This window comes from Pseudophryne corroboree, chromosome 5 (genome assembly GCF_028390025.1).
Source record: "Pseudophryne corroboree isolate aPseCor3 chromosome 5, aPseCor3.hap2, whole genome shotgun sequence".
NCBI classification, from domain to species: domain Eukaryota; kingdom Metazoa; phylum Chordata; class Amphibia; order Anura; family Myobatrachidae; genus Pseudophryne; species Pseudophryne corroboree.
In genome coordinates, this window is record NC_086448.1 from 677630906 (window position 1) to 677698395 (window position 67490).

Consider the following 67490-nt stretch of genomic DNA (forward strand, 5'->3'; position numbering starts at 1 on the left):
TGGTAAATCCAATTAATTATGAATGACTAGCATTCAAAATATAAGTCACCCCTTCTATGGATATGAGAAGGATCTCAGGACAATAGGGGGCATTAGAGAAAAGAAGGGTTACAGACACTACCTACTAGAGAAAAGAGAGAAAGGAAGGACCGAAGAAAAGTACATGACATGTAAGAGAGATGAGAATAAGGATGAGCACACTAAGGGTAGCATTAGATTACATTGTTTCAAGGGACAAAGATGTGTAATTAATTATACAGGAAGGAAAGCTCCATAGTTGATATTTTCGTTCAAACCTTTGGGTGTCAACGTGTCTAATTTGAATATCCACTTGCTTTCCAGTTTTTGTAGCTCCCTTGAAGAGTCGCCTCCTCTAATGCCCATCCGTAATCTTTCGAGGCAAAAAAACCTAAGTCCATGTGGGGATTTTGCATGTCTGCGATGAAAGTGCCTGGCTACTGATGTAATCTTCCTGAATCTTGCAGAGTCCAATTCTACATTCCTAATGTTGCCCATGTGTTCCATTATGCGAGTCTTGACCATTCTAGTGGTCATTCCCACATATAGCATCTTACACGGGCATTGGATGCAGTAAATGACATTGGTAGTTAAGCAGTTCGAGAACTCTCTCATTCTCAGTTTATTACCATCCCTGTCTTTGATATCAGGTTTAGTCTCGACAAATCCACAGGCTACACATGATCCACATGGATATGTGCCTTTGATCTTATCCTCTCGTTTTGGGAGATGGCGGAAATGGCTTCTAACCAATTTGTCCCCTATATTGGGCGATTTCTTCCAGCTCATCGCTACCGTCGGACCGAGGTTATCTGCCAGATCAGGGTCATTCAATAAGAGAGGCCAGTGTTTATTAATCACCTCTCGAATTTCCTTCCACTCTCGGCAAAAATCACCCACAAACCGTATCTCAGGTTTGGTTGTCTTCTCTCTCAATTGTTTAGATTTTTTACTCTCTTGAAAAATAATTGATTGTCTGTTGGTATGTAGAAGGGCCCTGTTAGCTTTTTTTATACATCTCATACTATATCCCCTCTCTTTCAGTCTTACTGTCAGTTCTTTGCTCTTAATCTTATACGTCTCATCATCTGAACAATTCCGTCTCAGTCTTAAAAATTCACCCCTCGGGATGTTCCGAACAGTGGCGGGTAGATGTGAGCTAGTGCTGAGTAGTAGACTGTTCGTGGCCGTCTTCTTTCTGTAGAGTTCTGTAGCAAGCATATCATTCTTGTTCCTATAAATTCTAAGGTCAAGAAATGGGATAGATTCACGACTGATCTCACATGTGAGTTTGAGGTTAAGATCGTTAGTATTCAATCGTTCAATGAACTCTCTCAGTGGTTCATCATCTCCCTCCCATATGACAAAAATGTCGTCAATGTAACGCATCCAAGTTATTATTCTGTTGGTGAAGGGTTCATTAATCTCACTGAACACCACTTCCTTTTCCCACCAACCTAAATATAGGTTGGCGTACGTGGGTGCGCAAGCTGCGCCCATGGCTGTTCCACGTATCTGGGTGAAGAATGCATCTGCAAATGTAAAGACATTCTTGTGGAGGACAAAGTGTAACAGTCGTAGAAGAAAGGAATTGAATTCACTAGGACCCTCCATCCGAAGGAAGTACTCTGCTGCAGCTAAACCCTTTGAGTGGTTAATGCTGCTGTACAGCGACTCTACATCAAGACCTACCAGGAGGTAATTGTCTTCCAATTTAATGTCATGCAGTTTTGCTATGACATCTCCTGTGTCACGTACATAAGACGGTAAGGCAGTGACATGCTTTCGCAGGTGGGTGTCAATTAAGATGCTAGCCTTTTCTGATACACCTCCTATGCCGGATACTATTGGCCTTCCTGGGGGATTGCTCAAATTCTTATGCACCTTGGGCAAAAGATAGAATGTGGGAGTTCTAGGGTAATCCACCCGCAGGAAATCATATTCCTGTTGCGTGATCACTTTATTTTTGAGTGCTTTCTCAATGATTCGATTAAGGGTTAGTCTGCAATTGTCAGTGGGATTGAACAATGACTTGGTATAACATTCAGGATCACTAAGTTGTCTCTGAGCCTCCTGAACGTACATATCTTTCGGCCATAGGACGATATTGCCCCCTTTGTCAGAGGGCTTTATAATCACATCTTCCCAATCACATCTTCCCATTCACTAATCTCCTTGAGAGCTCTCCTCTCTCCCTTCGTAAGATTGTCCTTATATCTCAATCTTTTATTCTTCTGTATCTTATCCAAGTCCTTACTGATCATATTCATAAAGATCCTAACTTCGGGACATGTCTGGTCTTGGGGAAAGAAAGTAGATCTTTTTTTGCAAATAATTCTGCCCCTTTCTTGTGTCTCCCTTGGGGTGTTTTCCAAGGACAACTCTTCTAAAATTGTGATCATTTCCTGATCTTGTTCAGTAAACTCCCCAAATGTTTCGTTCCCCTCATAATCCTGGATATTATGAGCACCATGTTCTGGTGAGGAAGGAGTAACATACATTCTATCTGTTAGTTGGTTAGCCTTTTGTGCATAAAATTTTGTCAATAATAGTTTACGGCAGAATAACTTTGTATCTTTTTCCCACTGAAAGCGATTAAAGCACTTTTGGGGAGCGAAAGAAAGGCCTTTCCTTAGAACCGTATCCTGGTCTTTAGTTAAGGTGCGCCCTGAGAGGTTAATGATTTTGAGAGAGAGTCCTTCAGTCAGTATTTCCTGCTGTCTGTTGCTTCTACAGGGGCACAGGAGCTGGGTTAATGCACGTAATGTTACAGTGCAGCACCCGGCTCCTGTCACTGAGCAGGAGCCGGCACTTTGGTGTCACTCCTCAGTGGCTGACAACCAGGTGCGGGCCGCACCTCCCGCACTCCCCTTGTGACGCCACTGGAATGACTAGATGGGTCAAGTGGTTCATATCTTCTGTCAAATTCTGTGTAATAAGGGCCTAATTCAGCATGGATCGTAAATGTGTGGCAGCAATGCTTTTGCATGTTTAGGGTAGCCCTCTGCCTACCCAGCCTAGCTGCAAAGGCAGACAGCTACCTGCCATGTTTCAGGTCACAGTGGCTGCATGTGACGTCATGTAGACGCCACGGCCCGCCCCACAAATGGTATGGACATGCCTGCATTGTCCAGACCATGCCCTCCCAACGCCGCAGTGATGCCCCTTAAATTCTGAGTTGCCGCTCCCTACTGCCCTGCGAACGCTTTTGCCCGTCAATCAGGCAGAGTCGTTCGCAGGGCAGCTGCTTTGTGTGCACGCACTTCACAGGGCTTCAGAAGGCAAATGCAATCGTACCTGCGTTCCTTGCTGAATTACGCCCAAAGTGCGACTATATGCGAGACCCCTATATGTACAAAGGGGCTAATGCTGTGGTAGGCCTATGCCGGCTTATTTATTATAAAATACATTTTTCCATACAGTGCAGTTGTTTTATTCCCACAGTACTTTTGTGCTTTGGCAAAAAAAAAAAAAAAAGTCAGGATTCCTACAAGTATATCATTGAACACCGTTCAATCTGATTACTGTAGATTTGACATTCAAGTATGGGATTCAGTATGATATGCCGGCTGTCGGGATCCCAGTGTTCAGGAGACTGACACCGGGATCCCAACAGCCGGAATACTGGCAGCGAGCGCAGCATGTCCCCCAGCAGGCTCGACACGCTCGCCACGCTACAGGATTAGATTCGCCCTCGGATGGTGCCAAATAATTCTGCCATATTTATAGCAACAGCAAAGGCACAGGAAGGTAAAGGCCAAGTGTTAGACTTTCTGGGATACCTGACACAGAGGTGATACGTCAGTTCAGGCTCCCACCTCATGTCATCCTACAAATTCTAAAGATTGTGTATAGTGGCCTGGAGCCTATGTTTGGTATACGCAGAGCAACACCACCACTGACAATACCACAACACCACTACAGACAATACCACAACACCACCACTAGACTACTCCACAACACCACCATTAGACTACTCCACAACACTACCACTGACAATATCACAACACCACCACTGGACTACTCCACAACACCACCACTGACAATACCCCAACACCACCACTTGACTACTCTACAACACCACCACCACTGCCAATACCACAACACCACCACTGATAATACCGCAACATCACCACTGGACTACTCTACAACACCACCACTGACAATAAAACACCACCACTAGATTACTCTACAACACCACTACTGACAATACCACACCACTACTAGACTACTCTACAACACCACTACTGACAATACCACAACACCACAACTGACAATACCACAACACCACCACTAGACTACTCCACAACACCACCACTGACAATACTACAATGCCACCACTGACAACACCACAACACCACCACTAGACTACTCCACAACAGTACCACTGACAAGACCACAACACCACCACAACTGACAATACCACAACACCACCACTGGACTACTCTACATCACCACCACCACCACCACCACCACCACCACCACCACCGACAATACCACAACACCACCACTGGACTACACCCCAGTACCACCAAATTGGCAGCTGTGTTACATTTCCTTTCCAAAGACGACACCAACATAATTTACATATCTTCTCAGATCCACTGCTACCAAAGCCATAGCACCGATCACTCCTGTATCCTCCTATCCTTCTAAATCAGGCCCAGCAATGAAAATATATGAAAATTTTATATCTGAAGTAAATGCAGTAATAATATTTTGGGGTATATTTAAGCAGTAGCATTAAGAGTGCAATAAGTTTTTGGATGTGCAGCACATAAGTAGAGTGGACACAATCTGTCTAGTGGTGAACTGTAATCTCTGACTAAAGTTCTTGTGAAATGTCAAGGCACAGAACCATATATAAGCAGCACTGCACACTCAGCATGTTCACTTCCTTCACAAACTCGTTATGGAGCTCAACAGAGGCCACTGGAGAGCCATGACCTTCCTTGAATATAAGAGTGGTCTGCAACAGCAGAAGAGTTATGACTGACTGCAAGCTGCTTTTGGGGAGGAAACACCATCCCAAACCAATGTGTTTGAGTGGTTTGCTAAATTTCAGCGAAGGAGACAGGCATCTCATTTGGATTTATCTGCTTGATACTCCATGAAAAGCTTGGTCTGAGCAAGGTTTCTGCATGCTGGGTGCTCCATCAGCTGACTCAAGAGCATAACGAGGCTCGGGTGACTTGTTGCTGCAATGCGCTGACCCGGTCAACAAACTCTGTCTGCGAGATCATCAGTGGTGATGAATCAGCGCTGGACTCTGCAGCATCTTTATGCTCCCCGGCATTCTCCTCCCCATAGGCTGCATGACAGGCACACACACCTCCACTCCCACTGGTTGACAGCAGAGGGTGGAGCTGGCGGCTGTGTCCTTCCTCCCCCCAGGATCATGGCGCGACGGAGCAAGCTCCCTCCTCCTGCAGCAGCAGCTCATAGATGACTGACTTCTTGCTTATGCCAGCATCGCAAAGGGCAGCTCTTATCGAGGAGAGCTGTCCTTTGCGATACTAATCTCATATGTAAGTACATATCGATTAGTATCAATGGGGTAAGTGGCGGGATATAACGCCAGTCTGTGGTACATCCCGCCCATTGTATGATGGTCATAAAAAGGTTAAATAGAAAGTGAGATGACAAAAGGAGGATTATAGAAAATATCTGGTGCTTTGGACACTGACCAACTGATTTTGGAAGTTTGTTTTTTGACTATCCGTTGTTGCTTCATTTAGGGGCCTACTCATTTTCACCAATGGCCACGTTACACATGCGAAAACGCTAGTGGGTCACCCGGCCTCCGTTGATGAAGGGCCCTTATTAGTTACTTTCTAGTAGTGATGAGCGGGTTCGGTTTCTCGGAAACCGAACCCCCCCGAACTTCACCTTTTTTACACGGGTCCGAGGCAGGTTAGAACCTTCCCGCCTTGCTCGGCTAACCCGAGCGCGCCCGAACGTCATCATCCTGCTGTCGGATTCTCGCGAGATTCGGATTCTATATAAGCAGCCGCGCGTCGCCGCCATTTTCACTCGTGCATTGGAGATGATAGGGAGAGGACGTGGCTGGCGTCCTCTCCGTTTATTGTTGAAGTTATTTGCTTTATTGCTTAATTGTGGGGAGGACTGGGGAGCAGCTGTTAGGAGGAGTACAGTGCAGAGTTTTGCTGATAAGTGACCACCAGTTTTTATCCGTTCTCTGCCTGAAAAAAACGCTCCATACCATATCTGTGCTCAGTGTGCTGCATAATATATCTGTGCTGAGTGCTCACACTGCTTAATTGTGGGGACTGGGGAGCAGCTATAGCAGGAGTACAGTGCAGAGTTTTGCTGACAGTGACCACCAGTATACGTTGTCTGCCTGAAAAACACTCCATATCTGTGCTCAGTGTGCTGCTTTATTGTGGGGATTTGGGACCACCAGTATAATTAATATTATATAGGAGGAGTACAGTGCAGAGTGCACTGCTGTACCTACCTCTGTGTCGTCATCCATTAAGTATACTATCCATCTACATTCTATACCTGTGGTGCATTTTAGTTTTGCAGTTTGCTGACACAGTGTCCACCAGTATACTATATATAGCAGTACGGTAGGCCACTGCTGTACCTACCTCTGTGTCGTCACTCGTCATCCATTAAGTATACTATCCATCTACATTCTATACCTGTGGTGCATTTTAGTTTTGCAGTTTGCTGACAGTGTCCACCAGTATACTATATATAGCAGTACGGTAGGCCACTGCTGTACCTACCTCTGTGTCGTCACTCGTTATCCATTAAGTATACTATCCATCTACATTCTATACCTGTGGTGCATTTTAGTTTTGCAGTTTGCTGACACAGTGTCCACCAGTATACTATATATAGCAGTACGGTAGGCCACTGCTGTACCTACCTCTGTGTCGTCACTCGTCATCCATTAAGTATACTATCCATCTACATTCTATACCTGTGGTGCATTTTAGTTTTGCAGTTTGCTGACACAGTGTCCACCAGTATACTATATATAGCAGTACGGTAGGCCACTGCTGTACCTACCTCTGTGTCGTCACTCGTCATCCATTAAGTATACTATCCATCTACATTCTATACCTGTGGTGCATTTTAGTTTTGCAGTTTGCTGACAGTGTCCACCAGTATACTATATATAGCAGTACGGTAGGCCACTGCTGTACCTACCTCTGTGTCGTCACTCGTCATCAATTAAGTATACTATCCATCTACATTCTATACCTGTGGTGCATTTTAGTTTTGCAGTTTGCTGACACAGTGTCCACCAGTATACTATATATAGCAGTACGGTAGGCCACTGCTGTACCTACCTCTGTGTCGTCACTCGTCATCCATTAAGTATACTATCCATCTACATTCTATACCTGTGGTGCATTTTAGTTTTGCAGTTTGCTGACAGTGTCCACCAGTATACTATATATACTTATAGCAGTACGGTAGGCCACTGCTGTACCTACCTCTGTGTCGTCATCCATTAAGTATACTATCCATCTACATTCTATACCTGTGGTGCATTTTAGTTTTGCAGTTTGCTGACACAGTGTCCACCAGTATACTATATATAGCAGTACGGTAGGTCACTGCTGTACCTACCTTTGTGTCGTCACTCGTCATCCATTAAGTATAATATCCATCTACATTCTATACCTGTGGTGCATTTTAGTTTTGCAGTTTGCTGACACAGTGTCCACCAGTATACTATTTATAGCAGTACGGTAGGCCACTGCTGTACCTACCTCTGTGTCGTCACTCGTCATCCATTAAGTATACTATCCATCTACAGTCTATACCTGTGGTGCATTTTAGTTTTGCAGTTTGCTGACACAGTGTCCACCAGTATACTATATATAGCAGTACGGTAGGCCACTGCTGTACCTACCTCTGTGTCGTCACTCGTCATCCATTAAGTATACTATCCATCTACATTCTATACCTGTGGTGCATTTTAGTTTTGCAGTTTGCTGACACAGTGTCCACCAGTATACTATATATAGCAGTACGGTAGGCCACTGCTGTACCTACCTCTGTGTCGTCACTCGTCATCCATTAAGTATACTATCCATCTACATTCTATACCTGTGGTGCATTTTAGTTTTGCAGTTAGCTGACACAGTGTCCACCAGTATACTATATATAGCAGTACGGTAGGCCATGCTGTACCTACCTCTGTGTCGTCTCTCGTCATCCATTAAGTATACTATCCATCTACATTCTATACCTGTGGTGCATTTTAGTTTTGCGCAGTAAATATAGTAGTAGGCCATTGCTATTGATACTGGCATATAATTCCACACATTAAAAAATGGAGAACAAAAATGTGGAGGTTAAAGGGAAAGATCAAGATCCACTTCCACCTCGTGCTGTAGCTGCTGCCACTAGTCATGGCCGAGACGATGAAATGCCATCAACGTCGTCTGCCAAGGCCGATGCCCAATGTCATAGTAGAGAGCATGTAAAATCCAAAACACAAAAGTGCAGTAAAATGACCCCAAAATCAAAATTAAAAGCGTCTGAGGAGAAGCGTAAACTTGCCAATATGCCATTTACGACACGGAGTGGCAAGGAACGGCTGAGGCCCTGGCCTATGTTCATGGCTAGTGGTTCAGCTTCACATGAGGATGGAAGCACTCATCCTCTCGCTAGAAAAAAGAAAAGACTTAAGCTGGCAAAAGCACAGCAAAGAACTGCGTTCTTCTAAATCACAAATCCCCAAGGAGAGTCCAATTGTGTCGGTTGCGATGCCTGACCTTCCCAACACTGGACGGGAAGAGCTTGCACCTTCCACCATTTGCACGCCCCCTGCAAGTGCTGGAAGGAGCACCTGCAGTCCAGTTCCTGATAGTCAAATTGAAGATGTCACTGTTGAAGTACACCAGGATGAGGATATGGGTATTGCTGGCGCTGGGGAGGAAATTGACAAGGAGGATTCTGATGGTGAGGTGGTTTGTTTAAGTCAGGCACCCGGGGAGACACCTGTTGTCCGTGGGAGGAATATGGCCATTGACATGCCTGGTCAAAATACAAAAAAAATCAGCTCTTCGGTGTGGAATTATTTCAACACAAATGCGGACAACAGGTGTCAAGCCGTGTGTTGCCTTTGTCAAACTGTAATAAGTAGGGGTAAGGACGTTAACCACCTCGGAACATCCTCCCTTATACGTCACCTGCAGCGCATTCATCATAAGTCAGTGACAAGTTCAAAAACTTTGGGTGACAGCGGAAGCAGTCCACTGACCACTAAATCCCTTCCTCTTGTAACCAAGCTCCTGCAAACCACACCACCAACTCCCTCAGTGTCAATTTCCTCCTTACCCAGGAAAGCCAATAGTCCTGCAGGCCATGTCACTGTCAAGTCTGACGAGTCCTCTCCTGCCTGGGATTCCTCCGATGCATCCTTGAGTGTAACGCCTACTGCTGCTGGCGCTGCTGTTGTTGCTACTGGGAGTCGATCGTCACCCAAGAGGGGAAGTCGGAAGACCACTTGTACTACTTCCAGTAAGCAATTGACTGTCCAACAGTCCTTTGCGAGGAAGATGAAATATCACAGCAGTCATCCTGCTGCAAAGCAGATAACTCAGGCCTTGGCAGCCTGGGCGGTGAGAAACGTGGTTCCGGTATCCATCGTTAATTCAGAGGCAACTATAGACTTGATTGAGGTACTGTGTCCCCGGTACCAAATACCATCTAGGTTCCATTTCTCTAGGCAGGCGATACCGAAAATGTACACAGACCTCAGAAAAAGACTCACCAGTGTCCTAAAAAATGCAGTTGTACCCAATGTCCACTTAACCACGGACATGTGGACAAGTGGAGCAGGGCAGACTCAGGACTATATGACTGTGACAGCCCACTGGGTAGATGTATTGCCTCCCGCAGCAAGAACAGCAGCGGCGGCACCAGTAGCAGCATCTCGCAAACGCCAACTCGTTCCTAGGCAGGCTACGCTTTGTATCACCGCTTTCCAGAATAGGCACACAGCTGACAACCTCTTACGGCAACTGAGGAAGATCATCGCAAAATGGCTTACCCCAATTGGACTCTCCTGGGGATTTGTGACATCGGACAACGCCAGCAATATTGTGCGTGCATTACATCTGGGCAAATTCCAGCACGTCCCATGTTTTGCACATACATTGAATTTGGTGGTGCAGAATTATTTAAAAAACGACAGGGGCGTTCAAGAGATGCTGTCGGTGGCCCGAAGAATTACGGGCCACTTTCTGCATTCAGGCACCGCGTACAGAAGACTGGAGCACCACCAAACATTCTTGAACCTGCCCTGCCATCATCTGAAGCAAGAGGTGGTAACAAGGTGGAATTCAACCCTCTATATGCTTCAGAGGATGGAGGAGCAGCAAAAGGCCATTCAAGCCTATACATCTGCCCAGGATATAGGCAAAGGAGGGGGAATGCACCTGACTCAAGCGCAGTGGAGAATGATTTCAACGTTGTGCAAGGTTCTGCAACCCTTTGAACTTGCCACACGTGAAGTCAGTTCAGACACTGCCAGCCTGAGTCAGGTCATTCCCCTCATCAGGCTTTTGCAGAAGAAGCTGGAGACATTGAAGGAGGAGCTAAAACAGAGCGATTCCGCTAGGTATGTGGGACTTGTGGATGGAGCCCTTAATTCGCTTAACCAGGATTCACGGGTGGTCAATCTGTTGAAATCAGAGCACTACATTTTGGCCACCGCGCTCGATCCTAGATTTAAAACCTACGTTGTATCTCTCTTTCCGGCAGACTCAAGTCTGCAGAGGTTCAAAGACCTGCTGGTGAGAAAATGATCAAGTCAAGCGGAACGTGACCCGTCAACATCTCCTCCTTCACATTCTCCCGCAACTGGGGGTGCGAGGAAAAGGCTAAGAATTCCTAGCCCACCCGCTGGCGGTGATGCAGGGCAGTCTGGAGCGAGTGCTGACATCTGGTCCGGACTGAAGGACCTGCCAATGATTACTGACATGTCGTCTACTGTCACTGCATAGGATTCTCTCACCATGGAAAGAATGGTGGAGGATTATATGAGTGACCGCATCCAAGTAGGCACGTCAGACAGTCCGTACGTATACTGGCAGGAAAAAGAGGCAATTTGGAGGCCCTTGCACAAACTGGCTTTATTCTACCTAAGTTGCCCTCCCTCCAGTGTGTACTCCGAAAGAGTGTTTAGTGCAGCCGCTCACCTTGTCAGCAATCGGCGTACGAGGTTACTTCCAGAAAATGTGGAGAAGATGATGTTCATCAAAATGAATTATAAATAATCAATTCCTCCGTGGAGACATTCACCAGCAGCAATTGCCTCCAGAAAGTACACGGGGACCTGAGATGGTGGATTCCAGTGGGGACGAATTAATAATCTGTGAGGAGGGGGATGTACACAGTGAAAGAGGTGAGGAATCGGAGGATGATGATGAGGTGGACATCTTGCCTCTGTAGAGCCAGTTTGTGCAAGGAGAGTTTGATTGCTTCTTTTTTGGTGGGGGCACAAACCAACCAGTCATTTCAGTCACAGTCGTGTGGCAGACCCTGTCGCTGAAATGATGGGTTCGTTAAAGTGTGCATGTCCTGTTTATACAACATAAGGGTGGGTGGGAGGGCCCAAGGACATTCCATCTTGCACCTCTTTTTTCTTTCATTTTTCTTTGCATCATGTGCTGTTTGGGGACTATTTTTTGGAAGTGCCATCCTGTCTTGATTGACACTGCAGTGCCACTCCTAGATGGGCCAGGTGTTTGTGTCGGCCACTTGTGTCGCTTAGCTTAGTCACACAGCCACCTTGGTGCGCCTCTTTTTTTCTTTGCATCATGTGCTGTTTGGGGACAATTTTTTGGAAGTGCCATCCTGTCTTGATTGACACTGCAGTGCCACTCCTAGATGGGCCAGGTGTTTGTGTCGGCCACTTGTGTCGCTTAGCTTAGACACACAGCCACCTTGGTGCGCCTCTTTTTTTCTTTGCATCATGTGCTGTTTGGGGACAATTTTTTGGAAGTGCCATCCTGTCTTGATTGACACTGCAGTGCCACTCCTAGATGGGCCAGGTGTTTGTGTCGGCCACTTGTGTCGCTTAGCTTAGTCACACAGCCACCTTGGTGCGCCTCTTTTTTTCTTTGCATCATGTGCTGTTTGGGGACAATTTTTTGGAAGTGCCATCCTGTCTTGATTGACACTGCAGTGCCACTCCTAGATGGGCCAGGTGTTTGTGTCGGCCACTTGTGTCGCTTAGCTTAGTCACACAGCCACCTTGGTGCGCCTCTTTTTTTCTTTGCATCATGTGCTGTTTGGGGACTATTTTTTAAATCGGCCATCCTGCCTGACACTGCAGTGCCACTCCTAGATGGGCCAGGTGTTTGTGTCGGCCACTTGGGTCGCTTAGCTTAGCCATCCAGCGACCTCGGTGCAAATTGTAGGACTAAAAATAATATTGTGATGTGTGAGGTGTTCAGAATAGACTGGAAATGAGTGGAAATTATGGTAATTGAGGTTAATAATACTATGGGATCAAAATGACCCCCAAATTCTATGATTTAAGCTGTTTTTTAGGGGTTTTTGTAAGAAACACCCGAATCCAAAACACACCCAAATCCGACAAAAAAATTTCGGTGAGGTTTTGCCAAAACGCGTCCGAATCCAAAACACGGCCGCGGAACCGAATCCAAAACCAAAACACAAAACCCGAAAAATGTCCGGTGCACATCACTACTTTCTAGAGGAAATATATTTTCCAATAAACTAGAAACCTTACTCTTCCTTAGTCTTACTAATCATCCTGAAAGCAGCAGAATAACTGATCTTTTACAGTCTGCGTAACTTAAACCTCTTTTGAATTAGATTTCCCCTTCCTTTATTCTGGATTGATGTGCTCTTATTCAGAACGACTTACCTCCTCCCTCTGAGCCTGGGATGTCTTGATAGACTCTAATGAAAACAGAGGCAAGCATGATTAAAGACTCCACACAAACTAAACCGTTTCCATGGCAACAAGTCTGTTTCATCTTTATTTTTGTACTGCGTTTAGAAATAAAAAGCCCTCTATTTCAGTCAGACAGCCAGTGCCGCGAGGCTGGTCACTTTAGCCAAACAAGAAAACATAACCTTTTTGGGATACTGGTGTTTCACTTTTTCGGAAAATCTGAAAACGCTTTGGCACACAAATATTTTGATATACATTTTTTCCTTCGATCTACAATTTGTTTTGATATGTAACTATAACCCATTTTTTGGCTGGAATAAAATTAAATTCACTGTGAAAAAGTGACATCACTGAGCTATAAGGAAATTCAAGATAATTTAGATTTGAATGTTAACTGGCTGCTGTATCTCCTGCATTCTGTGCACAGAACTAAGGTGGAGATTTATCTCAGCTTGGAGAGAATACAGGCTGTGTTTGAAAAATTACAGGTATGTGCTGATTGGTTGGTACTTCATCTCTCACCACTTTATCTCTCTCCTATCTTTGATAAATCTCCCCCTATATGCAGTGGTCGAAGTGGGGCGGTATACGGCGGTATGGTATACCGCCACTTCTTCCACTGACCCGGAAATTAAGTGCAGCAGAAGGCAAGGGAAGTGGCCATCCTGCTGCACATTGTCCTCCCGTCCCTGCTCGGCAGCCGGCGGCTGTGTAGAGCGCTGTACTCGCTCACAGCCGCCCAGCCGTCAACCGCTGCCGCTCACGCCCACTGCTCACCCTGCTTCGCGCTCACCCTGCTTCGCGCTCACCCTGCTCGGTGGCCGGCGCCGTACAGCACAACCGCCCAGCCGCCGCCGCTCATGCCAGCCGCTCACCGCCTGGCTGCTCGGCTCCCGCCCCCCTGACAGCGCTCAGTTTTACGGACCACGGATGGCCGGCTCCCAGAGTGTCAGTGTGGGGACAGTGTGTGTGTGTGTAAATGTGGCTGCGTGTGTGTGACTGAGTATGTAGATATGTGGCTATGTGTGTGTGTATAAGTGGTATAATGTGTGTGTGTGTACTGTATACGGCTGTGTGTAATACCCCTTTTACACCACCTGAAATATCCCGGGATTTTGCACGGGAGCGCGCAAAATCCCTGGACTGCAGGCGGTGTAAAAGGGTCCTTCTCCTAAACCCCGGGTCCATTTTCCCGGGAATCCAGCACGGCACATACGCAAGGTTGGACACGGGTAAGACCCGGGGTAGGAAGCAGTGTAAATGGGTAAGCCGGGTCAGCTGACCCGGCACCCATTTACAGCATAGCAAACCTCCTGTACCGCAGTGTCCGGCGGGCGGTCGGGAGGCTGGGGGTCACGGTGCACCGTACTGGTTACCATGCAGCGGCAAGGGACATGGCACATGCTGTCTATGCAGACAGCAGAGCCATGTCTGGAGCCTGGAAGCGCCGGAGGCTGCGGGCAGCACAGCAGCTTCCAGATTTGCTATGCTTGCCCCCGGTGAGATGCTCTGGAGTCCCGCTCTGCAGTGTTTCCCGGCACTTGGAGATTACATCATCTCTAAGCGCCGGCCCATAAGATACTGCACCCGGGTGTAGTGTAAACGGTGCCGATCCGGGAATATCCCGGATCGGCACTGCAGTGTAAATGGGGGGAGTCCTGGGTCTGACCCGGCTTGGAACCGTGTTCCAAATCCTGGGTCAGACCCGGGTTTTTGGTGTAAAAGGGGTATAAATGTGGCTGGGTGTGTATTTTTATATATGTAAATGTGTGTATGCGTGTATATGTGGCTTTGGGTGTATACCTGAACTGGACCGAGTGGGGGGGCAATATGATCTTTTTCGCCTCCGGGCGTCTGGTATTAACTTGCGCCCCTGGCCATCCGCCCGCTGCTCACCGCCACCAGCCGCTCACGCGCAACAAATGGCGGTCAGAGGGACCTCACCGCACCAAAGGCCTCCTTATCACCGCCGCTGCCCATGGGTGCCTCCGCCGACCACAGTCAGGTAATGTTCCCCTGCTGTCACCCTCTCTCCCTGTCATTACTATCCCTGTCCCTACTGTCACTCTCTCTCCCTGCTGTCCCTGTCGTCACTCTCTCTCTCCCTGCTGTCACTGTCGTCACTCTCTCCCTGTCGTCACTCTCTCTCCGTCGTCACTCTCTCTCTCCCTGTCCTCACTCTCTCTCTCCCTGCTGTCACTGTCTCTCTCCCTGTCGTCACTCTCTCTCCCTGTCGTCACTCTCTCTCCCTGTCGTCACTCTCTCTCCCTGTCCCTGCTGTCACTCTGGCTGTCCTTGATTTCACAATTTCGGCTCATTCAGTGTGCTACAATGTGAATTTCGGATCACTCAGTATGCTACAAAGTGAATTTCGGCTCATTCAATGTGCTACAATGTGAATTTCGGCTCGTACCGTGTGCTGTAATGTGAATTTCTGCTCGTACCGTGTGCTATAATGTGAATTTCGGCTCGTACCGTGTGCTATAAGGTGAAAGGGGCACCAGCACTAGATAGTATAAGGGGTTCTACTATACTGGACACGCCCCCTTTTGGGTGACCACGCACCATTTTCTGGAGCGCGCCAAAGGCGTTCGCATAATTGCATCCTTGACTTTTGCATACCCCCACTTCAAAATTTCCACTTCGACCACTGCCTATATGTGTATATTACCCCATCGATATGCTTGGTCTGATGCTTGTCCTCCTCCTCCTCCTCATCATACTTTTGCACCAACCATATCATCGGTGCGAAACATATGTCTGAATCTAAGTATTTAAGCTTGTGACCACCTCTGTATAGGTCGCATATTCATTAACATGCCCACACTAAACACTGTGCCAGGGGTGTATCTAGGTGTCCGAGCACCCCTGGCAAAGTCAAGGACTGACCCCCCCCCCGCACTCTCCCGCCCGTTTGGGAGCTTTGGTATAATCCCCATGGTCCTTACGGAGTCCCCAGCATCCTCTAGGACGTTAGAGAAAATAAGATTTTACTTACCGGTAAATCTATTTCTCGTAGTCCGTAGAGGATGCTGGGGACTCCGTAAGGACCATGGGGATAGACGGGCTCCGCAGGAGACATGGGCACTTTAAGAAAGAATTTAATTCCTGGTGTGCACTGGCTCCTCCCTCTATGCCCCTCCTCCAGACCTCAGTTAGAGAAACTGTGCCCAGAGGAGATGGACAGTACGAGGAAAGGATTTTGTTAATCCAAGGGCAAGATTCATACCAGCCACACCAATCACACCGTATAACTTGTGATAAGCACCCAGTTAACAGTATGAAAACAACATATCATCAGTTCAAGACCGATGCAACTATAACATAACCCTTATTGAAGCAATAACTATATACAAGTATTGCAGAAGAAGTCCACACTTGGGACGGGCGCCCAGCATCCTCTACGGACTACGAGAAATAGATTTACCGGTAAGTAAAATCTTATTTTCTCTAACGTCCTAGAGGATGCTGGGGACTCCGTAAGGACCATGGGGATTATACCAAAGCTCCCAAACGGGCGGGAGAGTGCGGATGACTCTGCAGCACCGATTGAGCAAACATGAGGTCCTCCTCAGCCAGGGTATCAAACTTGTAGAATTTTGCAAAAGTGTTTGAACCCGACCAAGTAGCAGCTCGACACAGCTGTAGTGCCGAGAACCCCCGGGCAGCCGCCCAAGAAGAGCCCACCTTCCTAGTGGAATGGGCCTTGACCGATTTTGGTAACGGCAAACCAGCCGTGAATGCGCTTGCTGAATCGTGTTACAAATCCAGCGAGCAATAGTTTGCTTTGAAGCAGGGGCACCAATCTTGTTGGATGCATACAGGACAAACAGCGCTTCAGTTTTCCTGACTCTAGCCGTTCTGGCTACGTAAATTTTCAAAGCCCTGACCACATCAAGTAACTCGGAATCCTTCAAGTCACGTGTAGCCACAGGCACCACAATAGGTTGATTCATATGAAAAGATGAAACCACTTTTGGCAGAAATTGCGAACGGGTCCGCAATTCTGCTCTATCCAAATGGAAAACCAAGTAGGGGCTTTTATGTGACAAAGCCGCTAATTCAGACACTCGCCTAGCCGAAGCCAAGGCTAATAACATGACCACCTTCCACGTGAGATATTTCAACTCCACCGTTTTAAGTGGTTCAAACTAGAGATGAGCGGATTCGGTTTTACTCGGTTTTACTCGGTTCTCAAAACCGAATCTTATTGGCTATCCAAAACACGTGACATCCGTGAGCCAATTAGATGCCGTTTTGAGAACCGAGTAAAACCGAGTAAAACCGAACCCGCTCATCTCTAGTTCAAACCAGTGTGACTTTAGGAAACTTAACACCACGTTAAGATCCCAAGGTGCCACCGGAGGCACAAAAGAAGACTGAATATGCAGCACTCCCTTTACAAAAGTCTGAACGTCTGGGAGAGAAGCCAATTCTTTTTGAAAGAAAATGGATAGGGCCGAAATCTGGACCTTAATGGAACCTAATTTAAGGCCCAAATTCACTCCAGTTTGTAGGAAGTGAAGGAAACGGCCCAGATGGAATTCTTCCGTAGGAGCATTCTTGGTCTCACACCAAGAAACATATTTTCGCCATATACGGTGATAATGTTTTGCTGTTACTTCCTTCCTAGCCTTTATCAGCGTAGGGATAACCTCAACCGGAATGCCTTTTTCTGCTAGGATCCGGCGGTCAACCGCCATGCCGTCAAACGCAGCCGCGGTAAGTCTTGGAACAGACAGGGTCCCTGTTGCAACAAATCCTGTCTTAGAGGAAGAGGCCACGGATCTTCTGTGAGCAGTTCCTGCATATCTGGATACCAGGTCCGTCTTGGCCAATCTGGAACAATGAGGATTGTTCTCACTCCTTTTCTTCTTCTTATCCTCAACACCTTTGGTATGAGAGGAAGAGGAGGAAATACATAGACTGACCGGAACACCCACGGTGTCACTAGGGCGTCTACCGCTACTGCCTGAGGGTCTCTTGACCTGGCGCAATACCTCTGTAGCTTTTTGTTGAGGCGGGACTCCATCATGTCTATTTGTGGCAGTTCCCACCGACTCACAATCTGTGCGAAGACTTTTGGATGAAGTCCCCACTCTCCCGGGTGTAGATCGTGTCTGCTGAGATAGTCTGCTTCCCAGTTGTCCACTCCCGGAATGAACACTGCTGACAGTGTGCTTACATGATTCTCCGCCCAGCGAAGAATTCTGGTGGCTTCCGCCATTGCCACTCTGCTCCTTGTGCCGCCTTGGCGGTTTACATGAGCCACTGCGGTGATGTTGTCTGACTGGATCAGAACTGGTCGGTCGCGAAGTAAGGTCTCCGCTTGACGTAGGGCGTTGTATATGGCCCTTAGCTCCAGGATGTTGATGTGAAGACAAGTCTCTTGACTTGACCAAAGACCCTGGAAATTTCTTCCCTGTGTGACTGCTCCCCAACCTCGGAGGCTTGCGTCCGTGGTCACCAGGATCCAGTCCTGAATGCCGAATCTGCGGCCTTCGAGAAGGTGAGCACTCTGCAGCCACCACAGTAGTGACACCCTGGCCCTGGGGGACAGGGTGATCAACCGATGCATCTGAAGATGTGACCCGGACCACTTGTCCAGTAGGTCCCATTGGAAAGTCCTCGCATGGAACCTGCCGAAGGGAATGGCCTCGTATGACACCACCATCTTTCCCAGGACTTGAGTGCAATGATGCACTGACACCTGTTTTGGTTTCAATAGGTTCTTATCCAGAGTCATGAGTTCCTGGGCCTTCTCTATCGGGAGATAAACCCTCTTCTGGTCCGTGTCCAGAATCATGCCCAAGAAGGGTAGACGAGTCGTACAGTAGGAACCAACTGCGACTTTGGAATATTGAGAATCCAGCCGTGTTGCTGTAACACTTTCAGTGAAAGAGATACGCTGTTCAGCAACTGCTCTCTTGATCTCGCTTTTATGAGGAGATCGTCCAAGTACGGGATAATTGTGACACCTTGCTTCTGCAGGAGCACCATCATTTCCGCCATTACCTTGGTGAAAATCCTCGGGGCCATTGAGAGACCAAACGGCAACGTCTGAAATTGGTAATGACAATCCTGTACCGCAAATCTTAGGTACGCCTGATGAGGTGGATAAATGGGGACATGAAGGTACGCATCCTTTATGTCCAGTGACACCATAAAATCCCCCCCTTCCAGGCTTACGATGACCGCTCTTAGCGATTCCATCTTGAACTTGAACCTTTTCAAGTATAGGTTCAGAGATTTTAAATTCAATATGGGTCTGACCGAACCGTCCGGTTTCGGGACTACAAACATGGTCGAATAATAACCCCTTCCCTGTTGAAGGAGGGGAACCTTGACCACCACCTGCTGAAGATACAATTTTTGTATTGCGTTTAACACTATTTCCCTCTCTTGGGGGGAAGATGGTAGGGCCGATTTGAAATACCGGCGAGGAGGCACCTCTTCGAATTCCAGCTTGTAACCCTGAGACACAATTTCTATTGCCCAAGGATCCACCTGGGAGTGAACCCACATGTGGCTGAAATTCCGAAGACGTGCCCCCACCGGGCCCGACTCCGCCAGTGGAGCCCCAGCGTCATGCGGTGGATTTTGCAGAGGCCGGTGAGGACTTCTGTTCCTGGGAACTAGCTGTGTTGTGCAGCTTCTTTCCTCTGCCCCTACCTCTGGCAAGAAAGGACGCACTTCGGACTTTCTTGTTTCTTTGTGAACGAAAGGACTGCATTTGATAATGCGGTGCTCTCTTAGGCTGTGAGGGAACATAAGGCAAAAAATTTGACTTTCCAGCTGTAGCTGTGGAGACCAGGTCCGAGAGACCTTCCCCGAACAATTCCTCACCCCTGTAAGGTAAAACCTCCATATGCCTTTTTGAGTCGGCATCACCTGTCCATTGCCGAGTCCACGGGACCCTTCTGGCAGAAATCGACATAGCGTTTATTCTAGAACCCAGTAGACTAATGTCTCTTTGAGCATCTCTCATATATAGGACAGCGTCTTTTATATGCCCCAGGGTCAATAATACAGTATCCTTATCTAGGGTATCCCATTCCTCAGATAAGATATCCGTCCATGCCGCTACAGCACTACACACCCATGCCGACGCAATTGCCGGTCTTAGTAAGGTACCTGAATGTGTATAAATGGACTTCAGGGTAACCTCCTGTTTGCGGTCAGCAGCATCTTTGAGGGTAGCCGTATCCTGGGACGGCAGGGCTACCATTTTGGATAAGCGTGTTAAAGCTTTGTCCACCCTAGGGGAGGATTCCCATTGTAGCCTATCCGTTGGCGGGAAAGGATACGCCATAAGAATCCGTTTGGAAATCTGCATTTTCTTATCTGGAGATTCCCAAGCTTTTTCACATAACTCATTCAGTTCGTGTGAGGGGGGAAAAGTTACCTCAGGCTTCTTTCCCTTATACATATACACCTTCGTGTCAGGGACAGGGGTTTCCTCTGTGATGTGCAAAACATCCTTTATTGCTATAATCATATATCGAAGGGATTTAGCCAATTTTGGCTGTAACTTTGCATCATCGTAATCGACACTGGAGTCAGAATCCATGTCGGTATCTGTGTCAACAATTTGGGATAGTGGGCGCTTATGAGACCCTGACGGTCCCTGCAACAGAGTGTCAGGCACAGGTTGAGACCCTGACTGTCTCAATGCATCAGCCTTGTCAAATCTTCTATGCAAGGAATTAACATTATCATTTAAAACCTTCCACATATCCATCCAATCAGGTGTCGGCGCCGTCGGCGGAGACACCACATTCATTTGCTCCCGCTCCTCTCCCACATAGCCTTCCTCATCAGACATGTCGACACAAGCGTACCGACACACCACACACACACACAGGGAATGTCCTTTCTGAAGACAGTTCCCCCATAAGGCCCTTTGGAGAGACAGAGAGAGAGAGTATGCCAGCACACACCCCAGCGCTATAATATCCCAGGAATAACACAGTAACTTAATGTTAACCCAGTAGCTGCTATATGTATAGTTTTTGCGCCTAATTATGTGCCCCCCCCTCTCTTTTCAACCCTCTTCTACCGTGTATCAGCAGGGGAGAGTCCGGGGAGCTTCCTCTCAGCGGTGCTGTGGAGAAAAAATGGCGCTGGTGAGTGCTGAGGGAGAAGCCCCGCCCCCTCGACGGCGGGCTTCTGTCCCGCTTATACAGTAATTTTGGTGGGGGCTCATACATATATACAGTGCCCAGCTGTATATATGTGTACTTTTGCCAACATGAGGTCCCAAATGCTGCCCAGGGCGCCCCCCCCCTGCGCCCTGCACCCTTACAGTGACCGGAGTATGTGAGGTGTGTGGAGCAATGGCGCACAGCTGCAGTGCTGTGCGTTACCTCTAGTGAAGATCATGAAGTCTTCTGCCGCCTGTGAAGTCTTCTTTTCTTCTCATACTCACCCGGCTTCTATCTTCCGGCTCTGAGAAGGGGACGGCGGCGCGGCTCTGGGATGGACGGCAAGGGTGAGATCCTTCGTACAAATTCCTCTGGAGCTAATGGTGTCCAGTAGCCTAAGAAGCAGGACCTAGCTTCAGAGAGTAGGGCTGCTTCTCTCCCCTCAGTCCCTCGATGCAGGGAGTCTGTTGCCAGCAGAGCTCCCTGAAAATAAAAAACCTAACAAAATACTTTCTATCAGTAAACTCAGGAGAGCTCACTGAAAAGCACCCAGCTCCTCTGGGCACAGTGTCAAACTGAGGTATGGAGGAGGGGCATAGAGGGAGGAGCCAGTGCACACCAGGAACTAAATTCTTTCTTAAAGTGCCCATGTCTCCTGCGGAGCCCGTCTATCCCCATGGTCCTTACGGAGTCCCCAGCATCCTCTAGGACGTTAGAGAAAAGGGGCATGGTCACACAATAGTACCCCCAATTTAAATTCCACCACACAGTAGTTTCCCTTACTCACATTACACCACACAGTAATGTCCATTATTCACGTTATACTACACAGTAGTACTCCTTATATACATTATGCCACATGCTAGAGCCCCTTATTAACATTATGTTACACAGTAGTAACCCTTATAAACATTATGCCACGTTAGAGCCCATTACATGCGTTACACCACAGTACAGCAGACCCCTTATATACATTGCGCCAGGTAGAGCCCCTTATACACACTGCGCCAGGTAGAGACCCTTATGCACACTGTGCCAGGTAGAGACCCTTATACACATTGCGCCAGGTAGAGACCCTTATACACACTGCGATAGGTAGAGCCCCTTATACACAGTGCGCCAGGTAGCTTCTTATACACATTGTGCCAGGTAGAGCACCTTATACACACTCCGCAAGGTAACCCCTTATACACACTGCGCCAGTAGAGACCCATATGCACATTGTGCCAGGTAGAGCCCCTTACCCATACTGCGCCAGGTAACCCCTTATACACACTGTGCTAGGTAGCCCATTATACACACTGCACCAGGTAGCCCCTTATCCACATAGTGCCAGGTAACCACTTATACACATGGTGCCAGGTAGCCCCTTATACACACTGCGCCATGTACCCCATTATACACACTGCGCCAGGTAGCCCCTTATACACACTGTGCCAGGTAGCCCATTATACACACTGTGCCAGGTAGCCCATTATACACACTGTGCCACGTACCCCCTTATACACATTGTACCAGGTAGCCCCATATACACATTGTGCCAGGTAGCCCCTTATACACACTGCGCCAGGTAGCCCTGTTACATTCCTGATGCTCAGAACTAGAGAGATGTTGCGTAGTGAGTCCAGAGCACCAGGACGTGACGCTGAAATAAGGGGTGGTACGGGAATAGCCCCTAGCACCCTACCTCCATTGTTTTACCCATGTGGTCAGTTCACGCCTGAGTGACTATGGTTTCTTGGGCCCACGGCAGCCGCGTTTGAAGGGCGGATTAGGTCTGCCCAACTCCGATGCCCCCAGGTCTTAGAGTGAGACAAGGCGTGAACCGAGATAGGATAATAACAAGGGGACCTCTAACTAAAGCAAACACAAAGCTAGGGGCTACTAACTACCCTAAAACTAAATATATGTGCGGCACGCCGCCAAAGAAAAAGAACAACAAAAGATACCACTGTCCACTCCCCCACACGGCACCGCCGAGTTCTGGGGAGGACAGTGAAAAGCGGAAACCTCCGCAAAAACCACCAATACAAAATTAACACAAGGACTAAGCGGCCTAGGCCGCAACACGCGGCAGAAGCCACTACTCACGAAACCGGGAGAGAACCCCAACAAGCGAGAACCCCAGATGACTGCAACAGGTTCACTTGGACAGGAAGGATTCCCAGGACCGGCTTCAGAACTCCAGAACTCAGGAGCACAGGGAGCAGGATCGACCAGATACAGCTGACCAGGAACAGACGTTGCAAGGCAGGAACAGCATACAGGAAGCTATCACCGGCGAGGCTGCAGTGTGCTGGCTCCCATAAAAAGACCCTGCTGGCCAATGACAGGAGGGCCAGGAAGACCAGCCCCCAGACCCTAATTACTAGTTGCCGTGCAGCTGCCCTGCTGCACGAGCAACTAATCAATCCTATCTGGCAACGGGGAACGCGGTCCGCCAATGGCGTCCCCGTTGCTATGGACCCAGCGGCTGAGGACGCCCAGCGTCCTAGCGTTGCCAGGGACCCGGCGGCTACAGTACGCACGACGTCCTGGCGTTGCTAGGCGCCGGGCGGATAGGGAGGGAGGTGCGGTGGCCGTGAGCGTCGCTCGGAAGCAGACCGAGCGGCGCCGCGGACCGTGGCACCTAACAGTACCCCCCCATGAGGATGGGTTAAAGAACCCCTAAAGCCGGGTTTCTGTGAAAATTCCTGAAAGAATAATCTCTTAAGTTTAGGGGCATGTAAATTGTTATCCAGGACCCAAGACCTTTCTTCCGGGCCATAGCCTTTCCAGTGAACCAAAAAATAAAGCCGGCCCCGAGAAACTTTGGAATCTAAAACCTTCTCCACCAAGAACTCTTGTTGCCCCTGAACATCCACCGGAGGTCTACCCTGGGAAGTCTTCCAAGGGAATCTCCTGGAAGAAAAATACTGCTTCAGAAGGGAACAGTGAAAAGTATTGCCAATTTTGAGTGATTTAGGCAAGCGTAGCCGAAAAGCAACTGGGTTGACCTTCTTAACGATAAGGAACGGTCCAATAAATTTGGGTCCCAATTTAGCCGAGGGTTGTCGGAGCTTGATGTTGCGGGTTGACAACCACACCTTATCTCCCACCTTAAAAGTGCATGGGCGTCGGAACCTATCAGAAATTTTTTTTTCTCGGAAGGCAGCCTTCTTAAGGGCAAGGTGCACCTTTTTCCAAATCATTCTGAGATGGGAAGTTAAGGTCAACGAGGAGACTGGAAAATGAGGGTAAAAAGAATTGGCTCTAGGATGAAAGCCCAAGACCGAAAAGAATGGGGACTCCTTGGTGGAAGAATGACAAGAGTTATTATAGGCAAACTCGGCCAAAGGAAGAAATTCAGACCAATCATTCTGAAGTTTGGCCGGATATAGCTGTAAATACTGTTTTAACGACTGATTAACACGTTCAGTTTGTCCGTTAGACTGTGGATGGTACCCAGATGTTAAAGAGAGTTTCATATTTAATGAGGCACAAAAACGTTTCCAGAAACGGGCGATGAATTGCGGTCCCCGATCAGAGACAATATCCCTGGGTAAACCATGGAGCCTGAACACATGGCGGAGAAACAAAACTGCCAACCCTTGAGCAGAGGGTAATCGGGGGAGAGCAATGAAGTGGGCCATCTTACTAAAACGGTCTACTACCAACCAAATGACTCGAAATCCAGCTGAAAGAGGAAGGTCCACCACGAAATCCATGGATATATGTGACCATGGCCTGAGAGGAACGGCTAGAGGCATGAGTTGCCCGACCGGCAATGATCGAGATACCTTGTACTGAGCACAAACCTGACAGGAATGGACAAATTCCCTTACATCTTTAGAAAGATTAGGCCACCACACTGAGCGAGAGATTAACTCCAAGGTCTTAGTGATACCCGGATGAGAAACTCAGCTAGAACAGTGCCTCTCAGAAATTCAGGGACGAAGAGACGATCTGCAGGAGTGACTTTGGGAGCCTGCTGCTGAAGCTGGACTAGCTGTGTAAATAAATCCTGTGTGAGGCCAGCCCGGATGACAGACGATGGGACTATGGGGGTAGTAGCCGGGTGGTTATTGTGAACCGGAAGAAAACAGCGTGACAGGGTATCGGCTTTTGTATTCTTGGAACCGGGCCTGAAGGTGATAATAAACCTGAAACGGGTAAAAAAAAAAGCCCAACGTGCCTGTCGAGCATTAAGCCGTTTAGCTGACTCAATATACTGCAGGTTCTTGTGGTCAGTAAACACCGTAATGGTATGCCTTGCTCCTTCCAGCCAGTGCCTCCACTCCTCGAAAGCCCATTTAACTGCCAACAATTCTCGATTACCAACATCATAGTTGGATTCTGCGGAGGAGAATTTTCTGGACATGAAGGCACATGGGTGTAATTCCTGAGACTCCGGGTCTTCCTGAGAAAGGATAGCCCCCACTCCAACCTCTGAGGCATCTACCTCGACAATAAAGGGGAGATCCGGGTTAGGGTGTCTGAGTACTGGAGCTGAGACAAAGCACATATATTTGCACACACTGTGTTCCCTGATTAGCACACAAGGACTCCAGTGTGCACAAAGAATGGGCGCTGGGGTTTACCAATGGAGGAGATTTTTTTCCCAATATACAGTAGTTAGTGGATACTGCTGCTCTTTAGTTAAAGGATAATTGCATTCCTTATAAAAAACAAAGATATATAAAAATACCTCCCGGGATATAATCTCGGAAGTATACCAAGAGCGCTGCTTCCACCCCAATTTCTATACTATTATATAATTTCACAACCGGTTTTATATTCAATCTTTTTTATTTATATAAAAATAGTGCTCTAAATAAGCACAAATAAAAAGAATTTCATCGTGTACAATACATGCTGCAGCATAATAATTAATATTACAACCAAAAAACATAAGAGGCTTATTTGTATCCGGATCTGAGGCTTATATTAAAAACAAATTTAGCTGGGTAATGTCCACATTACATCAATATGTCCCAGTAAGTTGCAAAAAATCCTTTCATTTCATAATCTCTGTGATCCGAAATTGATTCAATTAATAGGTGTATAAATCTTCAGATTGTCCCAATTTTACTTGGATTCTTAATATTGTTTGCACACATATATTTTACCTTCACAGGTGTTTACCATACGGATTCTTATTGATTTCGCCTCCAGTACTGGACTCTTTGCTGTTACGGTTCTCCTTTAGTAATTGAAGACATCATTCGTCAGGTGCTTCTGCTCACAGTGCTCAGGCTCCCTCTGCTGGTATTAGCCCGTATTGCAATTTACACTGTGTGACAGTATTGCTGACCCCGTGCTACAGCGGTCCGGAGGTGAAAATCTGTTACCACGGTCACTCGAATACGCGTTTCTCCGCCTTGATGCTCCCTCAGCGGCTTCCTCAGCTCAAATGGAAGGCAGACTTGGCTTCAGGCGACCAATTGGAAGGGTCCGCTCCTTTTTTAGTCAATGCCACAATAGGAGCAACCAAACCTGAGAAGGTATGAATAAAACGCCTATAGTAATGTGCAAACCCTAAAAAGCGCTGAATTGCTTTTAAGTTCGTGGGTTGTGCCCAATTTAGGATGGCCTGGAGTTTTTTTGGTTCCATGAAAAACCCCTTAGGAGAAATAATATACCCCAGGAAGGACACTTCTGTGATGTGGAAATCACATTTCTCCACTTTGGCGTATAAATGATTTTCCCGTAACTTCTGAAGGACCAGTCGCACATGGGTAATATGTTGTTCAAAAGACTCAGAGTAAATCAAAATGTCGTCTAAATAAACGACTACGAACTTTCCTAGAAAGTCGCGAAGGACGTCGTTAATGAGATCTTGAAATACAGCAGGAGCATTAGACAGCCCAAACGGCATCACCAGGTATTCATAATGTCCCGACTGTGTGCTGAAAGCCGTCTTCCACTCATCCCCAGATTTAATTCGGATGAGATTGTAAGCCCCTCTAAGATCGATCTTGGAAAAGATAACGGCAGTCCGGAGCTGATCAATAGTACTGAAATCAGTGGCAAGGGGTAGGTGTTTTTAACAGAAATTTTATTCAGAGCCCGATAATCAATACATGGTCTGAGCGACCCATCTTTTTTCTCAACAAAAAAGAACCCTGCACTCAATGGAGATTTCGAGGGCCTAATGAAGCCTTTTTTTAGGCTCTCCTGTACATAATCATTCATTGCCGTAGTTTCCGGCCCAGACAGGGCATATAGTCTCCCTTTAGGCAAAGAGGCACCGGGAACTAAGTCAATAGCGCAGTCATAGGACCGATGAGGAGGCAGAATATCCGCATTACCCTTGGAGAAAACATCGGCAAAGTCCTGATATTCCAAAGGAATAAGTTCTGGGGTGACTGCCGCAACCCGGACTGGACGGGAAATACATTCCTTAATACAAAAGTGACCCCATCGGGAAATCTCCCCAGACTGCCAATCTATGGTGGGATTATGAAAGGCAAGCCAGGGGTGACCCAAAACTACGTGGACAGCCGGACAATGGGTAAGGTAAAATTCGATTTTCTCCGAATGTAGGGCCCCCACTGTCAGTTGTACTGGAGGTGTGCGGTGAGTGATTACCCCATTAGAAAGCGGACCACCATCCAAGCCGTGCATGGTGATACGTTTATCCAAAGATATCTGTGGAACGCCCAAAGCCTGAGCCCAACCAAGATCCATAAAATTTCCTGCAGCTCCACTGTCGACGAAGGCCGACACCAACGAACTGAGACTACCAAAGAAAATTTTTACAGGAACTAATAAGGAATCAGTAGAGGAGATCAATTGCAGACCCAAGTGAACCCCCTCACAATTCCCTTGGTCAGAGCGTTTCCCTGCTTATTCGGGCAATTACGTGCGATATGTCCCTTGCTACCACAATACAAGCAAAGACCAGAATTTAGCCTTCTGGTTCTTTCCTCTGGGGACAGCCGGGAGAGACCCATTTGCATGGGCTTCCTCGACGTCCTCAGGGAAAGTATACACACATGGACTAGGCCTGAAACTAGCTCCTCTTTCAGCCCTCTGCTCCCGGAGACGACGATCAATTTTAATAGCAAGCTCCATGAGTTTGTCTAAAGTCTCTGGAGCGGGGTACTGAAGGAGACTGTCTTTAATAACTTCAGACAAACCGAGGCGAAACTGACTGCGCAGGGCCGGGTCATTCCAGCCACAGTCGTTCGACCAACGGCGAAACTCGGTACAATACGCCTCTGCTGGATTTTTCCCTTGCTTAAGTGCACGCAGGTGGCTCTCAGCCGACGCTTCTCTATCAGGGTCATCGTACAGAAGGCCTAGAGACTTAAAAAAGGCATCTACAGAAAGCAAGGCAACATCATCGGCTTTTAGCCCAAAAGCCCAGGTTTGCGGATCGCCTTGTAACAAAGACATCACAATCCCGACCCGTTGAGACTCAGTACCAGAGGATCGGGGCCTTAAACGAAAATAAAGCTTACAAGCTTCCTTGAAATTAAAAAAATCCTTTCGGTTACCTGAAAACTATTCAGGAAGGTGCATCTTTGGTTCTGGAATCATACTCGGGGAGGCTCGCAAAAGATCTTCCTGCGATCTCACCCGAAGAGTAAGATCCTGAACCATCTGAGTTAGTTCCCGAATCTGGTTGGCCAAAAGCTGGCTGGGATTCGGTCCTAATACTGCCGGATTCATGAGGCCGAATTTCAAGGCCCACCAAAAACAAATAACTCTTTATATTATACTTTTTTTGTTGTTTTTGGGCCGGTGATAATGTTACGTTCCTGATGCTCAGAACTAGGGAGATGTTGCGTAGTGAGTCCAGAGCACCAGGACGTGACGCTGAAATAAGGGTGGTACGGGAATAGCCCCTAGCACCCTACCTCCATTGTTTCACCCGTGTGGTCAGTTCACGCCTGAGTGACTATGGTTTCTTGGGCCCACGGCAGCCGCGTTTGAAGGGCGGATTAGGTCTACCCAACTCCGATGCCCCCAGGTCTTAGAGTGAGACAAGGCGTGAACCGAGACAGGATAATAACAAGGGGACCTCTAACTAAAGCAAACACAAAGCTAGGGGCTACTAACTACCCTAAAACTAAATATATGTGCGGCACGCCGCCAAAGAAAAAGAACAACAAAAGATACCACTGTCCACTCCCCCACACGGCACCGCCGAGTTCTGGGGAGGACAGTGAAAAGCGGAAACCTCCGCAAAAACCACCAATACAAAATTAACACAAGGACTAAGCGGCCTAGGCCGCAACACGCGGCAGAAGCCGCTACTCACGAAACCGGGAGAGAACCCCAACAAGCGAGAACCCCCAGATGACTGCAACAGGTTCACTTGGACAGGAAGGATTCCCAGGACCGGCTTCAGAACTCCAGAACTCAGGAGCACAGGGAGCAGGATCGACCAGATACAGCTGACCAGGAACAGACGTTGCAAGGCAGGAACAGCATACAGGAAGCTATCACCGGCGAGGCTGCAGTGTGCTGGCTCCCATAAAAAGACCCTGCTGGCCAATGACAGGAGGGCCAGGAAGACCAGCCTCCAGACCCTAATTACTAGTTGCCGTGCAGCTGCCCTGCTGCACGAGCAACTAATCAATCCTATCTGGCAACGGGGAACGCGGTCCGCCAATGGCGTCCCCGTTGCTATGGACCCAGCGGCTAAGGACGCCCAGCGTCCTAGCGTTGCCAGGGACCCGGCGGCTACAGTACGCATGACGTCCTGGCGTTGCTAGGCACCGGGCGGATAGGGAGGGAGGTGCGGTGGCCGTGAGCGTCGCTCGGAAGCAGACCGAGCGGCGCCGCGGACCGTGGCACCTAACAGTACCCCCCCCCTTGAGGAGGGGTTAAAGAACCCCTAAAGCCGGGTTTCTGTGAAAATTCCTGAAAGAATAATCTCTTAAGTTTAGGGGCATGTAAATTGTTATCCAGGACCCAAGACCTTTCTTCCGGGCCATAGCCTTTCCAGTGAACCAAAAAATAAAGCCGGCCCCGAGAAACTTTGGAATCTAAAACCTTCTCCACCAAGAACTCTTGTTGCCCCTGAACATCCACCGGAGGTCTACCCTGGGAAGTCTTCCAAGGGAATCTCCTGGAAGAAAAATACTGCTTCAGAAGGGAACAGTGAAAAGTATTGCCAATTTTGAGTGATTTAGGCAAGCGTAGCCGAAAAGCAACTGGGTTGACCTTCTTAACGATAAGGAACGGTCCAATAAATTTGGGTCCCAATTTAGCCGAGGGTTGTCGGAGCTTGATGTTGCGGGTTGACAACCACACCTTATCTCCCACCTTAAAAGTGCATGGGCGTCGGAACCTATCAGAAATTTTTTTTTCTCGGAAGGCAGCCTTCTTAAGGGCAAGGTGCACCTTTTTCCAAATCATTCTGAGATGGGAAGTTAAGGTCAACGAGGAGACTGGAAAATGAGGGTAAAAAGAATTGGCTCTAGGATGAAAGCCCAAGACCGAAAAGAATGGGGACTCCTTGGTGGAAGAATGACAAGAGTTATTATAGGCAAACTCGGCCAAAGGAAGAAATTCAGACCAATCATTCTGAAGTTTGGCCGGATATAGCCGTAAATACTATTTTAACGACTGATTAACACGTTCAGTTTGTCCGTTAGACTGTGGATGGTACCCAGATGTTAAAGAGAGTTTCATATTTAATGAGGCACAAAAACGTTTCCAGAAACGGGCGATGAATTGCGGTCCCCGATCAGAGACAATATCCCTGGGTAAACCATGGAGCCTGAACACATGGCGGAGAAACAAAACTGCCAACCCTTGAGCAGAGGGTAATCGGGGGAGAGCAATGAAGTGGGCCATCTTACTAAAACGGTCTACTACCAACCAAATGACTCGAAATCCAGCTGAAAGAGGAAGGTCCACCACGAAATCCATGGATATATGTGACCATGGCCTGAGAGGAACGGCTAGAGGCATGAGTTGCCTGACCGGCAATGATCGAGATACCTTGTACTGAGCACAAACCTGACAGGAACGGACAAATTCCCTTACATCTTTAGAAAGATTAGGCCACCACACTGAGCGAGAGATTAACTCCAAGGTCTTAGTGATACCCGGATGAGAAACTCAGCTAGAACAGTGCCTCTCAGAAATTCAGGGACGAAGAGACGATCTGCAGGAGTGACTTTGGGAGCCTGCTGCTGAAGCTGGACTAGCTGTGTAAATAAATCCTGTGTGAGGCCAGCCCGGATGACAGACGATGGGACTATGGGGGTAGTAGCCGGGTGGTTATTGTGAACCGGAAGAAAACAGCGTGACAGGGTATCGGCTTTTGTATTCTTGGAACCGGGCCTGAAGGTGATAATAAACCTGAAACGGGTAAAAAAAAAAGCCCAACGTGCCTGTCGAGCATTAAGCCGTTTAGCTGACTCAATATACTGCAGGTTCTTGTGGTCAGTAAACACCGTAATGGTATGCCTTGCTCCTTCCAGCCAGTGCCTCCACTCCTCGAAAGCCCATTTAACTGCCAACAATTCTCGATTACCAACATCATAGTTGGATTCTGCGGAGGAGAATTTTCTGGACATGAAGGCACATGGGTGTAATTCCTGAGACTCCGGGTCTTCCTGAGAAAGGATAGCCCCCACTCCAACCTCTGAGGCATCTACCTCGACAATAAAGGGGAGATCCGGGTTAGGGTGTCTGAGTACTGGAGCTGAGACAAAGCACATATATTTGCACACACTGTGTTCCCTGATTAGCACACAAGGACTCCAGTGTGCACAAAGAATGGGCGCTGGGGTTTACCAATGGAGGAGATTTTTTCCCCAATATACAGTAGTTAGTGGATACTGCTGCTCTTTAGTTAAAGGATAATTGCATTCCTTATAAAAAACAAAGATATATAAAAATACCTCCCGGGATATAATCTCGGGAGTATACCAAGAGCGCTGCTTCCACCCCAATTTCTATACTATTATATAATTTCACAACCGGTTTTATATTCAATCTTTTTTATTTATATAAAAATAGTGCTCTAAATAAGCACAAATAAAAAGAATTTCATCGTGTACAATACATGCTGCAGCATAATAATTAATATTACAACCAAAAAACATAAGAGGCTTATTTGTATCCGGATCTGAGGCTTATATTAAAAACAAATTTAGCTGGGTAATGTCCACATTACATCAATATGTCCCAGTAAGGTGCAAAAAAATCCTTTCATTTCATAATCTCTGTGATCCGAAATTGATTCAATTAATAGGTGTATAAATCTTCAGATTGTCCCAATTTTACTTGGATTCTTAATATTGTTTGCACACATATATTTTACCTTCACAGGTGTTTACCATACGGATTCTTATTGATTTCGCCTCCAGTACTGGACTCTTTGCTGTTACGGTTCTCCTTTAGTAATTGAAGACATCATTCGTCAGGTGCTTCTGCTCACAGTGCTCAGGCTCCCTCTGCTGGTATTAGCCCGTATTGCAATTTACACTGTGTGACAGTATTGCTGACCCCGTGCTACAGCGGTCCGGAGGTGAAAATCTGTTACCACGGTCACTCGAATACGCGTTTCTCCGCCTTGATGCTCCCTCAGCGGCTTCCTCAGCTCAAATGGAAGGCAGACTTGGCTTCAGGCGACCAATTGGAAGGGTCCGCTCCTTTTTTAGTCAATGCCACAATAGGAGCAACCAAACCTGAGAAGGTATGAATAAAACGCCTATAGTAATTTGCAAACCCTAAAAAGCGCTGAATTGCTTTTAAGTTCGTGGGTTGTGCCCAATTTAGGATGGCCTGGAGTTTTTTTGGTTCCATGAAAAACCCCTTAGGAGAAATAATATACCCCAGGAAGGACACTTCTGTGATGTGGAAATCACATTTCTCCACTTTGGCGTATAAATGATTTTCCCGTAACTTCTGAAGGACCAGTCGCACATGGGTAATATGTTGTTCAAAAGACTCAGAGTAAATCAAAATGTTGTCTAAATAAACGACTACGAACTTTCCTAGAAAGTCGCGAAGGACGTCGTTAATGAGATCTTGAAATACAGCAGGAGCATTAGACAGCCCAAACGGCATCACCAGGTATTCATAATGTCCCGACTGTGTGCTGAAAGCCGTCTTCCACTCATCCCCAGATTTAATTCGGATGAGATTGTAAGCCCCTCTAAGATCGATCTTGGAAAAGATAACGGCAGTCCGGAGCTGATCAATAGTACTGAAATCAGTGGCAAGGGGTAGGTGTTTTTAACAGAAATTTTATTCAGAGCCCGATAATCAATACATGGTCTGAGCGACCCATCTTTTTTCTCAACAAAAAAGAACCCTGCACTCAATGGAGATTTCGAGGGCCTAATGAAGCCTTTTTTTAGGCTCTCCTGTACATAATCATTCATTGCCGTAGTTTCCGGCCCAGACAGGGCATATAGTCTCCCTTTAGGCAAAGAGGCACCGGGAACTCAGTCAATAGCGCAGTCATAGGACCGATGAGGAGGCAGAATATCCGCATTACCCTTGGAGAAAACATCGGCAACTTCCTGATATTCCAAAGGAATAAGTTCTGGGGTGACTGCCGCAACCCGGACTGGACGGGAAATACATTCCTTAATACAAAAGTGACCCCATCGGGAAATCTCCCCAGACTGCCAATCTATGGTGGGATTATGAAAGGCAAGCCAGGGGTGACCCAAAACTACGTGGACAGCCGGACAATGGGTAAGGTAAAATTCGATTTTCTCCGAATGTAGGGCCCCCACTGTCAGTTGTACTGGAGGTGTGCGGTGAGTGATTACCCCATTAGAAAGCGGACCACCATCCAAGCCGTGCATGGTGATATGTTTATCCAAAGGTATCTGTGGAACGCCCAAAGCCTGAGCCCAACCAAGATCCATGAAATTTCCCGCAGCTCCACTGTCGACGAAGGCCGACACCAACGAACTGAGACTACCAAAGGAAATTTTTACAGGAACTAATAAGGAATCAGTAGAGGAGATCAATTGCAGACCCAAGTGAACCCCCTCACAATTCCCTTGGTCAGAGCGTTTCCCTGCTTATTCGGGCAATTACGTGCGATATGTCCCTTGCTACCACAATACAAGCAAAGACCAGAATTTAGCCTTCTGGTTCTTTCCTCTGGGGACAGCCGGGAGAGACCCATTTGCATGGGCTTCCTCGACGTCCTCAGGGAAAGTATACACACATGGACTAGGCCTGAAACTAGCTCCTCTTTCAGCCCTCTGCTCCCGGAGACGACGATCAATTTTAATAGCAAGCTCCATGAGTTTGTCTAAAGTCTCTGGAGCGGGGTACTGAAGGAGACTGTCTTTAATAACTTCAGACAAACCGAGGCGAAACTGACTGCGCAGGGCCGGGTCATTCCAGCCACAGTCGTTCGACCAACGGCGAAACTCGGTACAATACGCCTCTGCTGGAATTTTCCCTTGCTTAAGTGCACGCAGGTGGCTCTCAGCCGACGCTTCTCTATCAGGGTCATCGTACAGAAGGCCTAGAGACTTAAAAAAGGCATCTACAGAAAGCAAGGCAACATCATCGGCTTTTAGCCCAAAAGCCCAGGTTTGCGGATCGCCTTGTAACAAAGACATCACAATCCCGACCCGTTGAGACTCAGTACCAGAGGATCGGGGCCTTAAACGAAAATAAAGCTTACAAGCTTCCTTGAAATTAAAAAAATCCTTTCGGTTACCTGAAAACCATTCAGGAAGGTGCATCTTTGGTTCTGGAATCATACTCGGGGAGGCTCGCAAAAGATCTTCCTGCGATCTCACCCGAAGAGTAAGATCCTGAACCATCTGAGTTAGTTCCCGAATCTGGTTGGCCAAAAGCTGGCTGGGATTCGGTCCTAATACTGCCGGATTCATGAGGCCGAATTTCAAGGCCCACCAAAAACAAATAACTCTTTATATTATACTTTTTTTGTTGTTTTTGGGCCGGTGATAATGTTACGTTCCTGATGCTCAGAACTAGGGAGATGTTGCGTAGTGAGTCCAGAGCACCAGGACGTGACGCTGAAATAAGGGTGGTACGGGAATAGCCCCTAGCACCCTACCTCCATTGTTTCACCCGTGTGGTCAGTTCACGCCTGAGTGACTATGGTTTCTTGGGCCCACGGCAGCCGCGTTTGAAGGGCGGATTAGGTCTGCCCAACTCCGATACCCCCAGGTCTTAGAGTGAGACAAGGCGTGAACCGAGACAGGATAATAACAAGGGGACCTCTAACTAAAGCAAACACAAAGCTAGGGGCTACTAACTACCCTAAAACTAAATATATGTGCGGCACGCCGCCAAAGGAAAAGAACAACAAAATATACCACTGTCCACTCCCCCACATGGCACCGCCGAGTTCCGGGGAGGACAGTGAAAAGCGGAAACCTCCGCAAAAACCACCAACACAAAATTAACACAAGGACTAAGCGGCCTAGGCCGCAACACGCGGCAGAAGCCGCTACTCACGAAACCGGGAGAGAACCCCAACAAGCGAGAACCCCCAGATGACTGCAACAGGTTCACTTGGACAGGAAGGATTCCCTGGACCGGCTTCAGAACTCCAGAACTCAGGAGCACAGGGAGCAGGATCGACCAGATACAGCTGACCAGGAACAGACGTTGCAAGGCAGGAACAGCATACAGGAAGCTATCACCGGCGAGGCTGCAGTGTGCTGGCTCCCATAAAAAGACCCTGCTGGCCAATGACAGGAGGGCCAGCAAGACCAGCCCCCAGACCCTAATTACTAGTTGCCGTGCAGCTGACCTGCTGCACGAGCAACTAATCAATCCTATCTGGCAACGGGGAACGCGGTCCGCCAATGGCGTCCCCGTTGCTATGGACCCAGCGGCTGAGGACGCCCGGCGTCCTAGCGTTGCCAGGGACCCGACGGCTACAGTACGCACGGTGTCCTGGCGTTGCTAGGCGCCGGGCGGCCAGGGAGGGAGGTGCGGCGGCCGTGAGTTTTGCTCGGAAGCAGACCGAGCGGTGCCGCGGACCGCGGCACCTAACAGTCCATTATACACACTGCACCAGGAAGCCCCTTATACACATGGTGCCAGGTAGCCACTTTTACACACGATGCCAGGTAGCCCCATACACACACTGCACCAGGTAGAGCCTTTTAGGAAAGAGAGTGAGTGTGTGTGTGTGTGTGTGTTTGAGTGTGTGTGTGTTTGTCTGATTGTTACTCACCAGGACAAAGTCACTAGCAGGACAGCGCCGTGCGGGAGGTGGACAGTACCACGCGAGGACTGGTAGGCTTGAGGTGTGTGGTGCAGTGCGGACAGCGGGGGGCAAATCAGATGGCCCCCCCAGGCAGTGCTTCACTTGCAGGGTCGCCCGGCCATATGTAGAGCTGGTAGCAGCCACAGGTGTTCGGCACGGCACCGCATTAAAATCTAGAAAATCTACATAAACTACAGCTCCCAGCAGACCTTACTGCCGGGAGCTCCCAAGCTCTCAAGGGCTGCTGGGAGCTGTAGTTAATGTAGCATTTACTGATTTCAGTGTGGACATCGGACACCGCCACCAGGAACTGTGGCTGCTGCCAGCTCTGCATGTTGCAAGGCATCACTGCGGGGCGGAGGCACACACAGGTACTGCCTCTAAAATGTACCTCCTGGCCACGGGTGGCACCACCAGGCAGTGCCCCTCCTTTGCTGGCGCCCCTGGCAAGTGCCATCCTGGTCAATGGGTAGATACGCCCCTGCACTGTGCGAACACCCCTTTACAGCCTCGTTACTCCCCCTGCTCTGCATCCCTGCTGCTGTGCCTATCTCCCCTGCTGCTGCTACCGCCAGCTGCTGTGCCTGTCACACTGTTTGACAGGCAGCGGCGCCGGCAGCTTGTAGCTTCCCTTACCCCCTGACAGTGTCAGCTTCAGTCAGTGTCCGTGTCCAGACTCCATGGCGAAAGGGGGTGGAGCTATATGGACGGAGGGGCAGAGCTACATGGGACAAAGGGACGGAGCTACACGGATCCAGGCTGCTACAGATTCAGCCAGCCAGACTACTGTGATAGGTAATTAGTGGATGGAAAGACTGAGTGAGAGTACATTTATATGTGTGTGTGTGTGTGTGTGTGTGTGTGTGTGTGTGTGTGTGTGTGTGTGTGTATGTATATGCAGGGGCAGGTAGTGCAGCTGCCATGGGGCCCAGAGCTGAGAGGGGCCACCTTCCCTGTCACAGTTACATGTGTATATATGTGTGTTTAGCCATTATGTGTACAAGTGGCACTTCTGCGGGATTATGCATAAGCGCACTACTACTAGGGGCATTATGTATAAGCGCACTACTACTTGGGGCATTATACATAAGCGGCACTACTACTGGGGGCATCATACATAATCGCACTACTATTGGGGACATTATGCATAAGCGCACTACTACTGGGGGCATTATACATAAGCGCACAACTACTAGGGGCATTGTACAGTGCATCCAGAAAGTATTCACAGCGCTTCACTTTTTCCACATTTTGTTATGTTACAGCCTTATTCCAAAATGGAATAAATTCATTTTTTTCCCCTCAAAATTCTACACACAATACCCCATAATGACAACATGAAAAAAGTTTTTTTGTGATTTTTGCAAATTTATTAAAAATAAAAAACTAAGAAATCACATGTGCATAAGTATTCACAGCCTTTGCCATGAAGCTCAAAATTGAGCTCAGGTGCATCCTGTTTCCACTGATCATCCTTGGGATGTTCCTACAGCTTAATTGGAGTCCACCTGTGGTAAATTCAGTTGATTGGACATGATTTGTAAAGGCACACGCCTGTCTATATACAGTCCCACACTTGTGTATGTCTGAGCACAAACCAAGCATGAAGTCAAAGGAATTGTCTATAGACCTCCGAGACAGGATTGTCTCGAGGCACAAATCTGGGGAAGGGTACAAAAAATATCTGCTGCTTTGAAGGTCCCAGTGAGCACAGTGGCCTCCATCATCCGTAAATGGAAGAAGTTCGGAACCACCAGGACTCTTCCTAGAGCTGGCCGTCCGTCTAAACTGAGCTATCGGGGGAGAAGGGCCCTAGTCAGGGAGGTGACCAAGAACCTGATGGTCACTCTGTCAGAGCTACAGCATTCCTCTGTGGAGAGACAGGAACCTTCCAGAAGGACAACCATCTCTGCAGCAATCCACCAATCAGGCCAATATGGTAGAGTGGCCAGATGGAAGCCACTTCTTAGTAAAAAGCACATGGCAGCCCACCTGGAGTTTGTCAAAATGCACCTGAAGGACTCTCAGACCATGAGAAACAAAATACTCTGGTTCTGATGAGACAAAGATTTAACTCTTTGGCGTGAATACCAGGCATCATGTTTGGAGGAAACCAGGCACCGCTCATCACCAGGCCAATACCATTCCTACAGTGAAGCATGGTGGTGGCAGCATCATGTTGTGGAGATGTTTTTCAGCGGCAGGAACTGGGAGACTAGTCAGGATAGAGGGAAAGATGAATGCAGCAATGTACAGAGACATCTTGGATGAAAACCTGCTCCAGAGCGCTCTTGACCTCAAACTGGGGCGGCGGTTCGTCTTTCAGCAGGACAACGACCCTAAGCACACAGCCAAAATATCAAAAGAGTGGCTTCAGGACAACTCTGTGAATGTCGTTGAGTGGCCCAGCCAGAGCCCAGACTTGGATCCGATTGGACATCTCTGGAGAGATCTGAAAATGGCTGTGTACCGACGCTTCCCATCCAACCTGATGGAGCTTGAGAGGTGATGCAAAGAGGAATGGGTGAAACTACCCAAAGATAGGTGTGCCAAGCTTATGGCATCATATTCAAAAAGATATGAGGCTGTAATTGCTGCCAAAGGTGCATCAACAAAATATTGAGCAAAGGCTGTGAATACTTATGTACATGTGATTTCTTAGCTTTTAATTTTTAATAAATTTGCAAAAATCTCAGAAAAACTTTTTTCACATTGTCATTATGGGGTATTGGCTCTCATTCCGAGTTGTTCGCTCGCTAGCTGCTTTTAGCAGCATTGCAAACGCTAGGACACCGCCCTCTGGGAGTGTATCTTAGCTTAGCAGAATAGCGAACGAAAGGTTAGCAGAACTGCTACTAAATAATTCCTTGCAGTTTCTGAGTAGCTCCAGACCTACTCCTAGATTGCGATCACCTCGGTCCGTTTAGTTCCTGGTTTGACGTCACAAACACACTAGAGATGAGCGCCGGAAATTTTTCGGGTTTTGTGTTTTGGTTTTGGGTTCGGTTCCGCGGCCGTGTTTTGGGTTCGACCGCGTTTTGGCAAAACCTCACCGAATTTTTTTTGTCGGATTCGGGTGTGTTTTGGATTCGGGTGTTTTTTTCAAAAAACACTAAAAAACAGCTTAAATCATAGAATTTGGGGGTCATTTTGATCCCAAAGTATTATTAACCTCAAAAACCATAATTTACACTCATTTTCAGTCTATTCTGAATACCTCACACCTCACAATATTATTTTTAGTCCTAAAATTTGCACCTAGGTCGCTGGATGACTAAGCTAAGCGACCCTAGTGGCCGACACAAACACCGGGCCCATCTAGGAGTGTCACTGCAGTGTCACGCAGGATGTCCCTTCCAAAAAACCCTCCCCAAACAGCACATGACGCAAAGAAAAAAAGAGGCGCAATGAGGTAGCTGTGTGAGTAAGATAAGCGACCCTAGTGGCCGACACAAACACCGGGCCCATCTAGGAGTGTCACTGCAGTGTCACGCAGGATGTCCCTTCCAAAAAACCCTCCCCAAACAGCACATGACGCAAAGAAAAAAAGAGGCGCAATGAGGTAGCTGTGTGAGTAAGATAAGCGACCCTAGTGGCCGACACAAACACCGGGCCCATCTAGGAGTGTCACTGCAGTGTCACGCAGGATGTCCCTTCCAAAAAACCCTCCCCAAACAGCACATGACGCAAAGAAAAAAAGAGGCGCAATGAGGTAGCTGTGTGAGTAAGATAAGCGACCCTAGTGGCCGACACAAACACCGGGCCCATCTAGGAGTGTCACTGCAGTGTCACGCAGGATGTCCCTTCCAAAAAACCCTCCCCAAACAGCACATGACGCAAAGAAAAAAAGAGGCGCAATGAGGTAGCTGTGTGAGTAAGATAAGCGACCCTAGTGGCCGACACAAACACCGGGCCCATCTAGGAGTGTCACTGCAGTGTCACGCAGGATGTCCCTTCCAAAAAACCCTCCCCAAACAGCACATGACGCAAAGAAAAAAAGAGGCGCAATGAGGTAGCTGTGTGAGTAAGATAAGCGACCCTAGTGGCCGACACAAACACCGGGCCCATCTAGGAGTGTCACTGCAGTGTCACGCAGGATGTCCCTTCCAAAAAACCCTCCCCAAACAGCACATGACGCAAAGAAAAAAAGAGGCGCAATGAGGTAGCTGTGTGAGTAAGATAAGCGACCCTAGTGGCCGACACAAACACCGGGCCCATCTAGGAGTGGCACTGCAGTGTCACGCAGGATGTCCCTTCCAAAAAACCCTCCCCAAACAGCACATGACGCAAAGAAAAAAAGAGGCGCAATGAGGTAGCTGTGTGAGTAAGATAAGCGACCCTAGTGGCCGACACAAACACCGGGCCCATCTAGGAGTGGCACTGCAGTGTCACGCAGGATGTCCCTTCCAAAAAACCCTCCCCAAACAGCACATGACGCAAAGAAAAATAAAAGAAAAAAGAGGTGCAAGATGGAATTGTCCTTGGGCCCTCCCACCCACCCTTATGTTGTATAAACAGGACATGCACACTTTAACCAACCCATCATTTCAGTGACAGGGTCTGCCACACGACTGTGACTGAAATGACGGGTTGGTTTGGACCCCCACCAAAAAAGAAGCAATTAATCTCTCCTTGCACAAACTGGCTCTACAGAGGCAAGATGTCCACCTCATCATCATCCTCCGATATATCACCGTGTACATCCCCCTCCTCACAGATTATCAATTCGTCCCCACTGGAATCCACCATCTCAGCTCCCTGTGTACTTTGTGGAGGCAATTGCTGCTGGTCAATGTCTCCACGGAGGAATTGATTATAATTCATTTTAATGAACATCATCTTCTCCACATTTTCTGGATGTAACCTCGTACGCCGATTGCTGACAAGGTGAGCGGCGGCACTAAACACTCTTTCGGAGTACACACTTGTGGGAGGGCAACTTAGGTAGAATAAAGCCAGTTTGTGCAAGGGCCTCCAAATTGCCTCTTTTTCCTGCCAGTATAAGTACGGACTGTGTGACGTGCCTACTTGGATGCGGTCACTCATATAATCCTCCACCATTCTTTCAATGGGGAGAGAATCATATGCAGTGACAGTAGACGACATGTCCGTAATCGTTGTCAGGTCCTTCAGTCCGGACCAGATGTCAGCATCAGCAGTCGCTCCAGACTGCCCTGCATCACCGCCAGCGGGTGGGCTCGGAATTCTGAGCCTTTTCCTCGCACCCCCAGTTGCGGGAGAATGTGAAGGAGGAGATGTTGACAGGTCGCGTTCTGCTTGACTTGACAATTTTCTCACCAGCAGGTCTTTCAACCCCAGCAGACTTGTGTCTGCCGGAAAGAGAGATCCAAGGTAGGCTTTAAATCTAGGATCGAGCACGGTGGCCAAAATGTAGTGCTCTGATTTCAACAGATTGACCACCCGTGAATCCTTGTTAAGCGAATTAAGGGCTCCATCCACAAGTCCCACATGCCTAGCGGAATCGCTCCGTGTTAGCTCCTCCTTCAATGTCTCCAGCTTCTTCTGCAAAAGCCTGATGAGGGGAATGACCTGACTCAGGCTGGCAGTGTCTGAACTGACTTCACGTGTGGCAAGTTCAAAGGGCATCAGAACCTTGCACAACGTTGAAATCATTCTCCACTGCACTTGAGACAGGTGCATTCCACCTCCTATATCGTGCTCAATTGTATAGGCTTGAATGGCCTTTTGCTGCTCCTCCAACCTCTGAAGCATATAGAGGGTTGAATTCCACCTCGTTACCACTTCTTGCTTCAGATGATGGCAGGGCAGGTTCAGTAGTTTTTGGTGGTGCTCCAGTCTTCTGTACGTGGTGCCTGTACGCCGAAAGTGTCCCGCAATTCTTCTGGCCACCGACAGCATCTCTTGCACGCCCCTGTCGTTTTTTTAAAAATTCTGCACCACCAAATTCAAGGTATGTGCAAAACATGGGACGTGCTGGAATTTGCCCATATTTAATGCACACACAATATTGCTGGCGTTGTCCGATGCCACAAATCCACAGGAGAGTCCAATTGGGGTAAGCCATTCCGCGATGATCTTCCTCAGTTGCCGTAAGAGGTTTTCAGCTGTGTGCGTATTCTGGAAAGCGGTGATACAAAGCGTAGCCTGCCTAGGAAAGAGTTGGCGTTTGCGAGATGCTGCTACTGGTGCCGCCGCTGCTGTTCTTGCGGCGGGAGTCCATACATCTACCCAGTGGGCTGTCACAGTCATATAGTCCTGACCCTGCCCTGCTCCACTTGTCCACATGTCCGTGGTTAAGTGGACATTGGGTACAACTGCATTTTTTAGGACACTGGTGAGTCTTTTTCTGACGTCCGTGTACATTCTCGGTATCGCCTGCCTAGAGAAGTGGAACCTAGATGGTATTTGGTAACGGGGGCACACTGCCTCAATAAATTGTCTAGTTCCCTGTGAACTAACGGCGGATACCGGACGCACGTCTAACACCAACATAGTTGTCAAGGCCTCAGTTATCCGCTTTGCAGCAGGATGACTGCTGTGATATTTCATCTTCCTCGCAAAGGACTGTTGGACAGTCAATTGCTTACTGGAAGTAGTACAAGTGGGCTTACAACTTCCCCTCTGGGATGACCATCGACTCCCAGCAGCAACAACAGCAGCGCCAGCAGCAGTAGGCGTTACACTCAAGGATGCATCGGAGGAATCCCAGGCAGGAGAGGACTCGTCAGAATTGCCAGTGACATGGCCTGCAGGACTATTGGCATTCCTGGGGAAGGAGGAAATTGACACTGAGGGAGTTGGTGGGGTGGTTTGCGTGAGCTTGGTTACAAGAGGAAGGGATTTACTGGTCAGTGGACTGCTTCCGCTGTCGCCCAAAGTTTTTGAACTTGTCACTGACTTATTATGAATGCGCTGCAGGTGACGTATAAGGGAGGATGTTCCGAGGTGGTTAACGTCCTTACCCCTACTTATTACAGCTTGACAAAGGCAACACACGGCTTGACACCTGTTGTCCGCTTTTCTGTTGAAATACCTCCACACTGAAGAGCTGATTTTTTTGGTATTTTCACCAGGCATGTCAACGGCCATATTCCTCCCACGGACAACAGGTGTCTCCCCGGGTGCCTGACTTAAACAAACCACCTCACCATCAGAATCCTCCTGGTCAATTTCCTCCCCAGCGCCAGCAACACCCATATCCTCCTCATCCTGGTGTACTTCAACACTGACATCTTCAATCTGACTATCAGGAACTGGACTGCGGGTGCTCCTTCCAGCACTTGCAGGGGGCGTGCAAATGGTGGAAGGTGCATGCTCTTCACGTCCAGTGTTGGGAAGGTCAGGCATCGCAACCGACACAATTGGACTCTCCTTGTGGATTTGGGATTTCGAAGAACGCACAGTTCTTTGCGGTGCTTTTGCCAGCTTGAGTCTTTTCAGTTTTCTAGCGAGAGGCTGAGTGCTTCCATCCTCATGTGAAGCTGAACCACTAGCCATGAACATAGGCCAGGGCCTCAGCCGTTCCTTGCCACTCCGTGTGGTAAATGGCATATTGGCAAGTTTACGCTTCTCCTCCGACAATTTTATTTTAGGTTTTGGAGTCTTTTTTTTACTGATATTTGGTGTTTTGGATTTGACATGCTCTGTACTATGACATTGGGCATCGGCCTTGGCAGACGACGTTGCTGGCATTTCATCGTCTCGGCCATGACTAGTGGCAGCAGCTTCAGCACGAGGTGGAAGTGGATCTTGATCTTTCCCTAATTTTGGAACCTCAACATTTTTGTTCTCCATATTTTAATAGGCACAACTAAAAGGCACCTCAGGTAAACAATGGAGATGGATGGATACTAGTATACTTATGGATGGACTGCCGAGTGCCGACACAGAGGTAGCTACAGCCGTGGACTACCGTACTGTACTGTGTCTGCTGCTAATATAGACTGGATGATAATGAGATGTAGTATGTATAAAGAAGAAAGAAAAAAAAAACCACGGGTAGGTGGTATACAATTATGGATGGACTGCCGAGTGCCGACACAGAGGTAGCTACAGCCGTGGACTACCGTACTGTACTGTGTCTGCTGCTAATATAGACTGGATGATAATGAGATGTAGTATGTATAAAGAAGAAAGAAAAAAAAAACCACGGGTAGGTGGTATACAATTATGGATGGACTGCCGAGTGCCGACACAGAGGTAGCTACAGCCGTGGACTACCGTACTGTACTGTGTCTGCTGCTAATATAGACTGGTTGATAATGAGATGTAGTATGTATAAAGAAGAAAGAAAAAAAAAACCACGGGTAGGTGGTATACAATTATGGATGGACTGCCGAGTGCCGACACAGAGGTAGCTACAGCCGTGGACTACCGTACTGTACTGTGTCTGCTACTAATATAGACTGGATGATAATGAGATGTAGTATGTATAAAGAAGAAAGAAAAAAAAAACCACGGGTAGGTGGTATACAATTATGGATGGACTGCCGAGTGCCGACACAGAGGTAGCTACAGCCGTGGACTACCGTACTGTACTGTGTCTGCTGCTAATATAGACTGGTTGATAATGAGATGTAGTATGTATAAAGAAGAAAGAAAAAAAAAACACGGGTAGGTGGTATACAATTATGGATGGACTGCCGAGTGCCGACACAGAGGTAGCTACAGCCGTGGACTACCGTACTGTGTCTGCTGCTAATATAGACTGGATGATAATGAGATGTAGTATGTATAAAGAAGAAAGAAAAAAAAAACCACGGGTAGGTGGTATACAATTATGGATGGACTGCCGAGTGCCGACACAGAGGTAGCTACAGCCGTGAACTACCGTACTGTGTCTGCTGCTAATATAGACTGGTTGATAATGAGATGTAGTATGTATAAAGAAGAAAGAAAAAAAAAACCACGGGTAGGTGGTATACAATTATGGATGGACTGCCGAGTGCCGACACAGAGGTAGCTACAGCCGTGGACTACCGTACTGTACTGTGTCTGCTGCTAATATAGACTGGATGATAATGAGATGTAGTATGTATAAAGAAGAAAGAAAAAAAAACCACGGGTAGGTGGTATACAATTATGGATGGACTGCCGAGTGCCGACACAGAGGTAGCTACAGCCGTGAACTACCGTACTGTGTCTGCTGCTAGTAGACTGGATGATAAATAATGATATAAAAAATATATATATATCACTACTGCAGCCGGACAGGTATATATTATATAATGACGGACCTGCTGGAGTGGACACTGTCTGTCAGCAGAATGAGTTTTTTAATTTTTATAGAATAAAAAAACACCACACAAGTCACACGACGAGTGTACTTTTTCAGGCAGACATTCAATCACAATATACTATACTGGTGGTCAGTGTGGTCAGGTCACTGGTCACAGTGGTCAGTGGTCAGTCACACTGGCAGTGGCACTCTGGCAGCAAAAGTGTGCACTGTTTAATATGTACTCCTGGCTCCTGCTATAACCTATAACTGCTCCCCAGTCTCCCCCACAATTAAGCTGTGTGAGCACAGTCAGATATTATACATAGATGATGCAGCACACTGGGCTGAGCACAGATATGGTATGTGAGTGTGACTGAGTCACTGTGTATCGTTTTTTTCAGGCAGAGAACAAGAACAGAACGGATTATTAAATAATAATAAATTATAAAACTGCACTGGTGGTCAGGTCACTGGTCATCAATCACTAGTATAACTCCTCCTAAGCTCCAGTAAGTAAATGAAGTGTCTCACTCTCACTCTCCTATCTATTTTAATTTCTAAACGGAGAGGACGCCAGCCACGTCTTCTCCCTATCAATCTCAATGCATGTGTGAAAATGGCCGCGACGCGCGGCTCCTTATATAGAATCCTAGTCTCGCGATAGAATCCGAGCCTCGCGAGAATCCGACAGCGTGATGATGACGTTCGGGCGCGCTCGGGTTAACCGAGCAAGGCGGGAAGATCCGAGTCGCTCGGACCCGTGTAAAAAAACATGAAGTTCGGGCGGGTTCGGATTCAGAGAAACCGAACCCGCTCATCTCTAAAACACACCCTGCGTTCGGCCAGCCACTCCCCCGTTTCTCCAGCCACTCCTGCGTTTTTACCTGGTACGCCTGCGTTTTTTAGCACACTGAGAACATGAAAAAAAGAAGAAAGAAGACTCTTTGTTGGGAAGCACTCAAAATACAGATAACGTAGTACGACTAAGTGTCACAAAAACTAACTAAAATGCAATATTTTATTAATTCTCTTTAAAATTAATTATTGAGGAGTTCAATGGGTGCCGATGTTTATTAAATGGTGACATTGCGAAAATATAAAAAGAAATATATAAATTGTAAGGTACAAATACCTAATTCAGGCCGAAGTGGGTATGTCTATATTGTTGTTAATAATCACACTTCCAACTGTAGGACAACCTGTGATAATAAATTGCTCACTTATTGAAAATATGACCATCATTTATAAGCTGCTATATATCCCAAAATGGGAATTTTAATCCTAGCAGATAGTTGAATCATAGGTCATAACCGAGGTGTAATACAATGCTCTGTATTGGTGACAGATGGGTGGCAAATATTTGCAGTACCAGGGTGTTCCTTGGTAGTCTCCTATCCAAGTACTTAACCCGGCCCTCCACTGCTTGGCTTCCAAGATCAGATGAGATTGGGCATCTCCAGCGGGGTATGACCGCAGACCTTATGCTCACCCTTGTCACACTGTGTCCACAAATGGGCACAGACAGGAGCCAATTTACGTTGTTATATGAGCCACAGGTATCGATACAGCTGAAAAGAAAATTTTTTTTTATCATAAATGATAAAGTATAACAAAAGATTAAGTACCCATCTGGATTTTCACGGCTTAGTTAGTCGCAGTATCAGTAGGAATAAAACCTCTCAAATGCACAGTTTATCATATACATGAGAATAAAGCATTAGATCAAAAATGATGGTATTTTTAACTGTGCAGGAAAGGGAAACCTCCAAATTTGGTCTCCAGAACAGTAATGATAGTATATTACACTTTGAATTTATCAAAGAAGCAGGGAAACACAAACAATGAAATCTTCAGCTCTCAGAGATTATTCTCAAGTAATAGAAAAATAATGAAAACAGAGTGTTTTCTATATGATATGTGTCTTCAGGTAAATACTGAGATAATTATGGTTTTCTGCAGTGTAAAAGAGAGAGAGAGAAGAGAAGGCGTTTATGTGCTAAATAAGGTCAAAAAAAATGGCAGACGTATCCACATCCGCTTTTTTTATATATAAATATAGACCTCAAAAAGGTTGCATTGATTCCCTTGCTGGCAATAGCTGACTGTCAATAGTATAGTCTATGCACCATGTGGGTAGGGTATTTGTAAATACTGGTCCGTGAAATGACAATGCACTGGTGCACAGAGACACATGTATTGAAAATGCACTGGTGCACAGAGACGCATGTATAAACCAAACCTGGTGTATGTTCGTAAAATTCTAGTCCTACTTGTATACTGGGGGAGATCCTGGTATGAGGAAGGTGCCGGCCGCGTCTGCCCGCGTCCTGTCTGCTGCCGAGCTCCGGCCGCACTGTACTTCCTGTTTGGCTGGTTCCCTTGGCGACGGACTTTGCCGAGAACGGCTCGTTGCGGTCACGTGTGCGCACCACGTGACCGTGAGGATACTGTCTCCTTCCTGACGTACGTTTCGCAATTTGCTTGGTCACAGGGCGTCAGTGGGTTCAACCCTTGTTTGTTCTTATATTGATAGTACTATTGGCTGATTGGTTCTTAGTAAGTGATTGATAAGTATACGATCCTGTCATATTCGAGATCAGACCTGCTGATTCCCATAGGATAATACGTCATGATTGACAGTTGAAAGTACCATTCAGCATTTCATAGTGGAAAATCATATAGTTAAAAAAGAGCTGGTTAGATTAATTCAAGGAATTATTCACAAAAATTGTATATTTACAAAAAATAGGGATATAAAGATGGTATAAATTATGAAGACACTTAAAATGGAATGTAAATATCTTGATCTATATACATATGGGTATAAGAATATTATGGAAAGAAAGAAAAGGTATAATATAATATAGTAAAATGTTGCAATAAAATTTGTAGATTATTATATATATAAATAAATAAGTCTATGTGTGACGCTTAGTGTGCCTATACTTAAAAAAGGGGGGAAATATATGCATTGTTAAGAAAAAATAATATTAAACTAGGATATTGCTGGAAAAGTTATTAGTGAGAATTGTTAAAAATGATTAATTGGTGATTACGTGACAGTGACTAATAAAGGTAAAAAGGAGAATAAAGGTGAGACTAGAAATATTAATAAAAGTGAATATATAGGATATAAAAGGTGAATAAATAAAATGAGAAATATATAGGATTTGAGGGTCTATATACTGGTATATGGGTTATAGCAATTATTTGGAATGTGATATTATTGTGCAGAAATCGTTATGAGGGCAATGTGATGGAAAATGTAGTTTTATGCTGCAAAAGGTGTATATATGCACTTACATTTGATAAATATATGTATATATATATACATGCATACATAAGGGATTGTGAAGGGGTTAATTATAAGCCCATAGTGCTAAAATATATATATATACGTTTTTTAAAACGTTAAGTGTAATAGAATAAAAGTGACAATGAAATATATAGAATAATAAAAATATGATTAAAAAATATATAATATAGAAATTTTTATTATTGATAATGTATAATTAAATAGATAGGCCAGTATAAAATGTTTAATTAGTGGCAGTGTTATATAATAAATTAAATTTATGAGATAATAAGGATTATTATCTTATTGAAATATTCTATAGTGTCATAAGAGTATTTATTATTGGTGCTGGTATTGTATAGGAAGTTAATTCTTAGGGAATATCATATTTACTGGTTATTATCGATATTGTACAATACAATTAGAAATTTTTTGTTGTTAAGTAGTAAATGAAAAATAAAGAATGAAAAATAAAATAGAAAATGAAAACATGATTAGGATTAGGGGGAGGGGGCAAAAAAATTCATTGAGGACAGTAGAATTACTGTTTTAATTCAGGAAAACTCCATAGTTTATATTTTCATTCATCCCAGAGGGGTGGATAGTGCCCAATTTGAAAATCCACTCACATTCTTTCTTCAATAGGATATCTGTCAAACTACCACCACGTATTCCGAGTTTGATTTTTTCAAGTCCGAAGACCCTCAGATCCTCCCATCTATTGTCATGGTGTTGGTAGAAATGGCGTGCTACCGTAGTGAGTGGTTTCATCTTTCTTTTATCAGATGTGGCATTACGTATGGTCCCAATGTGTTCTAGAACACGTTGTTTTAGTGGGCGAGTGGTCATACCCACATATTTCTTGTCACAGCTACATTTGATGCAGTAGATGACCCCTTCAGTCAGACAATTCATATAATCATTGATCTTGAATTCTGTCCCGTATTTATCTTTTACTTCCTTCACTGTTTCAATGTGTCTACAAGCTTTACATTTCCCACAGGGATATGTTCCTGTTGTAATAGTTTTCTTTGTGGGTATTCTTTGGAAATGACTTTGTACCAGTTGGTCTTTTAAATTTCTGGACCTCCGCCAACTCATAGAGACACGTGGACCAAGTTTTTCTGATAAGTCTGAGTCAGCATGTAATACATGCCAGTGTTTTTGTATGGCTTCACTTATCTCCCTCCATTCGTGGCAATAGTTGCCCACAAATCTAATAATATTTGTGTTTTGTGCTTTCTCTTTTTTCTTGAAGATAATGTCATCCCTGGGGACAATTAGTGCACTTCGTGAGGCTTTTTTTATTGAGGTATTGCTGTATCCTCTTTCACGTAGTCGTTGGGCCAGTTCTGTGCTCTGTTTTTTGAAATTGTGATCATCTGAGCAATTCCTGCGAAGACGGAGGAATTCCCCTTTTGGTATATTTTCTATGGTGGGATGAAAATGTGAACTTGTCTGATGTAGTAGGGTATTAGTCGCAGTAGTTTTTCGGTACAGATTTGTGGCGATCATTCCCTCTGAGTCCTTGTATATCATTAGATCCAAGAATGGTAACTCCGTCTGGCTGATGTTATGAGTTAGACGAAGATTAAGGTTGTTGTCATTAAGATGCTCTATGAACTGATGTAATAGTTGTAGGTCACCTTCCCATATCATAAAGATATCGTCTATATATCTTGTCCACATGATGATGTTAGATGTAAAATCATCATTGGTATCTTTGAAGACGAATTCTCTCTCCCACCATCCTAAAAAAATGTTCGCATAAGTAGGTGCACAGGCCGCCCCCATAGCAGTACCTCGCGTTTGGAGGTAAAATCTGTCATTGAATACGAAGAAATTGTAATGCAATACAAAGTGCAGCAATTTGATCAAGAAAGTATGAAATTCCTCCCAGCCTTCGTCATGTAGAAAATATTCAACTGCTGTTATACCTTCTGTGTGGCCAATCGAGGTATATAGTGCTTCTACGTCCAATGATACTAGGTATTGGTTGTCCTCCAATTTTACGTCATGAAGTTTCCTTAGCATGTCTGCTGTGTCTTGTATATATGAAGGAAGACCCAGTACAAGATGTCTAAGGTGTAGGTCCAAGAAAATACTCGCCTTTTCAGTTAATCCACCTATGCCTGATACTATTGGTCTCCCAGGTGGGTTTAAAATATTTTTGTGCACTTTTGGCAACATGTAGTATGTAGGGATTTTCGGATTCTGAGTTTGTAGGTATTCATATTCTTGTCTCGTAATTGACCCTTGTTCTCGAGCCTGAGTAATAATCTTAGAATAAACCAACATATAGTTACCCAGGGGGTTCAAAAGTATCCTTTTATAACAGTCAGTAGATTCCAATTGTCGTAGTGCTTCTTTGATATAGTCGGTTTTAGGCCAAATCACAATGTTGCCTCCCTTGTCCGAGGGCTTTATTATGACATCCTGCCATGTTTGTATCTCCCTCATGGCCTTTCTTTCTTGATATGTCATGTTTGAGTGACGGAAATTTTTCTTGTTGGTATGAATTAGATCAAATTCTTTTGCAACTAGTTTCTGGAATACCTGAACTTCTGGACATATTTGTTCAGGTGGAAAATATGTAGACTTCTTCTTGATAGCAGGCCTGATAGGAGGTCTGTGGTCCATACGGTTTGACACGTATTGGTCTTGTTCTAATTCATATAGTGCAGCCAGTGCTTCTTCCTCCATTGCTTGTAGATCTGAGGTTGTAGATTCCTCTATTTCAGGGGTTTCTCCCCTTGTGATAATGGGAGATATTTTATCACTATAGAGTTTTGTCAATATTAATTTCCTTCCAAATAGTTTCAAGTCCTTTTCCCATCTGAACCTCTCAAAATGCCCTGTAGGGGAGAATGTCAGGCCTTTACTCAATATAGATTTCTGTGCATCTGTGAGTATGTGTTCAGAAAGATTAATGATTTTGAGTTTATTATCCTGTTGTTCATTTTCAACCTTAGTTAGTAAACTGGTAGTTGTCATCTCCTTTGTGTGTTTCGGGTCAGCGGGGGTGAGAAATCCCATTGCTGTTGACCTCTTCTTCCTCTTCCGCCCCCTCCTCGTCTTCCTCCTCTTTGTCTTCCTCGTGCCCTCCCTGTCCGGGGGTTCCCTAAAAAAGAAGAAGAAGAAGAGGCAGAGGGGGATGGATCGTATTGGATGTTGCTTGCTTGTCCTCTGGAACCCAAATGTTTGTCGGGTATGTAATCAGTATCTTCTGTTCCAGACGCTTCTGCCTCTGAGGATGAGTAATCACCTGTATGTTGAGTTGTATTTCTTTTCCAGGTGGGCCTTTGCCATTTAAAGACTTTTCCTGAAGCAAAATCCTTTTTATCCCTGACGTATTTGGTTCGTTTACGATCGATGATAGATTGTTCATATGCCTGTAATTCTTGTTTATTGTGTTCAAAGCACTTCTGAAAATGTAAATCCTTTTCCCAAGTTTCTAATTTTTTACCTAGGTCTTCCAGTTCACGCTCGCATTCTTCCAGTATCAGGTTGTTGTGTTTAGTTAAAATGTTCATAAGATCACTTGAACATTTGAGGAGAGTATTTTCCCATTCCTTCTTTAAATTCTCGCTCGCTAAATCGAATGCCGGGAAAATTTTTGGACGGAGGCCTCTAGGTGATATTTTGTTTTTAATGTAGTTTTCCAAAGTTGTAAGGTCCCAGGTGGTCCTAATTTGTTTTCGTAACAGCACATTTAGTTTGTGAAAGTCAGATTCCCAACTGATATGGGGTTCATTATCTGTAATTTCACTTGGAAAAATATCATCTAAATTATCCTTGTTTTTGCGTCTTGAACTCAGCTCTTGTTTAAGATTAAAACTCATATTTCATGAGAGAACTCCGAAAAAAGGAAAAAGAAAATAGGGAACAGAGATTTTCCTGAAGAAGGAATGTCCGTTGCCTTTATATCACCGTGCAGGTATTTCCGAGAAGACTGGAGACCAGTCACAAATACAGTGGATTGAGAAACAGAAAAATTGGAAACCGCACTGGTATAATTGATGTATATGTATAATGATGGTTATCTGTATAAACTGATAAATAAATTTAAGGTTCAAATCCTTACTTTAGGGAGCAGATACTTAAGGTAACACATTCCTTATTTTTATGTATCAAAAAAGCTACCCATCAGTGGTGCTCCCCCGAGTCAATTATTCATAGTGAGAACATGAAAAAAAGAAGAAAGAAGACTCTTTGTTGGGAAGCACTCAAAATACAGATAACGTAGTACGACTAAGTGTCACAAAAACTAACTAAAATGCAATATTTTATTAATTCTCTTTAAAATTAATTATTGAGGAGTTCAATGGGTGCCGATGTTTATTAAATGGTGACATTGCGAAAATATAAAAAGAAATATATAAATTGTAAGGTACAAATACCTAATTCAGGCCGAAGTGGGTATGTCTATATTGTTGTTAATAATCACACTTCCAACTGTAGGACAACCTGTGATAATAAATTGCTCACTTATTGAAAATATGACCATCATTTATAAGCTGCTATATATCCCAAAATGGGAATTTTAATCCTAGCAGATAGTTGAATCATAGGTCATAACCGAGGTGTAATACAATGCTCTGTATTGGTGACAGATGGGTGGCAAATATTTGCAGTACCAGGGTGTTCCTTGGTAGTCTCCTATCCAAGTACTTAACCCGGCCCTCCACTGCTTGGCTTCCAAGATCAGATGAGATTGGGCATCTCCAGCGGGGTATGACCGCAGACCTTATGCTCACCCTTGTCACACTGTGTCCACAAATGGGCACAGACAGGAGCCAATTTACGTTGTTATATGAGCCACAGGTATCGATACAGCTGAAAAGAAAAATTTTTTTTATCATAAATGATAAAGTATAACAAAAGATTAAGTACCCATCTGGATTTTCACGGCTTAGTTAGTCGCAGTATCAGTAGGAATAAAACCTCTCAAATGCACAGTTTATCATATACATGAGAATAAAGCATTAGATCAAAAATGATGGTATTTTTAACTGTGCAGGAAAGGGAAACCTCCAAATTTGGTCTCCAGAACAGTAATGATAGTATATTACACTTTGAATTTATCAAAGAAGCAGGGAAACACAAACAATGAAATCTTCAGCTCTCAGAGATTATTCTCAAGTAATAGAAAAATAATGAAAACAGAGTGTTTTCTATATGATATGTGTCTTCAGGTAAATACTGAGATAATTATGGTTTTCTGCAGTGTAAAAGAGAGAGAGAGAAGAGAAGGCGTTTATGTGCTAAATAAGGTCAAAAAAAATGGCAGACGTATCCACATCCGCTTTTTTTATATATAAATATAGACCTCAAAAAGGTTGCATTGATTCCCTTGCTGGCAATAGCTGACTGTCAATAGTATAGTCTATGCACCATGTGGGTAGGGTATTTGTAAATACTGGTCCGTGAAATGACAATGCACTGGTGCACAGAGACACATGTATTGAAAATGCACTGGTGCACAGAGACGCATGTATAAACCAAACCTGGTGTATGTTCGTAAAATTCTAGTCCTACTTGTATACTGGGGGAGATCCTGGTATGAGGAAGGTGCCGGCCGCGTCTGCCCGCGTCCTGTCTGCTGCCGAGCTCCGGCCGCACTGTACTTCCTGTTTGGCTGGTTCCCTTGGCGACGGACTTTGCCGAGAACGGCTCGTTGCGGTCACGTGTGCGCACCACGTGACCGTGAGGATACTGTCTCCTTCCTGACGTACGTTTCGCAATTTGCTTGGTCACAGGGCGTCAGTGGGTTCAACCCTTGTTTGTTCTTATATTGATAGTACTATTGGCTGATTGGTTCTTAGTAAGTGATTGATAAGTATACGATCCTGTCATATTCGAGATCAGACCTGCTGATTCCCATAGGATAATACGTCATGATTGACAGTTGAAAGTACCATTCAGCATTTCATAGTGGAAAATCATATAGTTAAAAAAGAGCTGGTTAGATTAATTCAAGGAATTATTCACAAAAATTGTATATTTACAAAAAATAGGGATATAAAGATGGTATAAATTATGAAGACACTTAAAATGGAATGTAAATATCTTGATCTATATACATATGGGTATAAGAATATTATGGAAAGAAAGAAAAGGTATAATATAATATAGTAAAATGTTGCAATAAAATTTGTAGATTATTATATATATAAATAAATAAGTCTATGTGTGACGCTTAGTGTGCCTATACTTAAAAAAGGGGGGAAATATATGCATTGTTAAGAAAAAATAATATTAAACTAGGATATTGCTGGAAAAGTTATTAGTGAGAATTGTTAAAAATGATTAATTGGTGATTACGTGACAGTGACTAATAAAGGTAAAAAGGAGAATAAAGGTGAGACTAGAAATATTAATAAAAGTGAATATATAGGATATAAAAGGTGAATAAATAAAATGAGAAATATATAGGATTTGAGGGTCTATATACTGGTATATGGGTTATAGCAATTATTTGGAATGTGATATTATTGTGCAGAAATCGTTATGAGGGCAATGTGATGGAAAATGTAGTTTTATGCTGCAAAAGGTGTATATATGCACTTACATTTGATAAATATATGTATATATATATACATGCATACATAAGGGATTGTGAAGGGGTTAATTATAAGCCCATAGTGCTAAAATATATATATATACGTTTTTTAAAACGTTAAGTGTAATAGAATAAAAGTGACAATGAAATATATAGAATAATAAAAATATGATTAAAAAATATATAATATAGAAATTTTTATTATTGATAATGTATAATTAAATAGATAGGCCAGTATAAAATGTTTAATTAGTGGCAGTGTTATATAATAAATTAAATTTATGAGATAATAAGGATTATTATCTTATTGAAATATTCTATAGTGTCATAAGAGTATTTATTATTGGTGCTGGTATTGTATAGGAAGTTAATTCTTAGGGAATATCATATTTACTGGTTATTATCGATATTGTACAATACAATTAGAAATTTTTTGTTGTTAAGTAGTAAATGAAAAATAAAGAATGAAAAATAAAATAGAAAATGAAAACATGATTAGGATTAGGGGGAGGGGGCAAAAAAATTCATTGAGGACAGTAGAATTACTGTTTTAATTCAGGAAAACTCCATAGTTTATATTTTCATTCATCCCAGAGGGGTGGATAGTGCCCAATTTGAAAATCCACTCACATTCTTTCTTCAATAGGATATCTGTCAAACTACCACCACGTATTCCGAGTTTGATTTTTTCAAGTCCGAAGACCCTCAGATCCTCCCATCTATTGTCATGGTGTTGGTAGAAATGGCGTGCTACCGTAGTGAGTGGTTTCATCTTTCTTTTATCAGATGTGGCATTACGTATGGTCCCAATGTGTTCTAGAACACGTTGTTTTAGTGGGCGAGTGGTCATACCCACATATTTCTTGTCACAGCTACATTTGATGCAGTAGATGACCCCTTCAGTCAGACAATTCATATAATCATTGATCTTGAATTCTGTCCCGTATTTATCTTTTACTTCCTTCACTGTTTCAATGTGTCTACAAGCTTTACATTTCCCACAGGGATATGTTCCTGTTGTAATAGTTTTCTTTGTGGGTATTCTTTGGAAATGACTTTGTACCAGTTGGTCTTTTAAATTTCTGGACCTCCGCCAACTCATAGAGACATGTGGACCAAGTTTTTCTGATAAGTCTGAGTCAGCATGTAATACATGCCAGTGTTTTTGTATGGCTTCACTTATCTCCCTCCATTCGTGGCAATAGTTGCCCACAAATCTAATAATATTTGTGTTTTGTGCTTTCTCTTTTTTCTTGAAGATAATGTCATCCCTGGGGACAATTAGTGCACTTCGTGAGGCTTTTTTTATTGAGGTATTGCTGTATCCTCTTTCACGTAGTCGTTGGGCCAGTTCTGTGCTCTGTTTTTTGAAATTGTGATCATCTGAGCAATTCCTGCGAAGACGGAGGAATTCCCCTTTTGGTATATTTTCTATGGTGGGATGAAAATGTGAACTTGTCTGATGTAGTAGGGTATTAGTCGCAGTAGTTTTTCGGTACAGATTTGTGGCGATCATTCCCTCTGAGTCCTTGTATATCATTAGATCCAAGAATGGTAACTCCGTCTGGCTGATGTTATGAGTTAGACGAAGATTAAGGTTGTTGTCATTAAGATGCTCTATGAACTGATGTAATAGTTGTAGGTCACCTTCCCATATCATAAAGATATCGTCTATATATCTTGTCCACATGATGATGTTAGATGTAAAATCATCATTGGTATCTTTGAAGACGAATTCTCTCTCCCACCATCCTAAAAAAATGTTCGCATAAGTAGGTGCACAGGCCGCCCCCATAGCAGTACCTCGCGTTATATATTATATAATGACGGACCTGCTGGAGTGGACACTGTCTGTCAGCAGAATGAGTTTTTTAATTTTTATAGAATAAAAAAACACCACACAAGTCACACGACGAGTGTACTTTTTCAGGCAGACATTCAATCACAATATACTATACTGGTGGTCAGTGTGGTCAGGTCACTGGTCACAGTGGTCAGTGGTCAGTCACACTGGCAGTGGCACTCTGGCAGCAAAAGTGTGCACTGTTTAATATGTACTCCTGGCTCCTGCTATAACCTATAACTGCTCCCCAGTCTCCCCCACAATTAAGCTGTGTGAGCACAGTCAGATATTATACATAGATGATGCAGCACACTGGGCTGAGCACAGATATGGTATGTGAGTGTGACTGAGTCACTGTGTATCGTTTTTTTCAGGCAGAGAACAAGAACAGAACGGATTATTAAATAATAATAAATTATAAAACTGCACTGGTGGTCAGGTCACTGGTCATCAATCACTAGTATAACTCCTCCTAAGCTCCAGTAAGTAAATGAAGTGTCTCACTCTCACTCTCCTATCTATTTTAATTTCTAAATGGAGAGGACGCCAGCCACGTCCTCTCCCTATCAATCTCAATGCATGTGTGAAAATGGCCGCGACGCGCGGCTCCTTATATAGAATCCTAGTCTCGCGATAGAATCCGAGCCTCGCGAGAATCCGACAGCGTGATGATGACGTTCGGGCGCGCTCGGGTTAACCGAGCAAGGCGGGAAGATCCGAGTCGCTCGGACCCGTGTAAAAAAACATGAAGTTCGGGCGGGTTCGGATTCAGAGAAACCGAACCCGCTCATCTCTAAAACACACCCTGCGTTCGGCCAGCCACTCCCCCGTTTCTCCAGCCACTCCTGCGTTTTTACCTGGTACGCCTGCGTTTTTTAGCACACTCCCTGAAAACGCTGAGTAGCCGCCCAGAAACACCCACTTCGATCACTCGAGCGAGGAAAAACGTCGCTCGAGCTTGTGTAAATCTCCAAAGTTTTGTGTTAAATTACTTAACACATGCGCGCTACGTACCATGCGCATGCGCATTTTCTACCTAATCGCTCCGTTGCGAAAAAACGGCAACGAGCGAACAACTCGGAATGACCACCATTGTGTGTAGAATTTTGAGGGAATTTTTTTTTATTCCAGTTTGGAATAAGGCTGTAACATAACAAAATGTATGAAAAAGTGAAGCACTGTGAATACTTTCCTGATGCACTGTACATAAGTGCACTACTACTGGGGGCATTATACATAAGCGCACAAATACTGGGTGCATTGTACATAAGCGCACTACTACTGGGGCCATTATACATAAGCGCACTACTACTGGGGGCATTATACATATGCGCACAACTACTGGGGGCATTATACATAAGTGCACAACTACTGGGGGCATTATATATAAGCGCACTACTACCGGGGCCATTATACATAAGCAGCGCTACTACTGGGGGCATTATGCATAAGCGGCGCTACTAATAGGGGCACTGTGTTTAAGCGGCACTACTACTGATGGCATTATGTGTATAAGCGGCACTATTACTGGGGGCATTATGCATAAGCGGCACTACTACTGGGGACAACGAATTAAGCCAGTTGGAGGCTAGCTCACAAACCGGCATCTCGGTCCGTGAGCTCCAAATGGTTGGCGGCCGGTGCCACATTTGAAGTGTCAATGTCTAAATGGCTGCCCGCCATCTAGGCGCCAGCACCATACACATCGCTGCCATCTGGCCCACCATCATCTCTGTGTTAATCCAACCCTGAAATGCCCGGAATTAGGGTGTGATGGGAGAGGGTAGCCTGTGGGGGCGCAGGTGCAGCGAATGGGATGGGGGGGGTGTGGGTTCGTGAGGGAGAGAAGACAGGAGAGGGTAGCCTGGGGGAGGGGGGTCGCGGGGCCGTGAATTGAGGGGCTGTGAGGGGAGAAAAGACAGGAGTTGGTAGCCTTTGGGGGTAGGTGGGGTCGCGGGTGCCGCAAATGGGAGGGTTGGAGCTATAGGGGAGAGAGAACATGAAAGGGTAACCTGTGGGGAGGAGGGGAGAGGTTGCAGGTGCCGTGGATGGGGAGGGGGCTTGGAGCTGTGAGGGGAACCTGTGGGACTGGTGTCTCGGAGCGTTTGGTGGTGTGGGAGGCCGGTTGAGGCTAGATCCAAGTGGCCTAAGGGACCCCCTTCTCCCACTCCGATATAGAACCAGCCGTGGGAGGCAGGGAAGTGAGCAGGAAAAGAGAAGCCAGGGCTGAAAGGGAAGGATAATAGAGAGCCGGGACTGGATAGATCTGCCCTCTGTATGGGGAACACACTACTCTGTGTCTGCACTGAGCATCTATAGAACATGTGCACCATCCTGTACCTTTCCTTACCCTGTCTGTGCGCTCCGGTTCCCCCAGCGTGTAACCTCCTCCCGTTCGCAGATATTACAGCCCCAGCATGCCCCAGATTCTCCACCATTTATCCCTGGCTGGGCAGTGACAGCGGGTAAGATCCCTGGATAATGAGAGAAGAGGGCGAGGCTCCTTCCCTGCACCTCCTCCTCCTAACCTCCATCATGGCGCTTAGTCACAGCCCCCAGAGCAGCGGCGGTGCTGAAAATACAGCGGCGGCGCCTACCACAGAGTGCCGCTCTACGTGCCTGCGTAATGGTCGAGCCGGCCCTGGGAAGTATGGTGATTGTCAAGAGCTGCTGGGGTCGGGGCCACATGCTGCATTCGGCCCCACCGCCCATCTGGCCTCCCGGGAATCTTCCCGAATACTGTAGGGGCCAATCCGGCCTTGCCCCTGAGTGACGAATTCGGGAGGCGTGGGTTGCGGATGAATTATCCCGCTAAAACATGCACCTTTCCCCAAAGGCCACGCCCCCTTTTGGGTGTTAACGCGGCTTCAAGAGTCCCGGATTTACCCTCCTATATGTTTGGAGGTATGATTGATGTTGTAGAAACGCAACCTATTTCCTTCTTAGAGAGCTCAGGAGTAGGGGAGTAAGAGAGACAGAGGGGCCAGTATATTTGGCTGCACAGGTTAGTGTAGTCTACTGTATACTTGTGGTTTGTTTTGTTTTTATGTACACAATACTTGCAAAAACTATACATGCCAAACACTGTCATTATCTAGCCCATACTTACTTCCAGGGCTTTGTCTAGCACATCTCTGTGATGAATTTCACTTTTAGGGAGTTTGGTCAGATGCTTAGAGCTCCCTTTTGGCTTAACAGAACCATAGACTAGCACAAGGATGATAGTATATTATCAGAGAGCGCATATAGCTGTATATATATCAAATTTATTACATAAAAAATAAACACATGTACATATAGAATAAAAAATAAACAATCAATTAAAAATTCCCCCTACTGCAGCGGATTAAATTTGACCGAACACTTTTGCTATATCCAGATTTAAAGTTCATAATATGAACTTGTTCTCAATATAAAGTCCCGAACAATATATGTAGTCCTATTTAAGAAGAGTTGATGATGCCTGCAGTTTTTTATCCAGCTGTGAGCATTTTCACATGCTCTTAGAGATCTCCTTATGTATCTGATAGACAGCCGGCTTTCCACTCCCGTTAATTGGTGCCGCAAAACGGCCAAGTGCTTTAGATGCTTAAGCTTTAGTGTCCGTATTTAAAGGACTTATACGTCCACTCTCACTGTGCTAATAGGGCCACATTGCAAGATTGTCCACTTTATTCACGGCCAAGAGCGTGCCTGTTTATTATCCGTGGACGGCCCCCGTTGTCGATATCAGCCACAGTCGAGAGATGGCACCTTTCTTTGTTGCGGGGTGCACCGGAGGATCTCTCAAGATGGTCAGCTTCCAAACGGACAGTGGTTAAGAAGGATGATAGTAAACTGTATACCGCTAGTAGTAGGAAGGACGTCAATACAGAATAAGCCCCAGTCCCAGACTACAATGCAGGAATCTGCATACACATGACAACTTAACTGCTATTTTCTACATGGAATAGATAGTGTGTGTGTGTGTGTGTGTGTGTGTGTGTGTGTGTGTGTGTGTGTGTGTGTGTGTGTGTGTGTACAAAATGATAAAAGTTTTTTTCAGCATACAATTACTCTTTTATTCTTCCTGTTCTCCTCCTTCCCCCAGTTTTTCTCTCCTTAATTCTATAAACAATGACCATATTGTTTCATCCGATTCCTACCTAATCTTAATTAATTGAATGACCAACTGACAAACTTTGCATAAGTATCAACTGATTAAAATGTTATTTGGCACTGTATGCTTTTTAATATAAATCTTAATTTCATATCATATAAATGTGTATACATTCTTGTGTTTGTATCGATGGTTCACGGTAATTTGCACAATAAAGAAAGACAGCTGGTAGTTCTGGTTTGTCAGATTGTTCAGTGTGAATTGAGAGGCTAGTCAGTAATTTTTCTTAAACTCCTGACTTTATATACACTAAGGTGCATACCCAATTAGGTGCAAGATTTTGCCTGCAAAAAAAAATTGCTAATCTCACACCCCATTTTGGATTACCGCAGGTACTGTATGTGCCCTCCCGATACACACAGTATCCAATTCTTAAATACTAGTTGCAGGTTTTTATGTGGGCAAAATCTGTGAGGCTAAAAAAAGGTTATGGGTCAAAGGGTAGATAGTCGGAAGGTCGACATGCACAAGGTCAATATGGTGAAAAAGTCAACATGAGTTTTTTATCGTTTTTTGATGTCAAAAAATCCCTTACAGCACATGGACCCCCAATTAGTGCACCACTGTGCTTGCCATGCTTTGGGCAAGATCAGTGACGGACTTGGCCTCCATTTTGGCCGGGCACTCTTCGGCGCGTGTGCTCATCACGGGGGGCACGCGCACTTCACGGGGGGCGCACCATCATGTAATACGGGTGCGTGCCGTGAGTCATGGGGGCATGGACTCATGGCACGCACCCATTACCATGACGATGCTTTCGGGAGCGTGGACACACAGCACGCCCCCATTTCCATGGAGACCGGTGGGGGTGGCTCCCCCATTCAATGACGATGCTTTCGGGGGCGTGGACGCACGGCACGCCCCCATTTCCATGGAGACAGGTGGGGGTGGCTCAACCAAAGAGCCGGTCCTCTGAGGGACCGGACCGGCTCACCTCCCCATCGGCCCTTCTGGCATATGCCAGAAGTGCTAGATGGCCAGTCCGGCCCTGGGCAAGGTTACTATTCCCAATCATAGTCCACACGCATGGTAAAGTATGAAAAAGTCCAAAAAATATAAAAAATAGGATTTTAATATCCTACCGGTAAATCCTTTTCTCGTAGTCCGTAGAGGATGCTGGGGTCCATTTTAGTACCATGGGGTATAGACGGTTCCGCAGGAGCCTTCAGCACTTTAAGCCTTTTTAACAGTGTGAACTGGCTCCTCCCTCTATGCCTCTCCTCCAGACCTCAGTATAGGAACTGTGCCCGAGGAGACGTACATATTCGAGAGAGGATTTACTAATAAACTTGTGGCGAGATTCACACCAGCTCACACCATACACAAGAAACATGTCGGCTAACATGGCCTTTAACATAACTCATGCCAACCAGCATGTATAACTCAACAGCAACAGCTGTCAACATCTAAAAAAATTTTTAACGTAATCAGCAGGAAAAATGGAGCACTGGGCTGGCGTCCAGCATCCTCTACGGACTACGAGAAAAGGATTTACCAGTAGGTTATTAAAATCCTATTTTCTCTTACGTCCTAGAGGATGCTGGGGTCCATTTTAGTACCATGGGGATATACCAAAGCTCCCAGTACAGGCGGGAAAGTGCTAATGTTCCTGCAGAACTGATTGACCAAATTTTAGGTTGTCAGCAGCCAAGGTGTCAAACTTATAAAACTTAGCAAACATGTTTGCACCTGACCAAGTAGCAGCTTGGCAGATTTGCAATGCCGAGACACCCCGGGCAGCCACCCAGGACGAACCCACTTTCCTTGTAGAGTGGGCTTTTACCGAAGTCGGTAACGGCAATCCTGCCGTGGAATGAGCGTGCTGAATGGTACCTCTGATCCAGCGCGCAATAGTCTGCTTAGAAGCAGGACCCCCAATCTTGTTGGGGTCATAGAGGACAAATAAAAATTCTGTCTTCCTTATCCTAGCCGTTCTTGCGACATAAGTCCTCAACGCTCTGATGACATCCAAGGACTTTGGGACGGCTGAGGTGTCAGAAGCCACTGGCACCACCACTGGTTGGTTGATATGAAAAGAAGACACAACCTTCGGAAGAAAGTGCTGACGTGTTCTCAGTTCAGCCCTATCTTCATGAAATATTAAGTAAGGACTCTTGTGTGACAGAGTTCCTAACTCAGACACTCGTCTGCCTGAGGCCATGGCCAACAGCATGACCACTTTCCAAGTGAAAAACTTCAACTCTACCTCTTGTAGAGGCTCAAACCAGTCCGATATAAGGAACTGCAACACCACATTAAGATCCCATGGAGCCGCTACAGGCACAAAGGGAGGTTGGATGCGCAGTACCCCTTTCACAAAGGTCTGGACCTCAGGAAGAGAAGCCAATTGTTTCTGAAAGAAAACTGACAAGGCCGAAATCTGAACCTTGATAGATCCTAATCTCAATCCAGCATCCACACCCGCATGTAGAAATAGGAGAAGTCATCCTAATTGAAACTCCACCGCAGGAGACTTCTTGGATTCACACCAAGATACATATTTTCTCCAAATACGATGGTAATGTTTGGACGTTACCCCTTTCCTGGCCAGAATAAGTGTGGGAATGACTTCATTGGGAATACCCTTACGGGCTAGGATCTGGCGCTCAACAGCCATGCCGTCAAATGCAGCCGCGGTAAGTCCTGATAAACTAACGGCCCCTGCTGAAGCAGGTCCTCGCGAAGAGGAAGAGGCCGAGGATCTTCCAGTAATAACTCTTGAAGATCTGGATGCCAAGCCCTCCTTGGCCAATCTGGAGCAATGAGTATTGCTCGAACTCTTGTTCTTCTGACGATCTTGAGAACTTTTGGAAGAAGTGGAAGTGGAGGGAACAGATACACCGACTGAAACACCCACTGGGTCACCAGTGCATCTATCGCTATTGCTTGTGGGTCTCTCAACCTGGAACAATATTTCTGAAGCTTCTTGTTGAGGCGTGATGCCATCATATCCACTTGAGGAACGCCCCAACGACTTGCCACCTCCGCAAAGACTTCTGGGTGGAGGCCCCATTCTCCTGGATGGAGATCGTGTCTGCTGAGGAATTCTGCTTCCCAGTTGTCCCCTCCCGGAATGAAAATTGCCGACAGAGCTTTTGCATGTCTTTCTGCCCAGAGGAGTATCTTTGTCACCTCTGCCATTGCCGCTCTGCTTTTTGTTCCGCCTTGACGGTTTGTGTAAGCTACTGCCGTTGCATTGTCTGACTGGATCTGTATGGGACGACCTTGAAGAAGGTGTGCCGCCTGATGAAGACTGTTGTACACAGCTCTCAATTCCAGACTGTTTATGTGAAGTCGAGTTTCTTGACTTGACCACCTTCCTTGGAAGCTTTCGCCTTGCGTGACTGCTCCCCATCCTCGGAGACTTGCATCCGTGGTCACCAGGATCCAGGTCTGAATCCCGAACCTGCGTCCCTCCAGGATGTGAGACATTTGTAGCCACCACAGGAGCGAAATTCTGGCTTTTGCTGACAAGATTATCTTTTGATGCGTGCGGAGATGCGACCCGGACCACTTGTCCAGTAGGTCCCACTGAAAGACCCTGGCATGGAATCGGCCATATTGTAGTGCCTCGTAAGTCGCTACCATTTTCCCCAACAGGCAAATGCACTGATGAATTGATACTGTTCTTGGTCTCAAAAGTTGTTTGACCATGCTCTGGATCTCCTGAGCCTTTTCCACCGGTAGAAATACTTTCTGTACCTCGGTGTCCAGTATCATTCCCAAAAATGATAACCTCATCGTCGGTTCCAACTGAGATTTTGGAAAGTTGATGATCCAACCGTGCTGTTGAAGTACCGTCAAGGATAATGCTATGTTCTGGATTAGCTTGTCCCTGGATCTCGCTTTGATGAGGAGATCGTCCAGGTATGGAATTATGTTGACTCCTTGTTTGCGAAGGAGAACCATCATCTCCGCCATCACCTTGGTGAATATTCTCGGAGCCGTGGAGAGTACGAACGGTAATGTCTGGAATTGGTAGTGGCAATCCTGAACTGCTAACCTCAGGTATGCTTGATGTGGCGGGTAAATGGGGACATGCAAGTAAGCATCCTTGATATCCACTGACACCAGAAATTCCTTTTCTTCCAAGCTGGAAATCACCGCTCTCAAGGATTCCATCTTGAATTTGAATCTTTTTAAATAAAGATTCAGAGATTTTAGGTTTAAAATCGGCCTGACCAAGCCATCCGGCTTTGGTTGACAAACAGACTTGAATAAAAGCCTTGATTCCTTTGTTCGGCAGGAACCAAGGCAATTACTTTGTCTTGACATAATTTGTGTATTGCATTCAGGACATTTGCGCTGTCTTGAGCAGAAACTGGTAAGGCTGATTTGAAAAATCGGCATGGGGGAAGGTCTTGAAATTCCAACTTGTAACCTTGGGATATTGGGGGTCATTCCGAGTTGTTCGCTCGTTGCCGATTTTCGCTATACTGCGATTAGTCGCTTACTGCGCATGCGCAAGGTTCGCAGAGTGCGTGCGCTTAGTTATTTTACACAAAAGTTAGGTATTTTACTCACGGCATAACAAAGCTTTTTCATCGTTCTGGTGATCGGAGTGTCTGAAGAAACGGGGAGTGTCTGGCCGAACGCTGGGTGTGTTTGTGACGTCAAACCAGGAACGAAACTGACTGAACTGATCGCAGTGTAGGAGTAAGTATCGAGCTACTCAGAAACTGCTAAGAAATTTCTATTCGCAATTCTGCTAATCTTTCGTTCGCAATTCTGCTAAGATACACTCCCAGAGGGCGGCGGCTTAGCGTGTGCAATGCTGCTAAAAGCAGCTAGTGAGCGAACAACTCGTAATCACCCCCATTATCTGTAAAATCCAAGGATCCAGGTTTGAGCGAAGCCAGACCTGGCTGAAAAATAGTAGATGTGCCCCCACCCGATCGCACTCCCGCAGAGGAGCCCCAGCGTCATGCTGTGGTTTTTGCAGAAGTAGTTGCTGACTTCTGCTCTTAGGAGCCTGAGGGTGTTGTAGGTTTTCTACCTTTTCCTCTCCCCTTTCCTGTGAAAAAAGGGGTACTTTTAGCCTTTTTGTTCTTGTTGGGCCGAAACTAGGACTGCATAGTATGAGAATGATATACTTTTTTAGCCAGTGTAGCTGCCGACGGCAGAAATGCTGACTTGCCAGATGTAGTAGTTGATATCATGGCATCTAATTTCTCTCCAAAGAGGGCCTCACCATTGTATGGGAGCGCCTCAATATTTCTTTTGGATTCTGCATCAGCATTCCATTGGCGTATCCAGAGCGCCCTGCTGGCTGAAACCGCCATAGCAGAGGCACGTGAGCCCAGCAAGCCTACGTCCTTCATAGCCTCAACCAAATAACCTGCAGAATCTTTGATATGACCTAGAATTTGCAGCATGTCATCTTTATCGACCGTGTCAATATTAACAATCAAGTTATCTGCCCACTTTTCGACTGCGTTACCTACCCACGCAGAAGCAATTGTGGGCCTGAGTAACGTACCCGTAGCAACATAGATGGACTTTAAAGTCGTCTCTAATTTGCAGTCAGCAGGTTCTTTTAATGAAGCTGACCCTGGGGCAGGTAAAATTATTTTCTTTGACAACCTAGTAACTGAGGTGTCTATCATTGGGGGTGACTACCACTTACGCCTATCCTCTTCTGGGAAAGGGTACGCTACCCGCAACCTTTTAGGGATAGCAAATTTCTTTTCCGGGTTAGCCCAGGATTCCTCAAAAAATTTATTTAAGTCCTTAGATGGAGGAAAAGTCACCACCTGTTTTTATTTAATTTAAAATATTTTTTTTCCTCAGGTGGAGGTGTTGTGTCAGGAAATTCCAACACCTCTTTTATAGCGACTATCATACATTGAATGCTCTTAGCCAGTTTGGGGTCTACCCCCCTCAAATCCCCAGTGTCGACTTCAGTGTCGGAAACTGTGTCAGTGTCCCTTTGCATAATTTGGGCCAGGGACCTTTTCTGGGAACTGGAGGGGTCCCGAGTGGATGATGTGGAACAATCAGCAAATAGAGCATCTTCCACAGACTGTCTCCAATGCTTTGCCTGTTCGTCAGACTCAGAGAATTCATTCGCTAGATTAGCCATATTACTCTGCAGCTTTCTCACCCACACAGGCTCAGAACACTCTTGTGCCTCTAAAATGGGTCCCTCTGGGGAAGAGCTTCTCTAGACATGTTACACG

General features: G+C 45.9%; 2 pseudogenes; both read right to left on the reverse strand.

Moving 5' to 3' along the window:
* Positions 1-46809: 46809 nt before the first annotated feature.
* LOC134929859 (5S ribosomal RNA) lies at positions 46810-46930 on the reverse strand (annotated as a pseudogene).
* A 6442-nt stretch (positions 46931-53372) lies between these two features.
* On the reverse strand, positions 53373-53493 carry LOC134929860 (5S ribosomal RNA; annotated as a pseudogene).
* Positions 53494-67490: the final 13997 nt, after the last annotated feature.